At 36.3% G+C, this 71844-nt stretch overlaps 5 protein-coding genes and 1 pseudogene across 7 annotated transcripts; 4 read left to right on the forward strand and 2 right to left on the reverse strand.

The window, feature by feature from the left end:
• Window positions 1–9747: 9747 nt before the first annotated feature.
• Window positions 9748–12311, forward strand: LOC122293317 (cytochrome b561 and DOMON domain-containing protein At3g25290-like). Its single transcript, XM_043101860.1, has 3 exons — window positions 9748–10501; window positions 11027–11281; window positions 11835–12311. The coding sequence occupies exons 1-3, from the start codon at window positions 9878–9880 to the stop codon at window positions 12096–12098; spliced, it is 1143 nt and encodes a 380-aa protein (XP_042957794.1). The 5' UTR covers window positions 9748–9877; the 3' UTR covers window positions 12099–12311.
• A 3401-nt stretch (window positions 12312–15712) lies between these two features.
• LOC122294407 lies at window positions 15713–28613 on the forward strand (annotated as a pseudogene).
• A 230-nt stretch (window positions 28614–28843) lies between these two features.
• On the reverse strand, window positions 28844–36249 carry LOC122293170 (ras-related protein RABA5b-like). Its single transcript, XM_043101660.1, has 2 exons — window positions 35786–36249; window positions 28844–29398 (listed from the first exon to the last, which is right to left on the reverse strand). Exons 1-2 carry the CDS (start codon window positions 36117–36119, stop codon window positions 29088–29090), a joined length of 645 nt encoding a protein of 214 aa, XP_042957594.1. The 5' UTR covers window positions 36120–36249; the 3' UTR covers window positions 28844–29087.
• Window positions 36250–37956: 1707 nt separating this feature from the next.
• LOC122295163 lies at window positions 37957–42496 on the forward strand. Of its 2 annotated transcripts, XM_043104239.1 has the most exons (5): window positions 37957–38263; window positions 38376–40261; window positions 40338–40371; window positions 41111–41879; window positions 41974–42496. In XM_043104239.1, exons 2-4 carry the CDS (start codon window positions 40169–40171, stop codon window positions 41875–41877), a joined length of 894 nt encoding a protein of 297 aa, XP_042960173.1. In that variant the 5' UTR covers window positions 37957–38263; window positions 38376–40168; the 3' UTR covers window positions 41878–41879; window positions 41974–42496. The 2 variants fall into 2 exon arrangements, with proteins under 2 accessions (XP_042960173.1, XP_042960172.1); XM_043104238.1 differs by lacking the exon at window positions 41974–42496 and having other exon boundaries at window positions 37957–40261; window positions 41111–41880.
• A 2571-nt stretch (window positions 42497–45067) lies between these two features.
• LOC122295164 (cysteine-rich repeat secretory protein 55) lies at window positions 45068–46329 on the forward strand. The gene has a single exon (XM_043104240.1). It carries the CDS (start codon window positions 45081–45083, stop codon window positions 45876–45878), a length of 798 nt encoding a protein of 265 aa, XP_042960174.1. The 5' UTR covers window positions 45068–45080; the 3' UTR covers window positions 45879–46329.
• Window positions 46330–54234: 7905 nt separating this feature from the next.
• LOC122293197 (asparagine--tRNA ligase, cytoplasmic 2-like) lies at window positions 54235–59494 on the reverse strand. 2 transcript variants are annotated; one of them, XM_043101700.1, is made up of 8 exons: window positions 58694–59494; window positions 57726–57962; window positions 56577–57017; window positions 55751–55936; window positions 55588–55652; window positions 55357–55486; window positions 55185–55243; window positions 54235–54600 (listed from the first exon to the last, which is right to left on the reverse strand). In XM_043101700.1, exons 1-8 carry the CDS (start codon window positions 59123–59125, stop codon window positions 54417–54419), a joined length of 1734 nt encoding a protein of 577 aa, XP_042957634.1. In that variant the 5' UTR covers window positions 59126–59494; the 3' UTR covers window positions 54235–54416. The 2 variants fall into 2 exon arrangements, with proteins under 2 accessions (XP_042957634.1, XP_042957633.1); XM_043101699.1 differs by having other exon boundaries at window positions 56577–57152; window positions 58694–59491.
• Window positions 59495–71844: the final 12350 nt, after the last annotated feature.

Here is a 71844-nt window from a genome sequence, read left to right on the forward strand (position 1 = left end):
AAGTGGAGTTTTGAAGCTTACCTTTGGGAACATGGCACTTGAGTTGAACGTTTTCAACGCTTGCAAGATGCCAGCACATTTTGATGACACAAGCGATTTGAATGCTGTGGAGAGTTTGACACCAACAGATTTTATTTGCTCAACTTCTCCATTCTCTGATGATGATTATATTTTTCAGACACCTGAATTTTTACTTGATGAGAAAATTGATCATATCAATGAAGATGACTTTGATTTTTTTAATTGTTTTGCAGATTCTTCATTACCACTTGAAGTACAGTTTGCGGGAGCAAGATGGAAACCCCAGTTTGAAGTTCTATCACCACCAAACATGCTTAAATCTTCAGAGGAAGAAGTTCCCAAATTGGAACTGAAACCACTTCCTCAAGATTTAAAGTATGTGTTCCTTGGTCCTGAAGAAGGCACTTTTCCGGTGGTGATTTCCTCAAAGCTAAATCAGAAGGATGAAGCCCAGTTGATTGAAGTATTAAGGAAGCATCGAGACGTAATTGGTTGGACAATAGCTGACATCAAAGGCATTGATGCCGCTGTATGTACCCACAGAATCCATCTTGAAGACGATGCTAAACCAGTTCGTGATGCTCAACGTAGGCTCAATCCTACCATGAAGAAAGTTATGAAAGAGGAAGTGCTTAAACTACTCGCAGTGGGTATCATTTATCCCATCTCAGACAGTAAGTGGGTAAGTCCAACTCAAGTGGTACCAAAAAAATCTGGTTTGACTGTCATAAAAAATGATAAAAATGAGTTGATTCCAACTAGAATGGTTACTGCCTGGAGAATGTGTATTGACTATAGAAAACTTAACTCAGCCAGTAGAAAAGATCATTTTCCTTTACCATTCTTGGATCAAATTTTGGAAAAAGTAGCTGGTAATGCATATTATTGTTTCTTGGATGGCTATTCTGGTTATTATCAAATTGCTGTAGCGCCTGAAGATCAGGAGAAAACCACTTTCACCTGTCCTTTTGGCACTTTTGCTTTTACTAGAATGCCTTTTGGTTTGTGTAATGCTCCAGCTACTTTTCAGAGATGCATGATGAGTATTTTTTCTGATATGATTGATGACATTTGTGAAATATTCATGGATGATTTCTTTGTTTTTGGAAAATCCTTTGAGAGTTGTTTGCATAATTTGGCACGTATTCTCCAGAGATGTGAGGAAAAAAATCTTTTACTTAATTGGGAGAAATGCCAATTTATGGTCACTCAGGGCATTGTATTGGGGCATATTGTTTCTTCTGAGGGTATAAAGGTTGACAAGGCAAAGATTGAATTAATATCTAAACTTCCTATTCCTAGTTCGTTCTTTTCTTGATCATGCTGGCTTTTATAGGCGGTTTATTCAAGGGTTTAGTTCTATTGCAAAACCTTTGTGCACTCTTTTACAAAATAATATTGAATTTGTTTGGACTGATGAGTGCCAAAAATCTTTTGATAACCTTAAGAAATCGCTTACCACTGCACCTATTGTGTAACCTCCGCAGTGAGACCTTCCCTTTGAGATTATGACAGATGCTAATGACTATGCATTAGGAGCTGTTTTGGGGCAGCGGGTGGATAATAGGCTATTTGTGATTTATTATGCTAGTAGGACCTTGAATGATGCCCAGAAAAATTATACCACTTCTGAAAAAGAATTGCTTGCAGTGGTTTTTGCACTTGATAAATTTCGAACTTATATTCTTGGTTCTCCTATTACTATTTTCACTGACCACTCTGCTCTTAAGTATTTGTTGGCTAAGAAAGATGCAAAGTTACGCTTGATTCGCTGGATTCTATTACTTCAAGAGTTCAACATCAATATTAAGGACAAGAAAGGAGTTGAAAACGTGGTAGCTGACCACCTCTCTAGATTGTCATCATCTCCTTCTTCAAATGTCAGCCTTCCTCTTGATGATAGTTTCCCAGATGAGCAGCTGTTTGTGGTTGATAGAGCTCCCTGGTATGCTGACATAGTCAATTATCTGGTGACTGAGCGAATGCCTTCTGAATGGTCCACCCAAGATAAGCGTCGGTTTCTCTCTGAGGTACGATACTTTTATTTTGATGATCCATATCTTTTTAAGTATTGTTCGGACCAATTGATTCGAAGATGCATTCCTGATGATGAGTTTTCTTCGGTTTTGAGATTTTGTCATATGAGTGCATGTGGTGGTCATTTTTCAACAAAGAAAACAGTTTTAAAAATTTTGCAAAGCGGTTTTTACTGGCCTTCCATGTTTAAAGATGCTTATAATTTTTGCAAGACTTGTGAGCCCTGTCAAAAATTGGGATCCATTAGCAAAAGAGACATGATGTCTCTTTCCCCTATTCTGACTTTAGAAATTTTTGATTGTTGGGGAATAGACTTTATGGGACCTTTTCCGGTTTCTTTTGGAAACACATATATTCTTTTAGCTGTGGATTATGTTTCAAAATGGGTGGAGGCCATTGCTTGCAAAACAAATGACCATCATGTTGTTCTGAAATTTTTACAATCTTTGTTTGCTCGTTTTGGCATGCCAAAAGTTATTATAAGTGATGGGGGTTCTCATTTTTGCAACAAACCATTTTCTACACTTGTGAAGAAATATGGTATTACACACAGAGTTTCTACCCCTTATCACCCTCAAACAAATGGGCAAGCTGAATTGGCAAACAGAGAGATAAAAATTATTTTAGAGAAAACCATCAAGCCTAATAGGAAAAATTAGTCGGTTAAACTTCTTGATGCTTTGTGGGCTTATAGGACAACTTTTAAAACAAATCTAGGGATGTCTCCTTATCGATTACTTTATGGTAAAACTTGTCATTTACCTGTTGATATTCAGCATCGAGCTCTTTGGGCCATAAAACATGTTAACATGTCACTTGATGAAGCTTCAGGGTTGAGAAAATTGCAGATCAATGAATTGGATGAAACTCGTCGAAATGCTTATGACAACGCTCAGATTGCAAAGGAACGCATGAAAATTCTGCATGATCAGAAAATTTATCCAAAGCATTTCACACTTGGCCAGAAAGTTCTTCTTTACAACTCTCGCTTGCACATTTTCCTTGGAAAGTTGAAATCCCGATGGAGTGGGCCATAAATTGTAAAGACCGTTCATCCTCATGGTGCGGTAGACATTGTCAATCCGAAGAATGGTAATAGCTTCACTGTCAACGGACAACGTCTAAAGTCATTTCTGAAGGTCTTTGATCCACATGAAGAGATCTTGCTTGTGCAAAACCCCAGGGAAGTGTTTTGATTTGTTTCTCCTTCTTTACAGTTTTCTTTACTTGCTTTGTTTTTATTTGTTCTTTTGCTTTGATTTTATATTTCATGTTGATTGTTTATTTTGCTTGCTTAGTTCTGTGCACTTTCTTTTCTTTCGTTCGACTCATTGAGGACTATGTCTCTCACTAGTTGGGGGGTAGCATGTGTGCACAGTTTAAAAAAAAAAGATAAATAAATAAATAAGATTTATGAAATTTGAGCATCCTGGTGGAGTAGTTGAGCGGGATCATTTGTGAAAATTTATTTTCAAGCTTAAACATAGAGCATGATTTTTGATGCATCATATTTTGTTGATATGTGACTTGAAACACCGGGATGTTATGCTTATTGGGATGAAACTTGATAAAATTTTTGTAGAACAAAAGGCAAATTTTGAAGAATATTTTACACATGCTTATGCTTGTAGTGTTCCTTATTTACCATTCATTGATTTAACACTGGAGAAGTAAACTGCAGGACTACCGAGCCATGCCAAAAAAAAAAAAAGGAAAAGGATTTGAAAAGATTAGAATGAAAAGAAAAGAAGAAAAGAAAAAAAAAAACAAAGAGAGAGAGAAAAGGAATAAAGGCAACTTAGTGAACTTTACTAAGTAAAAAGGGCTAGAAACAGTTACCCAAGACTTTGGGGGTTGAGTGTCCAACCTTTAAAAACAGAGCTGGCGTGAAAACTGCTAGACCCTTGGGCTTTGAGGTAGTTAGAATCAGCAATGATTAATCTTAAGGTTGAAAAATCCTATGGCAAATTATGGCTAGTAATGAGGAACACACAACCGGTCTAGCTCCACACACACATTTGAGTTATGAGACATTTGCCTTAATTCTATGTAAAAGATTGTTGAGATAGTCTTGGTGGGTATAACCCTTGGGAGTTGAGTAGTAACGTGTCACTTTTGTGAGAATTCAGAATAGTGTTTGATTGTTTTTGTTTGAATTTCGATCTTTATGCAATATTCATCTCAATTAATTTTCACTATTTTGTTCAAGGATTAGCAAAATGCTAGTTGGGGGGTGTGATTGAGCTGAATTATTGCATTTTTAATGCTTTTGGAACCAATATATATTAATTCTTTCATTACTTTATCATTGGTTTTATATGGAAAAATGAATAAATCAAAGTTGTGATTTTAATTGATTAAAAGCATGAATTTCTGCTCTAATTTTATCAACTGTTGATTAATATGGATTAAGGCATAAATCGCTCGAGCGGCGACTTCTGGCCGCTCGAGCGAAGTCAGGCAGATTCAAACGCTCGACTTCCGCTTGACAGTGGGCTCGAACGAGTTGTGGGAAAAGAGATCGCTCGAGCGGAGGCATTTGGCCGCTCGAGCGAATTCAGGCAGAGTCGAACACTCGATGTTCGCTCGACAGGCCGCTTGAGTGAACTTAGGCAGAGTCGAACGCTCGATGTTCGCTCGATACTCCGCTCAAGCGAATATCGCATTTTTACAGATCAGGGTTTATTCCGCCGTCAGAGTATATATATGTTTTCTTGACATCTTAGGATGACTCTTGGCTGGAAAAACTCGGTTTTGGGTAGAGAAACACTTAGAATTCATTTTTTCCATTGATTTTCATTCAGATTCGGAGAGGAGGATTCATATAATTGATTATTCACTCACACTACAGCAGATTGAAGAACTCCTTGAGGGGTCCAATTGCCACTGCAGCTCAGCCTCCTCCACCGCTTCGAATCTTCATCTCCATTCAACTGGCTTGATCTTTTCAATTCCCTACTTGCTATTTCATTTCAATTTTGAGTTTCTGAATTATTTTAGAGAATTTTGATTTAGACGTTTGAGTAATTTACTTGTTATTCATTTAATTCGTGTTATTTATTTTTATCGTTTCGTTAAACTTTCATTTTAGTAGTGATTACAATTACAGTGGTTTAATTTGAGAATTTGTGATTTGAATATAATGATGAACCCTAGAACATTGAATTTGGGGCTTTTCAATTTTCAGTGCATGTTTTATCAATTACTTCCTAATTTAGTTTAATTCTTAATCTAGTTTTATTAATTTCTGAGTTTAATCTATTAGTCCTTTATATTCCAATCCGACAATCAAAATCTAAAAACATGAATCTAGTCCATGACTAGTACCCTTTTCCATCCATTGCACATACCATCATTTTATTTTCTCTTTGTTTCATATTTTTCAACGAGTTTGATTTTTAAGTAACTTTTCCTGATGAGATGATCTAGGAATTTATTCCTAATTATTACACGACATCCTCCTACACTTAGGATAGCTTTAGTGCTACTCATTTTTGAGTGAGTCACCCAACTATCATTCCTCCCAAATGGTAGATCATGTTACAGGACCTGAATGAGAATCAAGAGCTGACCAACTAGACACAGTTGACTGAGCGACGGTATGATGTCAATGTCAATATAGTAGTTAACGTAAATTACTACTTGTACGATGAAATTGCATCTCCAGTACTTTTTGGATTATAACCATTTTGGACCAGTGTTGTGATCTTAGTTATTCAATGGGCCTTTATATATGAAGTATATTTTAAGCATTTGGGATATTTCAATTTGGTGCATAGTATTGCTAAAGAAAAAATTGTCCGCTACGAATATTACATAATGTTATATACATGTTATGAACATTGCATCTTATATGTCATGAACGGAGGCAGGTAACCTTGAATTGCATGTCTCGACGCTTCAAATATCCGTCCGATTCCAAACGGAATTTGGGGGCGTCACATAACCTCTATGTCGTTTCTCCTCCGTACGAAGCTCACTTTTCCACTCGATTTCAACATGTCCCTGAAGATGTTTGGCACCAGCGTTTGGGACATCCTCAGGCATCTTCTTTACAAGTCTTAAAATCAAAAGTCCTTATTCAAGTTCCTGGCTCTTCTAAAAATTCTTTTTTTTTTTGTGATAGTTGCCAATTAGGCAAACTTTGCAAACTTCCTTTTTTACCATCTACCAATATTACTCATAATGCGTTTGATAAAATGTATCGTGATTTATGGGGTCCAGCTCCTGTAGTCTCTGTTGGTAAATTTCATTATTATGCATGCTTAGTTGATGCTTTTTTCTAAATTTATGTGGTTTATTCTTTACGCAAAAAATCTGATTTTTTCCCTACATTCTTACTTTTTGAGAAATATGTTGAGCGATAATTTTGTAAAAAAATTAAAATTTTTCAAACTGATGGCGGTGATGAATTTTCTAATAGCCAATTTACATCCCATTTACAAAAACAAGGTATTATTCATCAGTATTCTTGTCCTCATACTCCTGAACAAAATGGTATGGTTGAACGACGCCATCGTACTATTCGTGAACTTGGGATGACCATGCTTTTTCACAGTAGCGTTCCAAAACGCTTCTAGGTTGTAGCTTTTGCCACTACCACTTTTCTTATTAATCGCCTCCCTTCCACCACCATTAATTTACAATCACCCTTTTCCATCCTTCACGACACCTATCCTGACTATAGTTCCTTACGTGTGTTTGGCTCAAAATGTTTTCCTTACACTTGGCATACGAAAAAAAATAAATTTGATCATAAAACCTTACCTTGTGTTTTTATGGGTTACAGTGATAAGCATCAAGGTTACAAATGTTATCACCCTCCCTTTGGTCGTACATTCATCTCATGTCATGTTGTGTTTGATGAGTCCACTTTTCCTTTTAAACAACCTGGTAACCTTCACTTACCCTCACCTACCGAGCCAGTCCTCTCCACGTTTGATATGTGGATCACTCCTCCTACCCCTTTCTCCAACTCCACCATACCCGAAGTTGGTCCCGCATCTCTCATAGCCGCGGATATTCCTCTTCCCCGTCTATCCACTTCTGCCCCTTCCCCTACACCTGCACCACCCACCATTAGTGCCAGTAGCCTACCTATATCTACATCTCTATCCTCTGGTACTGACACCACAGTACCCACTGATCCTCCCACCACTTCATCAGTGACCCCTACTGCCACCATTGTCACACGGTCCAAGTCTGGCATTCGCAAGCCTAACCCCAAATATGCCTACTTGCATGACCTTACTCCCATTCCGATTGAACCTAAATCCATTCGCTCCGCTCTCAAACATCCTGGTTGGTTACAAGCAATGCATGATGAGTTACATGCCTTATGTGTGAATAACACTTGGACTATTGTCCCTCGTAATTCTACTATGTCTATTATAGGTTGTAAATGGATTTTCAAAAGCAAACTTAAAGCTGTTGGCTCCTTGGATCGGTTAAAAGCTCGTTTAGTAGCTAAAGGTTTTCATCAAGAAGACGGCATAAATTACCATGAGACTTTTTTCCCTGTTATCAAACCCAGTACTATTCGCATTGTTCTCACAATTGCTCTCATCAACCGCTAGAGTATTCGACAATTGGATGTCAAAAATGTGTTTCCTCACGGTGATCTTCAAGAATCTATTTACATGGAACAACCTCCAGGTTTTATTCATCCAACTCATTCTTCTTATGTTTGCAAATTAAATAAGGCATTTTATGGTCTCAAACAGGCTCCCCGTGCTTGGTTTGACAAATATAGCAGTTTTTTTATTAACTCATGGCTTTCTTTGTAGCATTGCTAATTCTTCTTTATTTGTTTGTCATTCCTCGCATGGTACTCTTATTTTACTCTTGTATGTTGATGATATTTTATTGACTGGCTCTTCTACTGCGTATCTTCTTGAATTTATTTCCACTCTTCATAGTCAATTTGCCATGAAAGACCTTGGCCCTCTTCACCATTTCCTTGGCATCCAAATCAGTCCCACCGCTGATGGCCTTACCCTCTCTCAAACCAAATATGCTTTTGATATTCTCAAATGAGATAAGATGCATGACTGTAAACCTATGGGCACTCCCATGATGCCACGGACCAAAGGTCTTACCTCTCAGACACCCTTCTCTGACCTTGCTCACTACCGTAGTATTGTTGGTGCCTTACAATATCTTACCCTTACTCGTCCTAACCTCTCTTATAGTGTGAATTTTGTTTCTCAATTCATGCATTCACCTACTGAAGCAAATTATAAAATGGTCAAGCATATTCTTCTGTATTTAAAAGGCACTGTAGACCTTAGTCTTCATTTTAGTTCCCATTCTACTCTTGATCTTTATGCATTTTCTGATGCAGATTGGGCAGGTTGTCCTACTACTGGACACTCCACCACTGGCTACTGTGTCTTTCTTGGAAGCAATTGTATCTCCTAGTCTGCAAAAAAACAACACACAGTCTCTCGATCAAGCTCTGAAGTTGAGTATCGCGCAATAGCCCATACAACTGCCGAACTAACTTGGATATCGTTCCTCTTACGTGATTTAGGCATTCACCTCACCTCCATTCTGTTGTTACTCTGTGATAATATTAGTGCTCTCTACATGACTGTTAATCCTGTCTTTCACGCTTAAAGCAAACATATTGAAATTGATTATCACTATATTCGTGAACGTGTTGCTCTTGGACTTCTTCACACTCGGCATGTCTCGACATCTCATCAACTTGTTGATATGTTTACCAAGCCACTTGGCCCACTTGCTCTTATTGATTTTCGGACCAAACTTGGCCTCGTCTCTCGGCACAATTTGCGGGGGCATATTAACACTACAAACAAGTCAGAAGAAAACTTACATTGTGAAGAACCAAATGGCTACCTCCCATACAAAGAACCAATGGCTACAAGCAAGATTACATCCACAAATTATGTAATAGCTAGCCCATCTTCCAGATCATGCAACGGCTAATATCTTTATTGTAATATAATTACTTTCCATTGCCGTATGTATCCTAGGCCTCCAATCAGTACAAACTCTCATGTATTGATACAATATACGAAGTGTATAAATACAATAAGACTCTCAAAGACTCTCACGGTTGAAGAGGTTTTACAAAAGCACCTTGTTGTAATTGTTTTCACACACAAGTTGGTATATTAACGGAAAATTATTTGAGCACTTGGTTTATATTTAATTCGATGGTAATTATTTTAATTCATCTATTTAATTCAATAGTAATTTAAGCAATTGGTAATATTTTTACTTGATTTATACTATACTAAGGTAATTTATGCAATTGATCAAAAGACAAAATTAAAAGGCGTAAAGAAAAAATATATATCAATGGCTTTTGATTTTTGCTACAGCCTACACACAAGCTGGTATATTAACATACTAAAATCCATTATAATTTTAAATTAAATCAAAATATCAGTAATGTTTTTACATAATTAATATGATAGTTCTGCAGTTACTGAAGATTCCCATTCCTACCGATGAATCTTCTTTATTGTTTTGTCTTTTAAAACCACATGGCTATAGCACCTCAGTCGGGAGCAATCCTCGGTACCCTAACGTCGGTAGCTCTAGTTTTTTCCATATTGCTATCCACAACATAATACGTTCCGTACTTGGGCGATCTACAAGACACGTGTCCACCCCTTAATTCGCCTTTTATGCCGCTGCAAGACACCTACAAAATCGGAGCGCTGGCCCTTTTTTAGCCTTTTCTCTCAACTAATAAAATAGTCCTTGCCTCTCCGTCGACTTTCTCTGCTCTCTCTTCGCCACCTGTTCTCTTGCTTTACTCCTCTGTTCTCGCGCAGAACCTTCATCAATGGCTTCTCCTCCATCCTCTGCTTCGGCTTTTCTGCTTCTTTCCCTCTCGGCTCTGTTTGTAATCTCTCCGGTTCACTCACTCACCTGTACTTCCCAGAGCTTCACCAACAATGCCGTCTACAAACAGTGCCTTGACCTCCCCAGGCTTTCTTCCTACCTCCACTGGACCTACGACCAGTCCAACTCTTCCCTCTCCATCGCTTTCATCGCCCCTCCGCCCAAGTCCGATGGCTGGATCGCGTGGGCGATCAACCCAACTGGGACGGGCATGAAGGGCGCCCAGACCCTTCTTGCCTTCAAGTCCGACGGCGGCGGAATGACCGTCAAGACCTACAACATAAAGGAAATAGGCCCCATCACGGAATCTAAGATCTCCTTCGACGTTTGGGACCTGAGTGCCGAGTCCGACGGCGGCGTCATGAGGCTCTTTGCCAAGGTGAAGGTCCCCGGCAATGCACAAACGGTTAACCAGGTCTGGCAGGTGGGTCCCTCCATCACCGCTGGCTTGCCGGACCAGCATGAGTTGCAAACGGCCAATTTGAACGCCAAGTCCACGCTAAGTTTGATTGGGGAACAAATGGCCTCTCCCTCCGGAGGGGACTCCAGGACCAAGAAGAAGAATGTGGGTTTTCTTTTTCCTCTTACTTCGTTTCTTTCCCTTTTATTTCCATTTATTTGATTATTGGAATGGATTCTCTGTTTTCTAGTATTTTGGGAAACTGTAAATTCATGGTGAGGGGTTTCTGGGTGCCCAAGAGCTGCAAACTTTTCGGGATAGTTTGTGGGAGTACATTTTAGACTGGAATAGTTGTTCTTTTCTGTTACTTTTCTCCCTTAGGAAAAACTTCAAAAATAAGAGGAAAAAATCTTTAATTTGCATAAAGTTCTAGAGAAGATTCATCTTCAAATCGATGGGAATATTTATTGTTTATTAGGAGATTTAATCATTGGGAAGTCTCAAATCTTAAACAAGTACAATACTCTTGTTGGTATCTCGTCTATTTTTTTGCTGCAATTTCGAGAACATATAAAGCTTGCTTTAACCCTTTTTTATTGGCACGCTTGCTTTATCCTTTATTTATGTTAATCCATTCTGTGGATTGTTAACAAATTTCTGAATCTGTCTCTTCTTTCTCTTGGGTGCCAGATACATGGAATACTGAATGTCGTCAGTTGGGGCATTCTGTTGCCTATTGGGGCTATTGTTGCGAGGTACATGAGGACTTTTGAGTCTGCGGATCCAGCATGGTTCTATCTTCATGTTTTGTGCCAAGTATCTGGTTATGCAATCGGGGTGGCTGGCTGGGGGATTGGTCTTAAGCTTGGAAGTGAGTCGGAGGGAATCCAATTCACTGATCACCGCAATATTGGGGTAGCCCTCTTTTGCCTGGCCACAGTGCAGGTAATGTCACTTCACAGAATGTGCCAACGTGGTATCTTTTGCTATCTGGTGATTAGCTAGTTTTGTATGTTGTCGTAAGCTCCATAAAAAGTTGTCAGTGACTTATTGATGATTGTTGTTTCTTTATGTATTAAACTGAATTTCTTATCCGAATGTTTGATATTAGTATTCAAAGCCTTATTAGTCGAGCTTTTAGATATTGAAGTTGCCAGATGCTCAAAATATTGAAGAAGAATTAGGTATGCTATATTTACCACTGGGACTTAAACCTTTTGGTCGACCCCCACTTTCTTTTTTCTTAATTAATGTTGGAGTCCAAAACTTAAAAGATTTTTCGGCATTTTTTTTTTTTGCCTCAAAGAAATTTGTAAGTGAAAGAAACTGTGGAATGTTCGAGCTCCACGTTTGATGTTGTGTTGAGTAATGTTGCTGTATTTTGTTTTTGTTTGTTTATACATATTGTTGGCTTCAAATGGTTTAATTTGTATAATTTGGCAACATGCTGTGATGCCTAATTTTCTACTGATGGAACATCCTTGTTTGGCTTCTGCAGATCTTTGCTTTATTCTTGAGGCCAAAGAAGGACCACAAGTACCGCTTGTATTGGAATATCTACCACCGTGCCCTTGGATACGCCATACTTGTCCTTGGCATTCTCAATATTTTTAAAGGTTATGACATCTTGCAACCTGCAAAGAAATGGAAATCAGCTTACATAATTGTGATCATTGTATTGGGTGCGATAGCCTTCTTGTTGGAAGCGATTACATGGATTGTAGTCTTGAAGAGGAAGTCCAGCAATTCCACGAAGCACTAGATGGATTCAAAAATGAAGAAGGCAGGTATTAGTTGCTCATTTAGGTTCAAATACATTTGGTGCCGTTCTCTCATGGCAGATACTGATTTTGTAATATCCTTCTCTTCCTGATTGTGATATAACTTTCTCTTCCAAACTTTTGTTTGGTTTGTGTATAACAGCTTGATTTCTCTTGGATATCATACACTTAAAGATTGTTCAATCTTTCAGCTATACATGTCTTCTGTGTTCCAGAGGTTTGATTGATGAAACCTTCTAGGATGCATGCCTAATGACAATAAACTTGAAGAGAATTATTCATCCATGATTTCCCGTTAATTTTTTTTTTATCAGTATCTAGAATCTTATTGCTCTTTACTTTCTAGATTGCACTCATCACTATCAGAATGCTGAAAAGGGATTCCTCTTGAGCAGCTAGTGGCTTCAGCTGCTAAAATCTCTTTGCACAGTGCCAAAGGTCTTACTTTTTTTTTTTTTTTTTTGATGGGCTCAAAGGTCTTACTTGACTTCGAAGTGGTTGCCAAAGTTATAGATTGTGTGCATGGGTACTGTATCAACAAAACAGCAAACTCAAGTTTCTTCCAAATGGGGATTGGCTAGATGACTTTTCTTTAACTTCTTTTGTTTTCAGAGATGAGATGAGATAAGATAAAATCTTTTGAGATATGTTGAGATGAGATGAGATAAGATAAGTTTAGATGAGATATGTGTTTATTTTCAGAGATGAGATGAGATTAGTTTGACTTTGTTATAGTTAATAATATGATGGGATCCACAAGTACTTGTAATATCTTTTATAATATTTTATTTACTTATTTATTTACCAATGCTGCAATTTTTTTTTTAATTTTTCTGCTTCATTTTTTTTTTGTTTTTTTTTTTTTTTGCTGCCTCCTTTGTTTATTTATTTACTAATGGTGCATTTCTTTTCCCTGCTTCCTATTTTTTTTTTAACTAAGAGAAACCATTTGGTCATTTTTTGTTTGTTTTTGTTTTGGCTGCTTCCTTTGTTTGTTTATTTACCAATCGTATAATTTTTTTTCTACCTTTTTTTTTTAACCATTTGGTCAATTTTTTTTTTTTTGTTTTTTTTGCTACTTCCTTTGTTTATTTATTTACCAGTGGTAATTTTTTTTTTGCTGCTTCTGTTTTTTTTAACCATTTGGTCTTTTTTATTTTTTTGGCCGCTTCCTTTATTTACCAATGGTATTTTTTTTTTCTGCTTCATTTTTTTTTAACCATTTGGTCTTTTTCTTTGTTGCTTCCTTTGTTTATTTATTTACTAATGGTGATTTTTTTTTTTGCTGCTTCCTTTTTTTTAACTATTTGGTCTTTTTTTTTTTTTTTTGCTACTTCCTTTGTTTATTTATTTACCAATGGTGCAATTTTATTTTTTATTTTTTTTTGCTGCTTCCTTTTTTTTAACCATTTGGTCTTCTTTTTTTTTTTTGTTGCTTCTTTTGTTTATTTATTTACTAATGGTATTTTTTTTTTTTTTTTTTGCTGCTTCCTTTGTTTATTTATTTACCAATGGTTATTTTTTTTTTTTTTTGGCTGCTTCTTTTTTTTTTTTTTTAACTATTTGGTCTTTTTTTTCTGACTATTTCTTTTGTTTATTTATTTACCAATGGTGCAATTTTTTTGAGATGAAAACTTGAAAAAATACTTGAGATCTTTTGAGATGAAAACTTGAGAAGAAACTTAAGAACTTTTGAGATAAAAACTGGTAGATCAAAATGTGTGTTTGTTTTTGTAAAACTTTTGACAGTACGAAAACTTTGATAAGTTTTCAAAGTTTTGGTTTCAGTCGCGAAAATAAACGAGAATCCTAAACTTGCTGATTAAGCACTAAAGTCCCACTTAACTCAAATTTAACCACCAAAACAGAGTAATTAAGCCATTTTATTTTGCTCCTTTATGGGATTCTCTATCGATGCATCGGTCTCTCCCTCGATACCAGGAGGGACATGCCCTTCCTTTGAAGGATAGTTGTCAGGGTTGGTACAACTTACCTAAATATGTGGAAGATTACAACCCAAAAGAAAAAAAAAAAATGACATAGAAGCACTTGGATTATGCTTTTGCTAAAGTGATGTTTTGATGATAACCTCTAATCCACACGTATTCCACATCCCCTTATCTATGTAATAAGTACGTTAATTATCTCAAGAAATTGAATAATCTAATTTTTTTAAAAAAAAAAAAAAAGATATTTGATGAATTTGATTTTCTCCTTTTAAAATTATTGGATAGTTTGGAACATGGCCTTTGAAAAAGGAAAAAGGGGAGGATTTAACTTATAAAGTGTTAGTCTTTTTTAATATAATGATTTAACATGTCAATTTTAATAATTTGACGTTATATTCTCAAATGTTGTATTTTGAAAAATACAAATGGATTTATTTTAAGAGAAGACAAAGAATTAAGAAATCTCTTCTTTAGATACATGGAAAATAATTAACTTACAACTTTCATAAAAATTTAACAAAGAAATTTATTTTTAGTGAAGTAAAATATTTCCACGAATTGATAATCAAATGATCCATAAAGGAATTTTGCAAAAGTTAATTTATAAACTAATATAATTTTATTTGATATGTCATATCTACTTTATAGTAAAAAAACTTTCTGACGTTTCACATCAAATCACTTATAAATTTATTTTTATAAAATTATTTTGTGAACACTTTTTTGTATAATTATAAAGAATTATTCACATATTTGGGTAGATTATAGGATTTAAATCGTATGTTATTAAGACAACTATAAAGAAAAAACTGATTTACAAGTTTGTGTAGATAACAATAGTACAAACTAAACCTTACTATTTAAAAGATGTAAATGATATATAATATGCGAGTAATATTAGAGAAAGTTTTAGAGTATACAAGTCTCAGTGCACTTACTTTAAAAAAAATAAAATTTATTATAAAAAATAATTTTTTCATATAAATTCTAAATATATATATATATTTTACAGAAAGACACCAACTTATTGGTATCATTTCTCATTTTACAAACCACTAATATGGTAAACTTATTATATATATATATATATATATATATATATAAAGGGAATGAGAGGTTTTGAACTTAAATTTTTCATTTAAAAAATCGGGTCATATGCTATTAGCCAATCATGCTCTTGCTAATATGGTAAACTCATATGACAAGTCATCTTAATCCCATACAAAAATATAGACTAGCAACTTCTTGTTAACAGCTTATTAACAATTATAGATTAAAAAATATATATATTTTAAGAATAATACTAATATGTCTTTTTAAATTTGCTTATTTATTTTAATCGGTCGTGTATTTAAATTTATTATTATTATTATTTTACTTAATGATTAAGAAAATATATATTAATATATTGATGTATCTATTTTATTTTTAAAAAATATTTAAATATATTAAAAAAATATAAAAAATAAAAATATAATTAAAAAATAAGCAACAAAGTAGCACGACTTCTTTTTTAAAAAAGAGTGCCCTACAGTCACAAATAAGGCATCTAATTTAATTTTTTTTTTCTTTTACTTTTTGTTTATATATATTTTTATATATTTTAAGAAAAAACAATTTCTTGTATCTTAATAGCTAAGTCAAAGGAGTAAAGACGGCTGTCGGAATCCTCTCTACGTGTCGCTTTAACACTTCTGTTTTTAAAATGTATGCCGTTGCAATCGAACTCTCAGATTCGATATCCCAGATCACTCGCAGTGGAATAATACACTCAGATTCGCACTCCCGGATCTCGTCTTCCTTCTTCGATCCCCCAAGTTCTACTCTCGTACGGGCACCAATGGAGTCCATTCTGAGCAGGGGGGGTTCGTGGATCAGAGACCAGCGGGCCAAGATCCTCAAGGCCTCGTGGGGGCCGCTGCAACGACCGATGCGATGGCCATGGAATAACGACGACACAGAGCAGAGGAAGAGGATCCCGGAAGAGTACGAGCGACGCAAGGAGCAGCTCCACGATCTCTGCCATGCCCTCAAGGCCGAGTCCGTCTCGGACTTGCAGGACATTCTTTGCTGCATGGTCCTCTCCGAGTGCGTTTACACGGTATGCGACTCTGGAGAAGCTTTTGATAGGTTGAATAATCTAAAGTTAGCATAAGACTATATGGGGATAGTGGTCTCGAATCTTTTTTCTTTTATGCAATAAAATGGGTTAACCAAACCAGTGAGAATTGATTGTTGGGTTTATGAGAGAGGTGAGAAAATGAGAAGGAAAACGAGGATTTGGAGAAGATGGGGAATGATATACTCACCGCTACCGCTCAGTTTTTTTTTTTTTTTTTTTACTTTGCTTTTAATGTTCTCGTGAATTTTTTTAAAAATAAATATTTAAAAAATACATATAAAAAAAAAAAAAAAACGGCTCGTTTATTTTAAGAGACGAGATGAGTTGAGATTAAAATTAAAAGTTGAATAAAATATTATTAGAATATATTATTTTAATATTATTTTATATTGAGATTTGAAAAAATTGTAATGATTATTTTATTTTATATAAAAATTTAAAAAAGTTATAATAATTAAATAAGATGAGATGAGATATTTTATGAAAATGAATAAGGTTGATCCCTAATGGTAGCTCCAGCACCCGAAAGAAAGAAAAGATAAAATATAATAAGAAAGAAAAATCTTGAAGAGGACCCCAAAGAAAAATAAATAGAGATCACATGCCTTTACTTTTTGAAAATTTTTATTTGTAAGCCTGTGTGTAAAGCATACTCTCCTTATAGATAACATGGCAAGACTTGATTTACAAGAGAAATTTAAAATTTAAGGGAATATTTGGTGAATGAGATGAGATGAAAATGTTGTGAATAGTAGAAAGATGGTTTGAGAATAGTAGTGAGATAGTTTGAGTTAAATATTTATTAGGTTTTGTGAAAAAAGAGAGAAAAAGTTGAATAAAAAATATTATAAAATTAATTTTTTAATATTATTTTTATTTCGAAATTTGAAAAAGTTGAAATGTTTTTTATTTGAAAGTTTGGAAAAATTGTAATAATTAGTTTGAAAAAGTTGTAATGATTATTTTGAAAGTGTTTACGTTTGAATGATATTTGGGAAAGAAATAAGATGGAATGAGATTAGATGAAAATTGTTTCCAAACATTTCTCAAGTCTTTTACAAATCAAGTCTTCCCATGTCAACAGTATAAAGGACATGCCTTACACGTCTACTCCACAATACAGAATAGATGTCACTTGAAATGGCCTCTACACCACAGTCAGGTACAACGAAGAAGGCGAAGGTCCACTGTCCATGCATTTTCTTTGGACATTGACACCTGTCATTTATAATTATCTCGGGCTTTTGCGAGGCAATCAGTGGATTGCCTTTAACTTTGTTTTCCCTCAACTCCTGATGTTGTTTGGATTCGAAGGTGGCTCTATGTAGTATGTAATGGTAAATATTTCTGTCAGTCTTACAGATGTGTGCTAATTGTCTATGGTGTTGTTCATCTTGACAGTTTACAAAGTTAGAATGCAATAAAACTGTGACAATGTTGGGACCCGTATTGGGTCTGTTTGGTTGTGGAATGGTTCTTAATTGATGCTAGTTAGTCACTGAAATGACTTTGCTTTAACTTATGGTTTCCATCCTTCCTTGCATGAAGAGGGCTGCTGATGAGTTGGTTCGAGCTGTAAATAAATTTAAGGCTGACTTTGGAGGACAAGTTGTTTCTTTGGAGCGTGTGCAACCTTCTTCAGATCATGTTCCACATGGGTGTGTTCGGCTCTATATTTCCTGAATTTTCTTTGAAGTTATTTCTCTTCTACCAACGTATTACTACTTCATTTTGTTAAGTAATAATCTTTCAGATTCAAAGGGGCATGTGGAGGATTTTAGGTTTTTTTTTTTTTTCATATAGATAATCTTAAATTCTTAATTGCAGTGGGCAGGCGGGTACCCGCTGGTAGCGTGAAATTATTGGTCCAAGAAACATACTCTCACTTCTTAGTTGTTATTAAATATAAGCGTTATATGTCTACCTATGTATATTTTTTGTTTCCTTCAAATTTTTTTTTATAAGTAATGTTTATTTATATTTTTTCCAAAAAAAAAAGGGATTTTAAATTTTGTGGTTTATCATATACCTTCCTTGTATCCTGCTTGTTGCAGGTACTTGTTGGCAGAAGCAGGTGACACATTATTTGCTTCCTTTGTCGGAACAAAGCAGTACAAGTAAGCATGGCAGAATGTATTTATCAGCTTCTATTAGTCTGTATAATTTTTATGATTTTTATTTCATTTTATTTTGTACAAATTGAGGGATGTCATGGCTGATGCAAATATACTGCAAGGTGCTATCTTTCATGATTCCGTGGAAGATGCTGAGGAAATTGATGCTGTCCAATCTAAACAACATGAAAGTCAAACAGGAAATTCGGAATACTTAGGGAATCCCCTCGAAACAAAATCTAAGCAACTTAAAGATAAATCTAAACCTGCTGCCCATCGGGTAAGATAGCAGTTTATAGTTTCATGGTCCATTTGGTCATATGTCAAACATTTTCTCATTTTCCTAGGCAGCTCTTTTCCATGCTAATGTGTTGATGCACTGTACAAAATATTTGAAATATGTGAAAGAAATACCATTCAGGCAGTTTTTCTTTTTTTCTTTTTTGAGTTTTAAATTGATCTCTAAATTGACTGATCATTGACTGTCCTAGAACCATTAACAATAGTTGTCTTATAGCAATTAGATTACATGAGTCTAGCTCCGCACCCCTCCCCCAGCTAGTCCTGTTTTTAATTACCATAGATTTCACTCATGTTTTTGTATGCTAACATGTAGGTTTCTTGTTCCTCCATCCTAGAGATGGTCCTTGTAGCATACCGTCTGTATTGTGTTTTTCTAATTATTTTTTGTTCCAATTGTCTTTAGGGCTTTTTGGCTCGTGCTAAAGGGATACCTGCTTTGGAGCTATAAAAGCTTGCTCAGAAGAAGAAGCGGAAACTTGTATTATGCGGACATTCACTTGGTGGAGCAGTGAGTCTGATTATCCTACTTTCAGTTTTTTCCAATGTTTTAAATTCCGTTATGGTGATCATTCCGGTTTAAGTACTGGAACAGAATATTTCAGTACTGGTGCATTCCTGGGTACCATTTTGGGATTAACTATATATATAAATAAAAATTATATAAATACCTTTTGAATTTTAGAATTAATTAAATACCATGTAGATTTAAAATTTGCAAAAATGCCATCCAAACTCAAAAAATTACAAAACTGCCATTAAAACTGTCCGGAACAGAATAGGGCCCAGAGTGCGAATTCTGGTCGTAATTTAGAATGGAACAGAATGAGGATGTATAATGTACCGAGTACTACACCAGAATGGAAAATTCCAGGCGGAATGGCCGGAACGGAACGGAATTGAAAACTATAGTTTTGCCAGTTCTTTGTGTGTGATTAATTGATGTAGTATAATTTGATATATCTGTTCTCTACTCCCATGTTTTCCTTGTAGGTTGCAGCTTTAGCTACCCTCGCCATTTTGAGGGTTATAGCCGTTGCATCATCATCAAAGGAAGGTGATAAAGTTTTAATTAAATGTATAACATTCTCCCAGCCACCAGTAGGAAATGCTGCTTTAAGAGAGTAAGTTTCTAATAATCTTCTTGGCTAATATGTTATTTTTGAATAATGAGAGTCCTAAATATCTTTCCTCTCCCCCTTTTTGTTGAGGTGACAAATCCATGTTTTTTTATCTTGGTATTTTATTTCAGTTATGTTAATAAAAAAGGCTGGCAGCATTATTTCAAGAGTTACTGCATTCCAGAAGATCTGGTGCCCCGAATACTTTCTCCAGCATATTTTCATCATTATAATGATCAGGCTCAACCGATGCCTGCTGAAGCTGAATCTTCTAATTTTTCAATGTTAAAACATGATGAGGGGATAGAGAAGCTAAAAGACAATGAAGGGGAGCAGTTGGTTTTGGGGTTGGGTCCTGTACAGCGATCATTTTGGACACTCTCAAGGCTTGTTCCTTTGGAGAGTGTGAGGAGACAGTTGAACAAATATAGAGAAAAAGGAGTTAACTCTGTAGAAACGTCTTCTTCAGCTGATTCTGTTGCAGCAAATTGGGTTGAAGATGATGTAGTTGAACCACAATCTCTTGAAATCCAGGAGGGTTCAGATGGCATTTCTCTTAAGCCAATTTCTGATACTGATAAAGTTCTACCAGATGTAGCAACAAGTGGAAAGTTAGCAGAACAAGGGAACATGAAAGCTGGGGATGGTGGGAACTGGCGCAGGGTGCCTTATTTACCTTCTTATGTACCATTTGGGCAGGTGTATATAAGGATATTATGCTTCATTTCTCATGTTTTGTTTGGTTTTATAATGGTTTATAATCACATAGTTGCATGAAAGGTGGAAAAGTAGCTTAGTAGCTGATATTATCGAAGTTTAGATGTTGATGGTGTTGCTACTTGCCAGCAATCTATGTTTTGTTGTTTCTTTGGTGGCTTATGTTAATTACTTCGTTGTCATTAGACTGCCTTGTTGTAGTCTATTGATTCTTGTAGTGGTCCCCTGACCATTTGTTTACTGTATATTGACATCACTGACTTGCTGGCAAATTTGAGTTCCTGGCTATTCCCTTTCTGTGCCTTGAATGATAAGCTTGTGAAATGACCTGAGAGGTCCCAATTCTTTTACCAGCGACCAAATCCATTGGCAAATGAAGTGTGTGCACCTCTGTGTTGCTTTCTCTAAATATGATAGGCATCATTACATTCTGTTGTTCATAATAATTTGTATTTATTGAGGTTTCTGTTTTTCACATGCTTATTTCCATATAAATTAGTCTTTTTTTGTGAGTCTATTTTATCTTAGTGACTTTATTGGAACTATTATTTTTCCTTCCAGCTTTATCTCTTGGGGAATTCATCAGTGGAATCACTGTCAGGTGCAGATTATTCAAAGTCAACCTCGGTATGCGCTTCCTTTGGTTAGCCACCTATTTCTTGGGTCCTCTCTCTGGATTGGCAAGCTTTTTAATATTTCTGTGGGATAAATCTTAAATTCTTGACAGCCTGTCATGGTTATGAGTAGTAGTTGGTTGTAGTATCTCCTGGGATCTCTCATTTTGTTTACTTTCTTCTGGCAAAGACATTTTCAGGTCAAATCTGTTGTTACGGAGTTAAAGGAACTATTTCAGTCACATTCCATGAAGTCATATAGATCTCGATTTCAGAGGTGTGAATTATTGTATTACTGAAAGTGTACATATTATATTTGACAGTTTTGCCATTCAGTTATGCTTGTATACCTTTTGCCCCAAAATTAGTAGTCAGTGTTACGAGAGAATTAAGGAGAGGATTTTATGGGATTAATTTTGTAACATTAGGCTGGAAGACGTGGTTGTAAATTAGGTAGAATTAGGTACCGACTGCTGCAAGCAGATGACCCACGACAAAAAAAAACAGCTCACAACAACCAAGAGCACCGAGAGAATCACACAGGCACCACCAGAAAATGCCGACAGACCGAGGTATGTGCAGCCACCAAAAGAAATCCACCAAAAAAAAATTAGCCCACAACAAGAACAGAGTTGTGCAACTCTGGAAAAGTTTTGACAGCCACCAAAATTCAAACCCACAAGGTTTGATCCCACAGAAAGCACTGAGACCCACTAAGAGCAAGAAAGAACTCGCTGAATCAGTGAACAAAATCCTCCCAAGAAAAAAAATCGCACCGTGATTAAGACCAAAGCGACGAAATCAGAGGGGCTCTGATACCATGTCAGTTTTGGTCTTAATACCTTTCTCTCGGATTTCTTTCATTTATGTAGAAAATATATTTACATAGGATGCTCACATAGGAAGGTACGGATGTCAACTATTTACAGCAGTCGGTACCTAATTCTACCTAATTTACAACCGCGTCTTCCAGCCCAATGTTACAAAACTAATCCCATAAAATCCTCTCCGTAATTCTCTCATAACAGTCAGTGGTTACATTGGCTGCCAGGTTCCTGAATGTTGTTGGTTTTTCTATTATCTTAAAAAACTTAGCTCTGAACTAATTTAGTTTATCTGCAATTTGTCCGATGAAATCCTTCTTAGATTTTTGAAATTCAAATTATGTGTTGGATCCATGGACAGTGGACACTGTTGTTGGACAAAGAAAGTTTCTTAGGCAGGTTAAAAGTTTTTCCGAAATTACTGACCGACATGTTCTCTGTGATTTAAAGAAATAGAACAGTATTAATTTATCTGAGCTTTTATAGTTTTTCCTTTATTCTTTTTTCTTTGTGCAACTTCTATAAATTTTACAACTAAGATCCTGAAGTGGTGATGTGGTTTATTCCATTGTCCAATTGGAAAGATTTTCTCAGAGCTATGAATTTTAGGATGATCAATAATACATCTCCTTAGACTGGCCAACTAATAAAACATCCAAATTTTGCGAACTCTGTACGGTCCTTTTTGACATAATTAAAATGAAAATTCAGAAATTGCAAATCTCATTCTTGATGGAATTATCTTTTGTGCAGAATCTATGACCAATGCATGAGTGATAATCCTACATCTTTCCTTGGAATTGAGCAACAGCCACAGTTTCCACATCTACAGCAGTGGCTTGGTCTTTCAGTTGCAGGTGCTGTTGAGCTTGGGCATATTGTGGAGTCTCCAGTCATTCACACAGCTACTTCAATCGCTCCTCTTGGATGGAATGGAGTACCTGATGAGAAGAATGGAGATCTTCTAAAAGTTGATATCACTGGATTGAGGTTGCATCTCTGCACACTTGTTCATGCTCAAGTGAACGGTAACTGGTATTGTCCTTTTTATAACCCCGCCTCAGCCTCTCTTTTGTTTTCGTTTTTTTTTTTTTTTTCACTGAATTTTCCAATCCTTGTGTGCTTAAGATGATCTGATAGAGCAATATTTTGGTCATTGGTAACAGTCATCAATCATTTCAATGATTGGTGTCTTTTTTGGATCCTACACTGACTCTTGCAAACTAATTTTCAATGGTTGTGGTTCTTGTCATATATTTTTTACTTTTTGAATATATGCTTCTTGGTACCGTCTTGATAAAACATTGTTTTTGCTACACCTGTTGAGCTTTGACCTGACCAATACGCTCTTCACTTTGTACTGGTGCCTTTTGAGCAGACACAGAGATACAAAAACTATGTTTTAGCATTAGAAACTTCAATTTCTCAACTTAATAGGACAAAGCAAAGTCTTTCCAACCGATTAGATTAAGCTTCTTGAACCTTTTCACTAATTGGGTTGGCTATATATATATATATATTCTTTTAAGCATTCTGCTGGGACCATTTATTTGAGAGGATCTTTTAATTTGAGCCAAATCAGTTTGTATCATTCCAAACTGCCAATTGCTAAGCTCATTAGAAAAACTGAGGCACTAGAATGCCATTGAGGAAGTGTACATTATCTCTCTGTTCAATATTTTGTTTCAATTATATCTACAATACTCTATTCTTTCTTTTCAATTTTAACTTTAGTCTTTTATTCTTTTAAGCTGGGGACTTGAGAGTAGATGCATTTGCTACATGGCTAATTTGGTCATTTTTTTTATAAGTTCATGGCTAAGTTGGTCATTGTATCGTATATGTATAAAATACGCTATTGAGACAAACATCATTGATAGGAGCTATGTAAAAAACTTAGCCTCTTCTTTCTCTACAATACCTTCTTTTCTCTACAAGACCTTCTGTATTTCTCATGCAAAATGGTCAATACTTGTACTGCATCATGTGTTCTAATTTCCATGCATTAAGCCAATATAAATTTGACTGTATTTCTTATTTGGCTAATAACATACCCGGCCTTCCTTATGTGGCATGTTTTCCCCAATTTACATAGCTGTCTTTTGGTATGGGATGCATCCTGATTATGTCTCTGTCCCATCCAGGTGTTCCACTAGAGTAGAATTGTTTCCTTCGGTTCCAGCTTATTCTTCAAATTATGGAGTGGAGCCAGAATTGCAAACGATGCGGGTTGTAGTTGGAGCACCATTGAGACAGCCATTAAAGCATCAGATAGTGGCAGATACATTGTTGCCTCCTCCTATTCATTCAGATGCTGCCAATCTTACTCATGTAAATACTTCAGGATTCTTTCATGATGAAAAATTCATCTATGCTGAAGGTTTGGGTGATTTTCGCATATTCTGCACCAGTGATTTTGCTACTGTATCTAAGGAGGTTCAAGTCAGAATTCGTAGGGTCCGGCTACTTGGCCTTGAGGTATTGTGATAAATATAATGTATGCATTAGCTAAATATGTTTTGCTTTGTTTTCGGTAAATTATGCAGGAACTTAAATGACCTGTGTCCTGTGTAGGGTGCTGGTAAAACTGCTCTTCTTAAGGCAATACTTCGTCAAAGAAAAGTGCACACTATCTCCAATAATGAGAGCATGCTCCCTGAGGCTGATGTTCAAGAGGGTATTGTTGGTGGGTTATGCTACTGCGACACAGCAGGGATAAATTTGCAGGTATTCATCTTGTACTTGTAATTGATGTTTCCTCTTTATGGGGCATTTCTTATCCAACTCTTTTCCACTTATCATCTTTTATTCACTGTATTAGAAAAAAAATAATAAAACTGAAGAAACACTTCAGTTGCCTACATCCAGTGCTGCCTCCCCCTAAAATGTAGGAAAATAAAATATTCATAGTACTGGCCAGTCACACAATCACTTGTGTGGCTGCTCTATTTAGTATCACCTGAATTTGTTTTTGTTAAGCAAACAAATTTTATTAATACCAAAAATTGGCATAGCAAGTACACATGACGTATAAAAGAGAATGCACCTAATTAAGAACTAGAGATAAATACATGGAAATCATGGAAACTGCATCCATTGAAATCTACTGGTAAGCCCAAAGAAATAAGGTATTGTTAAAAAAAAAAAAATACTCGAGATAATCCGGAGAGCATTCCCAATCTTTAAAATCCCGATCATTCTTTCTGTCCAAATGCACCACTGGAGGCAAATGGGAACCATCTTCCACTTGAGGTAAGAATGCATGATTTAGTCCATGTTTGACAACTCAAGCTTTGAGTATTCTCTCCATTTCTCAAGTTTTCCCTAAGTTCATTCCCAAGCATACAAAACTCAAAGGCATCTCATTCAAAAATTATTTCACTCATATTTCACTTCACATTCCCATAATTCTTTTTATATAAGTAAAAGGTTTTGCACAAATTTGTTTCATAAATTTTCACTATCCAAACATATCTTGAAGTGCGACCCAAAACTTTTACTAAAACCCATAAAACTTAATCTCAAACCTTCTCTCCAATTCTCAACATTCAAATATACCCTAAGTTTCAATGTAATCATGCAAATTAATGTCAAGATTTTAGTGAAAGCCTTGTTTGACTATTTTCATTCACGTTCTCTAGTGAAACTGCTGGTATATTTTTTATTTCCACTTACAATGAGCAATTGAAAATCATTTTCCTGGGGTCTCATCAATTTATATGTGCACTTTAGAAATTATGGAGACTTCAATAAATTGTGCTGTTTTCTCAATTATGGAGAAAATTACCTAGTGAAAATTATGTGTATATGGCAAAAAAATTGTTTTAGATAGGACCTGAGATGATAGCATTGTTCAAGAATAATTTTGTTACCCAATCTTGGTTTCAGATTTTTAAGTAACATTTCGTGGTATCTTCGCGCAGTTATTAAATGCTTAGAATATTGTAGCTATAGCTGATCAAGCTATTGAGAGGTGACCCATGCACTTTGGCTCTTATAACATATTTTATATAAAATGTTTGATATTCTTTCCTACTTAACCTGAGGGGAGGTTCACAATGCCATAGCAGTGTGAGTTTTCCTAATATCAATGTTCCACCAGAAGTTGCCAATTTTATTTTACGGAGAAATGGACCTAGTTGAAGCGTTGATGTTTGACAATTCATGGAACTTGGGCAGAGTATACATATAGTTCCTGCTTCTACAAGTGAGGTAGTTAGGTTAAGAAGGAACTCTCATGTGTTAAAGATTTGCTGCTGTCATCTTCTCTATCCTGTGTATTGTTGGCATAATCCTGGACTTTGTGTTCTTACTTTCTTTCCCATAATGTTTTTTGGTGCTGCAGGATCTGAATGGGGAGATTTCTCGTTTCAGGGATGAACTGTGGATGGGAATTCGTGACCTAAGTCAGAAGACAGATTTGATTGTTCTTGTGCATAACTTGTCCCATAAAATACCTCGATACAATCACTCAGATGTGTCACAACAGAAGCCAGTGCTTTCACTTATGTTAGATGAGGCCCAATCACTCGGAATCCCTTGGGTCCTCGCCATAACAAATAAATTTTCTGTAAGTGCACATCAGCAAAAAGCAGCAGTTGATGCTGTTGTACAGGCATACCAAGTATCTTTAAGTGCAACTGCAGTTATCAATTCCTGTCCATATGTTATACCCAGTGCTGCAAGTGCTTCTTCTTTGGATGCAATTGGAGCATCTGATGGAAGGATGGATGCTCAAAAACTTATTTTTGCCCCTCTAAATCTGGTTCGGAGGCCTTTCCAGAAGAAAGATATCGTTCTTCCAATGGAGGGTGTCTCGTCACTCTGTCAGCTGGTCCACCGTGTGCTTCAGAGCCATGCAGAGGCCTCTTTCCAGGTAACATCTAACTTCATATTGCACTAAAAGACAAGGAAATTAGTGTTTGGGCCTGTTTGGGGTTGCGTTAGGGATCTTAAAAGGTACTTAAATAGCCTTGAAAGCTCTATAATGATAAAATTGGGTTGTTTGGGTGTTACATATTAAAGTACATTTTAATCTCAAATAAGCTAAAAAATACGTTTGAGAAAAAGTATAAAAAAATAATGTTTTTCATCAAACATGCTCAAACATGTTTTTCTGGATAATGCAGAACCTAGTTGCAATTTAAAAAAAAAAAAAAAAAAAAAAAAAAAAAAAAAAAAAAAACAGGTGAAAATACCTATACAATTTTCAGATAATTACAGTTTTGCCCTGATATTATGACAGGCACGACACTACAACTTTAATGTCATTTCTACCTTAAAAAGGACATTTTTATTTATATTGTTTCCAAACAGATATAACATATTTGAAAGTGTTTTAGACATGGTTACCAAATAGTAAATATTTTTTTTAATAGAAGAGCTTATTTAGTTGGCCTAATATTGTTTAGAACTAATGTGGTTGTTAGGGCTGAAGAAGAAGTACGAGTGACTGATGGAAGTACTAAATTTAGGAGACACCCGTGGAGAACTTTAAGACTACTGTAAGAAACAAAACAGTCGGTATAAACGTAATAATGTATGAAGTTTGGATTCTAGGACATGGAAGACTTTAAGGGGACGTTTGAACAGAGACGAGAGATTAAATTCTCAAACCCTCTCATATTTCATTCCCAAACATCACTCAAACATAAAACACTTTTCAATTTCAAATTTTCAACTTTTTTATCTAATCATTACGTAATCATTATCCAAACATGAAAAACAATACAACTTTTACAAACTTCAAAACCAAACACAAAAATCAATATAATTTTTTCAAACTTCAGAATAAAAATTATATTAAAAAATTATATTCAAACAATCTTTTAACTTTATAATACTTTTGTTCAACTTCTTCTCTCTTTTCTCAAAATCTAATAAAACATTTTAATTTAAAACATTTCACTACTATTCACAGAATTTTGAGATACTCCCAGTGTCCAAACAAGCCCTAAGAATACTTAAGTGAGGTCACGTGTTTTCTAGTTTGTGATATGTTGTTTCAACTTTAGATGATTGTACCAAAAATCATTTTTTTTATGCTCTATGGATCTGTTAAATTTAAAATTGTTTGTAACGGAACATGCTTATGAACAAAAATTTTGGCTCCCGTTTTGTTTTGGCTGATAGTTTCTTTTTCCTTTTTCAATCTAAAGGAACTTGCTAGAGATAGACTTATGTTGGAATTGGCACGAGAACCTGCGATGACAATGGATGTAAGTGCAGATTCCCAAGCCAAGGCGTTCTCCTTAACATCTGCAGCGGTGGGTGCTTCCCTTGGTGCTGGTCTTGGCCTTGTCTTGGCTGTTGTGATGGGTGCAGCATCTGCCTTGAGGAAGCCCTGAGCATCTCATCATGTAACTTTTTTTTTTTTTTTGGCCTCTTCATATTTCAGGACTGCATGTGTTCCAGAATTGAGCTTTGGGTACAATATCTCATTGCTTTGCCCATAAGTGGCCCAGTGGAGTTTATTGTTTAAGTTCCACTATGGGATGACCAGTCATTTTTGTCCGTTGTTTGTATAATATTTACAGGCAAGGAGGTTAGGCGTCCTAACAGAAGTTTGTGTTTTTCTAAACCCGTGCCTGCTCTCCTGCATGTACAAGTTGTGTATTTTTCAGTTTTATTAGCAACACAATAGTTGCTCTTTACCCTTCAGATACTTCAGTTCCATCTTCTTGAGATTAATCTACAATGAAGATGAAAATGGGAATTTCTGGGATGATTTAGTTCCGTTTGGAAGTTTAGAATATCTCATAATATCTGTAAATAGTAATAAATAATTTGAATTAAGATGTTTTATTAAATTTTGGAAAATGAGAAATAAAAATATCAATTAAAATTATACTGTATTTTGTGTTTTATTTGAGTTATACTGTATATAAAAATAAAAATATTTTATATTCGAGTGATTTTTTGAAATAAAATATCTAAACATATCTTAGAATACATGAATTCCCAAATTCTTCCTAACCTGTAGCAAATCTTCTGCTCATATTTTCAACCCAACAACACAAACCAATAAAGAAGTTTACAACTTCCAAGTATAATCTTAACTGATACAGATCTATTATTGAAAGCACCAGAACCAATAAAATAAACTGGTCACTGGAGAGACTGAATCAGACACTAATTATCTAAAGAAAATAACCGGAAGAGGGTACCCTATAGAGAGTATTGTAAGGTAAAAACTTGAAAGAACATTGGTCATTTAGCACAACAAGAGAAAGATTGCTTGGATGAGCCTGCACCATTAACCAGGCTTACTCGATTTACTGACAATTCTGCCTTGTAAGAATCGGAATTCAGAACCTTTCTGCTGATATTGATGTAAATCTCCCGGATAACAATCTCAAATGCAGTTTGAACATTAGTAGCATCAAGAGCAGATGTCTCCATAAAGAATAATCCTTCTGCTTCTGCTAGGCTTTTGCCCTCCTCCACACTTACGTCTCTTATGTTCTCCAAATCGCACTTATTCCCAACCAACATTCTCGCCATTGTCGTATCACAGTGGGCTGCATCAATCCAATTAAAAGTCACTTAGTTCACCTCAAAAAACAGACAGGAAGCTAACCTCCCTATCACAAATCTAGGGCCACATATGGAATAAAGAAACAGACTTAATATGGAATAAAATGAATATGTAATGCATAAATTTCAGTTAGATATGTAAATGTAATGCAGTGAATCAGCCCTGTTAACATTTCATACTGTGCCGAAGGACTTTTGACCGGCTGGTCCTCTCTCAGTGAGGTGAGGTGCGTCTCTCTGTGAGGAGAGTTGGAGTCTTTGTAGCGCAAAGGGGAGGCTAGGAGAGCAGCAAGGAAGGTCACTAGAGTATGGAGGAGGCACTACAGAAACAATGGGAGGGCCTCTCTCTCACGGAACAGGAGAATGATACCGTGAGGGTAGAGGCGACAGTGATGGAACCTCTTGTTGAGAAAGGGAAAAGATGTCTACTACTACAACTCATTGCAGAACGAACGGTAAACAAGCAAGCCTTCAAAACTACCATGTCCAAGGTATGGAGACCAGACGGTTGGATTGAGTTCAAGGAAGTTGGTGAAAACAGAATGCTGGTTGAGTTCCAGAAAGAAAGAGACAATTCGAAGGTCCTACAGGGGAGGCCCTGGTCCTTTGACAGGAACCTAGTATGCATGCAGGAACTGAAGGGGCACGTACCTCTACAAGACACGACTTTTAACAAGGAGTTCTTCTGGGTCCAGGCACATGACATGCCGATGGCAAGCATGACCAGGCAGATTGGTAGAGAGTTATTCTCAGGGATGGACAAGGTGGAAGAAGTTGAAACAGATGACTCAGGATGCGGCTGGGGTAGCTCACTGAGAGCTAGAGTACTAGTCGATATCACAAAGCCTTTAATCAGAGGGAGATTTTTAGAGGTTGGAGGGACTCAACACTGGATCCCATTCAAGTATGAGAGACTACCATTATTTTGCTTTGAGTGTGGAGCAATTATACACACCAAGCAATGCAAGGCTGCTAGCAACTATGACAAAGGGGAACAAACACAGCAATACGGGGCCTGGCTAAGGGCTAACCCCCCGAGGGCAGGTGGAAATGAGCCTCAAAGATATGGGGGCAAGTTGAACCAAACTCCACAACAGGGAAACCAGACTGATAGGCAGAGATGGACACCACCTATGGCAGCGCAGGGGGGGGGAAAGGCACCGGAGGAGGGGGAGGACCAGAAGGAAGCCATGCTAGCAGCGGTACAACCCAAGGTGGGGGACCAACTAGCCCAGCAGGACACTACAGTAGGTGGGACACAGAATGAGCAAAAGGAGGCTACGGTTTTTCCTATTTTGGTCAGGCAGTTATCACTAAATAGGAAAGGCCAGCTTGAACCAGCCGGGGGACAAAACAGACTAGAGATCAAAAAGGAAAGACCTTCAGTCGAGGAGACACCCTCCCATGACAGCTCCTTGGCTAGTCACATCAGGTCCCTAGACAAGTTTTTGGACCAACAAATCCATGAGCTAGCAAAAAGCAGGATGAAACATACCTGGAAAAGGAGGGCACGTGACAACTCAACCACCACGGTACCTCAGACTACACCAGCGGAAACATTCCAGGCAGGCCCAAAAAGACAGCTCCACCATGGAAGCAGGACAGAAGAAAAGCTCGGACACAAGAGAAGCAAAACAGAGAAGGAGGATGGAGTCCAAAAACCAATGGCAGAGGCTGCTAGACAGCCCTGCCCAAAGCCATGAATTGCCTAGCATGGAACTGTCGAGGGCTTGGGAACCCTCGAACAGTCAGAGAACTTCGCCTCTTGGTGAAGGAGAAGGTCCCGAGGATGATATTCCTATCTGAAACAAAGTGCAACAGAAACAAGGCCGAAAGAGTGAGGAATAGACTGGGTTATGAATGTAGTTTTGTGGTGGATAGTATTGGGAGAAGTGGAGGTTTAGTAATGATGTGGAAACAGGAGCTAAATGCAGAATTGCACACTTACTCTAATAATCACATATCAATGTTAGTGTCAGTAGAAGGGGCTGTCACCCCATGGCGTGTAACTGGTTTCTATGGAAACCCAGCGGTAGAAAAAAGAAGAGAAAGTTGGGAACTATTAAAGCTACTCAAACCTGTTAGTAATGGACCTTGGCTTTGTATGGGGGATTTCAATGAGATCCTCTGCAATGAAGAAAAGGAAGGAGCAGCCCCCAGACCTTTCTCTCAAATGGAAAGGTTTAGGGAAGCTCTATATGAATGTGGATTAATAGACATGGGCTTCACTGGTGCAAAGTTCACGTGGAGCAACAAGAGGGAAGGTGAAGGTTTCACTAGGGAGAGGCTAGATAGATGCTTTTGCAACAACTCATGGGTCCAACTCTTTGAGAAATGCTTTAACCAGGTTCTTCCCACGTTAACATCTGACCACTCACCCTTGTTCATCTCATGCTTAAATCATGAGGAACAGAAGCATTTAAAGAAGAAGGTGTTTAGATATGAAGCCTCATGGGGAAAAAAACCAGACTGTAAAAAGTTGGTCCAAATGGCATGGACTCACAGCAGGGAGGGTGCTGGGAGCATAAACAGATTCAAGGCCAAACTGACAAAATGCCAGTAGACACTATGCTCATGGGCCAAGTCGACAAGAGGTAATATAAAACAGCAACTGGATCATAAAAGGGGTCAGTTACAACAGCTCCAAGAAGACAATTCTGGAGCTCACAATGGGACTATCAAGGTAATCCAAAAGGAGATAAACGACCTCCTAGAGGAAGAAGAGACCAGCTGGCAGCAAAGGGCAAAACAAATGTGGCTCAAGAATGGTGATAGGAACTCAAAGTTCTTTCACCAATGTGCATCCCAGAGGAAGAACTCAAATGCCATCAAAGGAATCTCAGATGAGAGGGGTAATATGGCAAGGAGTATGGAAGAAATAAGCTGCCTTTTTCAAGACTACTTCAAGAACATCTTCAGCACTTCCAACCCGAGCTGTATGGAAGAAGCCCTTGAGAATTTTGAGCCCATCATCACAGAGGAGATGAATACCTCTTTAAGGAAAGCTTATAGTGCAGAAGAGATCAAAACAGCAGTGTTTGACATAAATCCATTAAGTTCACCTGGCCCTGATGGCTTCTCGGCTGGATTCTATCAAGACAATTGGGAGGTGGTGGGTGAAGACCTGATCATGGCAGTGCAGGAACTATTAAAAAACAGAAGAGGATTCAGGCCCATTAATGAGACTTTCATTGCTTTGATCCCAAAGAAGAAGAACCCCAACTTGGTAACAGAATATCGCCCCATTAGTCTATGCAATGTAATCTACAAAGTGGCCTCCAAAGTTATTGCAAACAGACTCAAACACCTACTGCCCGACATCATTAGCTCAGCTCAAAGTGCTTTTGTCCCAGGTAGATTGATCTCAGACAACATCACAGTGGCCTACGAAGCAATGCACTCTATGAAACACAGGATGAGGGGTAAAAAAGAGGGCTACATGGCACTAAAACTGGACATGAGCAAGGCTTATGACAGGATTGAGTGGATGTTTCTAGAAGCAGTCCTTAGTAGAATTGGCCTCGAGAAGGAGATGATTGAGCTCATCATGCAATGTGTGACCACTGTCCAATACTCAATCCTAATAAATGGGAGCCCTCAAACAGCCTTTAACCCCTCTAGAGGATTGAGACAAGGAGATCCACTCTCTCCTTATCTATTCCTCCTTTGTACTGAAGTATTAGGGAATATTCTTGACAAAGCCGAGGGGAAGGGACTCATCTCAGGGTTTCCTTTTGCAAAAGGGTCATTACTAATCAATCACCTCTTTTTTGCAGATGATAGCTTACTATTTTGTAAAGCTAATGTGCTCGAATGTTGTAGACTTTTGAGACTCCTGAAGATATATGAGACAGCTTCAGGGCAAAGGCTGAACCTGGACAAGACCTCTTTGTTCTTCAGTAGCAATACAGCAGATGAGATCAAGGAAGCAATACTTCATTCAGTTGGTTTGAGGGAAGCAAGGAGTTATGAGAAGTACCTGGGACTGCCATCATATGTCGGCAAGCACAAAATGGCAGCTTTTCGACCAATCCTGGAGAGTATAAGATCTAGAATGCAAAACTGGACAGTTAAGTTCCTGTCACAAGCTGGAAAGGAGGTGCTACTAAAGGCTATAGTCCAAGCAATTCCCACTTATTGCATGAGCATCTTCAAGCTACCAAAAACTATATTGAATGCCATCAACAAATTGATGCAACAATTCTGGTGGGGCATAACAGGTAGCAAATCAAAAACCTACTGGCTACCATGGAAACAATTGGGCAAATCAAAGGAGGAAGGGGGACTCGGTTATAGAGACTTTGAACACTTTAACATAGCCATGTTAGCTAAGCAAGGATGGAGAATTTTGCAACAGCCTCAAAGCCTTGCATCCCGAGTGCTCAAAGCCAAATACTTTTACAAGTCCAACTTTATGCAAGGAAAGTTGGGGAGCAACCCCTCGTACTTATGGAGGAGCATTCTAGCAGCTAGACCTATCCTCATGGAAGGTTTGTTCTGGAACATTGGCAATGGAGAAAAAGTAAAAGTTTGGCAAGACAAATGGGTCCCAAAACCATCATCCTTTAGAGTTCAATCCATAAATAGGGGCCTCGAGGAGAATGCTTTGGTTAGTGATCTAATTGACAAACAAAACTGTACCTGGAAGACTGGTTTAGTACATGAAGTTTTTGAAGCCGAGGAGGCAGAGTTAATCTGTAGAATTCCCATCAGTATCAACAGTGCTCCTGACCAGTTAGTTTGGAGGGGTTCAAAAAATGGAATCTTCACAGTTAAGAGCACCTACCACCTCTTGAATGAAGTAGAAAGCAGGGAATTGGGCCAATCTTCGAGTAGTAGGCAAGAGCAAACAATATGGTCAAAGGTTTGGAAATTAAAAGTGCCTAATGCTACCAAGATGTTGCTATGGAGGGCAAGCCTTGAATCTCTGCCAACAAAAAAGAATTTATTTAAGAGAAGGATAATAGATTCGCCTATGTGCCCTATATGCCTCAGCAAAGAAGAAACCGTAACACATGCCCTTTGGTCATGCATATCAGCCCAAGATGTGTGGTGTGTGGGTCCTAGAAGGTTACAGAAATTTCAAACCTTTGAATCCCCTTTCATTGAAATTATGACACTCATGTTTGAGGCTATGGATGAGGATACTATGGTTGATTTTGCAGCGATAGTGTGTCAAGTCTGGAAAAGGAGGAACCGGCTGGTTTTTGAGGACAGTTTTGCTAACCCAGGAACAGTGATCAAGATGGCAAGACAAACAGTTAATGACTTCCAGGAGGCCAACCAAAGCAGTCACGCAGCTCATCAAAGGACTAACCAACCGGTACCCCAGTGGAATGCCCCACCTCCAAACTCATACAAAGCTAACTGGGATGCGGCTGTGGACAAGGTGAGATGCAGGATTGGTATAGGGGTAGTGGTCAGGGACTCAACAGGGAGGGTCATTGCAAGGCTGAAGTCACCCAAGGACTCTTTTCCTGACGCTCATTTAGCCGAGTCAATCGCAGCTCTCAGAGCAGTCACTCTTTGCCAGCGGCTGGGTCTGGACAATGTCATTCTGGAAGGGGATGCACAGCGGGTGGTGCAAGCAATACAGGGTGGTCATGGTAATGGGGACTTCGCAGGGATGATCATTAGAGACATCAAGCAACTACTATCGACGAAGCATAGCTGGTCTGTTAATTTTACTCCCAGAACATGTAACCAAGTAGCTCACAATCTAGCTAAGGATGCTTTAAAACTCTCTGAGGAGAGCATTTGTATGGAGACTTAGTCTTCATGTATTCATCCTACGTGATTATTAATGAAACCAGATGGTTCTTTTCAAAAAAAAAAAAAAAAACATTTCATACTGTGCCAAATTTGCTTTGGAAACTTTTCAGGAAGGTGATTGTTCATAAACAGACAGGTCAAGTAAAAGCATTATTGATGATGTATCCTCTAGCCGACACCACACAAAAAGAGGGAAGCAAAATGGGAATCTGCCTGTCTGTGCCTAAACGACTATCTACAAGTGGTAAGAATCAACATCATCAATCAAGTAAAGGCATTACCATGAATGGTACAAAAAACACGCAATTGACAGATTGCGATTTCCTCTATGGTTAAAGAAGAACAGGGTTAATGGTACATGAGGCCGCATAACTTTGATTTCCCATTTTTCTCCCACAATTTCTCAGAAACCAACCAAAATTATTGACAAAATCATCAACTTAAAAACAAAAGCAAGCATACCCACACACAATCAGTCGATGACAAAGCACCAAACACTAAAGAATTGCGGACATAAAACTTTCGACATCCTGTCGTCGTCACACGTTTCATGAACAACCAAACAGAACAAAAAGAAATGCACAAATAGAAGAACTTACTGCTAAGTTCTTCAAGCCAGCGCTTGACACTGTCAAAGGTAGTCCTCCGACTAATATCGTAAACAATGAGCGCGCCCACAGCACCTCTATAGTAAGCAGAGGTGACAGCCCTGAAGCGCTCTTGGCCAGCAGTGTCCCAGATCTGGGCCTTGACTTCTTTGCCGTCAATCTCCACTACCTGGGTCTGAAACTCCACCCCAATAGTTGCCTTGGAGTTGGTATCAAACTCGTTGCGAGCAAAGCGTGACAAGAGGTTGGACTTGCCCACTGCAGAGTCACCAATTAATACTATCTTGAACAAGTAGTCCTCCCCAACCCCGTCCTCATGCCCCATATTTGCAAACCTCTCACTGCCCCTTTCTCTGCGTGTGGACTCCTTTTTGTGGGGGTCGATGACTTCGTGGGGGTCGATGGGGTCGATGACTTCGTGGGGGAGGAAAGGGACTTAATGGAGAGGAGAAATGTAGGCAGGCTGCGTAATTGGCGGGGTTTTCTTTCTCCATGGGTATTTCTTTCTGCGTATATACATACAAATACATTTGCGTATAAAGATTTTTTTAAGAATTTTTGTCTAAATTTAAGATCTAAAATGATATAAAAGATAGATATATTAAGGGAGTTTCATAATATTTATTGATATTCATGTGAAAATTTTGTACGAATTTAAATACTTAGGACAGGTTTGAAGCTTTAAATGAGACACAAAATTCTCATCTAATTTTATTCCATCTCTAACTATCTTATTCCTAAACATAATTCAAATACCAAAATTTCAAATTAATCATTACAACTTTTTCAAACTTTTAAATAAAAAATAAAAAAAACAATTCCAATATTTTCAAATCACCAAAAACAAAAATTATAAAACTATATTCTTACAATATTTTAACTTTATAATATTTTTATTCAATTTTTTCTTTTTAAAATATTCAATTTTTTCTTTTTCATTTCCCAAAACTCAAAAAATATTCAACTCAAACTATTTCACTATTATTCACAAACTATCTTATTACTATTTATAAAATTCTCATCATTTTATCTCATTCTTCAAACTTGCGTAGTCCGAAACGAATCTATATTTTGAAATCCAAATGAAAGTAGATCCCATATATGTGTGTACATGTGTGTGTGTGTGTGGATTTGATTTGTTTTAAGCAAGCCATTTGAGTGTTTTACTTTCTTTTTCTTTTTTCTTGAGGAAGCCGTGTCATGGGTTGGTGGCCATTAATTGGATTCATGAAAGGGTTTTATGATGTCGGTTAGATATATAGGTAAAACAACATTGATAAGAGGGGCCATTGGTATGTATCAACATGTAGCCCTTCTCTTATAAGTTGGTTGTGTAATTTTAATGTGAGTAGTGATGTGTGCATGTGTTAGATGGTGTTACATACCTTTCACACGTATGTAATCAAACTAATTAATGATCAAATGCATGTTTATGATGACGACTAATTAAGGGCGACTAGACTTTGTGGTCTGCAAAAATAGGATTATTTAATTCATGCTTGTGTTTTGAATGCTTAATTGGTTGGAAGTTGGTTCATTGGTATCCATCTCTATGCAGATGAGGCCTAGATTGAACACTGCTCCTGATGTTGGTCATTTTCAAATCAAGGACTTTCTTTTTGTTTTGCGAAAAGCAAGTGAAATTAGAAGGCTTTTCATATTCTCCGTTTTGCTAACATTTACATATGGGCCGATGCAGTGCAGACTGTGCAGTCATAGTGATTATGGATGAGGCAAAGTGGTACAAGAGGATCCGAGTAAGATGATGCTGAGTTTTAAGATGGCACGTTAATAGCGCTAAGATATTTTGAGTTGGCATATCAGTACAAAGATAACAAGAATGAAGAAACAGTGATATTTCCCTTATTGGGACAATTTTGAGTGCATTTCGATATTTTAGCCATAACTTTGGTTACGAGTATCAGAACCGCATATATGACCCCAATTTAGAAAACTCTTTTTGGTGCACACTTCGGGCATGTTTGGGGTTGCGGTAAGAGGCTTGAAAAGTGCTTAAATATCATTAAAGTACTTTAATAATAAATATCGTCCCAATAAGTTATAAACTGCATTGGAGAAAAAGCATTATTTTGATGCTTTTCTACCAACGTACTTTTCATCATACCGAAAAAGGTGGTATAATAATGTCAAAAGATCAAAATATTTCTATAATTTTTAGTAATTACATGTTTTGACCTTTTCATTCCGTAACTCTCTCCTGTTTCTCTCTCCTCCCTTTAATGGTGTGTTTAGATGCAGAGCATGTAGCTCCCTTATCTACCTGCATACAACCCAGATTTTTCTACCCCCTTCAATAGCTTAGAAAACCCAAATAAATCTACCCATCGCTGCCTTCAAACTCACCATTGTTATTTCTGATATCTGCCTTCAAACTCATAGCAAGTTATTTATCATTAATATTTGCTGGTTTTTTTTTTTTTGCTTTTTTGTTCTTTCACCGGATACAAGGTATATTCCTATAGCATCTTCAGGAGCTTCTCCTCCTTTGGTGCTTTGAAAGCTTGGTAATTTCTAACTAATCTTTTGTGATTTTTTTTTTTTTCATAATTTCTTCTTTCAGATTTTTGAACGTAGAGAGAGAGTCCAGCAAGAACCTATATAATACCTTTGAGAAATTAGCCCTCAATTACGAGATACCCAATAATTCAAACCAAGAAAATCTTATCTTATTTGAAGATTGATTTTTATATTCCTTCACTCAACAACTTGGGAAAAGTCTCCTACTAATCCGATTTTGTAGTATCCTTTTCAAATTTGATTTCTACAACATACACACTTATCACTCTATAATCTAGTTTCCTTCTTAGTACAACCTCCCTAGGAACGTCCAAAACTACCAGATAGATTCTAATCAATTTCCATCCTACTGAAACTCTGTCTCCTCGTACACTAGTTATATATAACACCCACAGGCCACTATCTCTATGTTTCTCAGTGTGTGTGGTGTGGAGTGTGAATGCATTTGGTGGTACTGCTATTTGTGAAAGTTGAGTTCTAATCTTCCATTCGCAGTGGGCATCATCATTGGAAGGGTTAGTTGGACTTTAGGTATGATGTAATTGATATTATTTTTAAGAAGACTTGTATTAAGACTTGTATTTTTTGTATTGAGAATATGTCTTTTTTGCATTGAGAAGGTGAACTCCTCTTTTTAGCTAGTCGAGTCTCTCTTGATTGTGTATATTTAATTTCTAGTATAAGCATAGAACCTATTAACTAAACTAGTTAAGGATAGAGGTAGAATACAAACAGAGGATAGGTCATAATTTCTCTCAGGTCTAAACTAGTAACTAAACTAGTACTATTTTTTTTTTGTACAATATTGCCTTCTCCAATCTTGGCGCATTAGCATTTCATAATTGCCTAAAAATGATGATATAATGGAATATGCAGTCATTAGATTACAATATCATATGAAATATAGAGATCCTATTGGTTGCGAGCAAGTACAAGTATGAAATATATTCATGTCAAACATGCTCATTTCAACTCATGAATAAAGAATCCAATCAATGGTGAGGTATCAGTACCAAAAATACATAGAAAAAAAAAATAGCAGCACAATAATCACTCAGGTAAATAATTACCTGAAGCAGTGAACAAAGCAGTGAAAAAAAAAATGGAAGTCATTTTAGTTGAGGATGATTCACATTCTACAAGAAGCAGTGAACAAAGCATGTCAAATCAACTTTTTATGTTGTTGTAATGTGAAATTTAATTGGACAATTAATTATGATGATTCTACTCGAGGGATCTAATAATATAGATTAAAACCTTTTGTTTCAATCACGCCTAGCAAGACATTAATAGAGGTGCTCAGGAAACATGAGTGCTTGTGGATTTTTTATTATAGTTGACTGTTGAGTTTCCTATGCATTACTTAAATTCTCACTTGTCAGCTCATTGTTTTGTACTTCCATGTCTTTCTAGTTCTTCAATTTCTTCAATAGTTTATTTTAATAAATGTTGGGTTTCCTTTGCAATTAGGTTTGATTTATTTTCTATTACGATTATGTAAAGATTAAAACCTTTGTTGTATCAAATTTGTAAACTTACTTCTATACTTTTCAGCATATAACAAATATGTCTAACAAAAATCAAAATAATGTTGCTGCTGCTACACAAATGCAAGATAGTCAGACAACCAGATTAATTTGGACAGATAAAATGCTAGAGGATTATATAGACATATGCGTTAGTGAGATTTATGCTGGTAACCGTCCAGGGACCCATTTTAATAAGGTGGGGTGGAAAAATGTGGTTAATAAGTTTAGCGAGAAAGTTGGTAAAGAATTTAACTACAAACAACTTAAGAACAAGTAGGATAGTTTAAAAAAGGATTGGAACATTTGGATGAAATTAGTTGGAAAAGAAACTGGCCTTGGATGGGATCCGGTGAAGAAGATAGTTGATGCTACAGATGAGTGGTGGGCAAAAAAATTACAGGTACTATGTTTTAACCTATTTTTTTTTCTATGTAATCAATTAATATTTACTAAAACTGATTACATTGCACATACAGGAAATTTCAGAAGCAGCTAAGTTTCGGAATGCAGGTTTAGCTCATATTTCTAAGTTGGATATAATGTTTAGGGGTATAACTGCAACTGGTGAGGGAGCTTGGGCACCATCATCTGGATTGGGTTTTGAAAATGCAATAAGATTTGATCAATATAATGATGTATTGTTAGAGTTAGAAGAGATTGATGATTCAGATGACGAACCTGGTGATATTCAGACTAATTTAGACACTCAGACGAAAGAAAATAAACATGTCAGTCCTGCAGTCCAAGATAGGAAAAGGAAAAAATGAACTCAAATATTTGATCAACATTTCACACGTCTTTGTGATGTACTTGAAAAGCGAATTATAACATCATCATCCGATAAACCTGGTCGTAGCATTGACGAGGTTATGGCTGTTGCACGGGAGTTAACTGAGATAGAAAATGACTATGAGATTTTTAGGGATGCAAGTGAGGTACTCCTTTCGAAATCACATAGAGAAATGTTTATTGCCCCAAAAGACTCAACATTTCAGATTGATTTTATTAAACGAATGAAAAATAAATGAAGTCAATATTGACTATTGTGATGTCATTTTAGGGATTCATTAACAATTACTATTTTCCGAATGATTTGTAATGAACTATTTTAGAAGTTGTTGAGAATTGATTTTTTTATTATATTTTTTGGGTGAATTTTGACAATATTATTTTAGTGATGCTTATTCTTAAGCATTGCAACTTTATTATTTGTTTTTTTTTTAAGTGGGATATTTTTATCTTATTACAGACATGGAGAATAATGGTCACGATACTGAACATTGCATAAGCGATGCTGATAATGGTGAAGAAGAAAAAGAGGATGATATTGACTTTGTGATAGCATTAAAATTAATGGTGGCTTCTAAATATTACACAACATATATGGTAAAGGAACCTTGTAGGACCTCTCTACATATAGGTCATAAGTTTGTTATGGAGATTCTAAATGGTCATCATGATAGATGTCATCAACAATTTAGGATGGAAAAATATATATTTCATGCTTTATGCAAAGAGTTGAATGAAAGATATAACTTAACTGGTACTCAAAACATAACTATCGAAGAAATGGTAGGAATTTTCTTGATTACATTAGGTCATGGGTTTGGGAATAGAATGGCACAAGAAAGATTTCAACATTCAGGAGAGACTATTAGTAGGCATTTTAATAATGTATTAATGTCTATTTCACGAATGACGGTTGACATTATCAACCCCACTGATAGGGAATTTAAGGATATTCCAAAAAAAATTCGTGAAGATGAGAGATATTGGCCATACTTTAAAGATTGTATTGGAGCTATTGATAAAACCCACGTGCCAGTTATTATTTCTCCAACAAAACAAATTCCATTTATTGGTAGAAAAGGCATAACTACTCAGAATGTCATGGCAGTTTGTGATTTTGATATGCGTTTCACTTTTGTTTGGGCTGGATGGGAAGGGATAGCTCATGATACACATTTTTATGGAAGCTATTCGAAAAGAAGAATTGAGCTTTCCACATCCACCTAGAGGTTTGAATTTAATAAGAATGACATTAATGAACTTTAACTAAGTAATAAATGATTTTTGCATTACTTTTGATTTATTATCCTAAATTGTATGCAGGTAAATATTACTTGGTAGATGCTGGATATCCTCATATGAATAAATACATGGGGCCATACAGAAGGGAACGATATCATCTACCAGATTTTTGCCGTGGTCCTCGACCAATGGGTATGCGTGAAATATTTAATCATGCACATTCATCGCTCAGATGCACTATCGAGAGAACATTTGGAGTTTGAAAAAATAGATGGAAGATATTGGATCATATGCCAAATTTTCCTTATGATAAGCAAGTTAAAATTGTTGTGGCGTCTATGGTTATTCATAATTTTATTAGAACTCATGTATTAAAAGATCTTGAGTTCAAGCCATACGATGAGGATGAGGATTATCTACCTCCTGGAAGCATGCAGGATGAAGAAGTAGAAGATTACTCAAGTATGCAACAATCAGAGATATCCAGTGAAAATGTTATGAATATTGAGCGTGATTATATTGCTCTTTAACTTATGCAACATTGAAGAGATTTTTTTTCCATTATAATTACTAAAACACCTATTAGACTATTTTCATTGTTATTTTATTATAAATCATTTTATTTCTATCAAGGATATACCCTTTTGTGTTATTTCCACTTCAAAAAGTGCTTTTTTAATTCATTTCCAAACAAATCTAATATATTTGAAAGTACTTTAGACTTACGGATCCCAAACAATAAATAGCTTTTCAATAGTAGAGCTTATTATATTAAGCTCTAAGCTATAAATCTTAAGCTAAAAGTAATATTTTTTACTACAATCCCAAACATGCACTTCATGATCATCCAGTTTTACTTGGTGTGCATCTTTTTCGAGATCAAAATCTACTTTTTTTCCTTTTGAATATTCATTTTTAGTTATTTTGTCTTTTATAATAATATTTCATTTATTTTTTAGGAAATGATTCTGAATCCAATATAGACCAAATTTTTAGTAGATTACTTATTTTATTACATATTTAATTTTGACATGATTATTGAGATTTTGTTATTTTTTGTAAAATTTTAATAAGAATGATTTTTAGTTATTACAACCTAGCTTGTAGACTGATTTTTGACATTCTTAAATTTAATAATTTTGAATTGAATATCAAAGATGTTTTTCCATATTTTTGAGTGATCTTTTTGTTCTTTTTCTTGTGAATTATCGGTTAAAAATAACTTAAATTATCGGTTAAAAATAACTTATAAAATAATCATTATTCTGTTCAGGGTCACAAAGTCTCTGAATATGAATCATGCATGTTGCTGCTGCAGATCTTCTACAGTTTGGGCTTGCAAAGTTCGTACTTTTTGTTTTGGGTTTTATCAGTACTACCGATGTGTCATCAAAGTTGGACCTCCCAAAATTTCCCTCATTAATTTAAAACAATGTCACTTTTATAAATTATTTTACAAAAATATCCCTCATTAATTTAAAACGGAGCTGTATAAAAGGTTGTATGTGTTTCATTTCTCTACCGCTAAGGTGTGACTTTCTTACTTAAACATGATATAAAAGTTGAGTTAACTGCAGCGTAACTTCAATAATATTTGTTTACTTTCTACCAAAGCACTAAATGCCTAATATAATTGTCCAGAAACTTTGAGAAAATCATCAACACATAACCAAACCATGATTTAGCATTCAAATTACCATTATTATATGTTTGAAACAGTTAACCCTAGCTCTAAGTACAGCAATATATCCATTAATCTTCAATCTCTAGTACCAAGCCTGTCTAATGTCTATCCTCAAACCTCTGGTACGAGCTAGTTCTTTTCAGATTGTAAACATAAAAAGCAGAATTCATACTCATAAATAGAAAAAACTATCATCTAAAAGTTTCCTGCCAAATCACTCCTTGTTATATAAAAAGTGTAGAATGATAATACAAGAGTATAATATAATATTTAACTAAAAGACTACCAGAAAAAACTACACTGAATCTTGATGGAATCAGGTCAACAATTACTGCCCACAAACAAACAAGGATACACGCTAACTCATCATGAGTCGTGCCATCCAATCTTTGGTATAAACTTCATTACTCTAGAATGATCTCCTTCATTAATCACGACTTGGGAAAGACGCCCTAATGAGCAAGTAACAAAAAGTTGAAGGAATAAGCAACGATTTTGATAAATTAAAACATTCTATTAAGGAGTAGCAGTGAGTCAGTAGCAGCATCTAGTCAAAATTTAGCACGCGGCTGCTCTCCTCAACAGTCGCTGTCGGCAACTAATTTGACAATATGACAGGGTAAAGAAGAAAGACTTTGAAGGAATAATGGGACAAGTCAACTATCCAAAAAGAAAGCACTATAAGTCAATCAATCAGACAGATTGGTATTGTGCAGCAAGAGCTGTGATTGACAACCCTTCATGTGCATTCTGCACCTCTCAAAATATCAATCTTCTGTAGTTTTTTTTTTTTTTTCTTTTTTCTGGTTGTGATTTCTTACTCTTTTTTGGCCAGTATTAGAAATGGAATCCAGTCACCACCAACTAAAATGCCTTTGTAAATGCTGGCAAGATTGGCCTCCTCAAGTTTTTTAATGCTCTTTGTAAGTTCAAAACAAATATGATAGCAGGGCCTACTGCCCGTATTGGAGCTCACGTTTGCTGTGAAAATGGGTCAAGAGTTTCAAATTAAGATCAGACAAATGATAAATGCTGAGCAGAATTTGTATAAAAATGATGCTTTCTATTTTTCTCAGGAGAAATCTACCTTGCTAGCTGCCGTTAAAGATATTAGAAGTTTCTAATATTTTAGGTGATGAAATATGTTTGAATTTCAATCTCCAAATAGATAATAGAACGGCTCTATTGATGTTTTACTACATCAGGCAGCCAATTAAAAACAGTTAAAGCCTTGATAATACTCTTTCTTTCTTTTCTTGGCGGGTTGGCAGCATCTTCACAGCATAATAGTTACTTTGTCATTGAATCCTTAGCATTCAACAAAATCTATCGTTGAAGCCATGCCAGATCACTACGATGACTTTCTAGAAACACGTTAGTTTTTCCACTCATTAAGGTGGTGATGAGCAAACAAGTCAATAATGTCTGCTTGGTGTTCCCCCACATCTAATTGCAAACCCACTATCTCAAGCCTATAAACAACCACCTCGTGAAATGAAGTTTCATGCATGAGAGCTACATAAGGAGAAGTATGAGTTTGATATACAAGATTCTTCTCTTACTAGCTCTATGCTTTTGCTATGCAGATGCTGCAGATCCTTTAGGAAATTTCTGCAATCTAAATACAAATATTAGTCGTGTTAGCCAGATATCGGTAAATATTGATCGCTTGCTAGCTGAATTGGTTTCTAAAACCTCCTCCAATGGTTATGTTGCTACTTCCTTCGGTAGAGGGAACGACCAAGTTTTTGGCCTGGCTCAATGCAGAGGAGATGTGAGCAGCACAGACTGCTCAAGTTGCATCCAAGATGCAGCAAAACTGATACGCCAACGCTGTCCGAACCAAGCTGACTCAAGAATTTGGTACGACTACTGCTTTCTGCGTTACAACAACAAGAGCTTCGCTGGAGAAGTTGATACTTCTGTTGGTATATTCTACTTCAATGTAGATACTGTAACAGATCCTGAAAACTTCAATAAACAACTAGGAGCACTGATGGATGAAATTAGAGCACGAGCTATTGAGCCTAAGAATGAAGGTCTTGGGAAAGGTGACACCAAATTGTCATCTTTGGTGACACTTTATGCATTGGTGCAGTGCACAAGGGACCTATCTCAGATAGATTGTGCTCAGTGTTTGGCCATTGCGGTTGGAAATTTCGAAACCATTTGCAGTAACCGGAAGGGATGCCGAGTTCTATACAGTAGTTGTTATGTCCGATACGAGCTCTATCCATTTTTCTATCCACTTGACTCGAACAGTACTGTGGCTAATAATGTAAGGGCCATAGTTTATCCATAAATATTGTAAGCCTGTAGGGGGCACTATCTAAGAAATTTTAAATGTTTTAGTCAATATTTTCCTGCTAAGAAATATGAAACTGCTTTGAATCTGTTACGGGCACAAGAGATCGAAGGGAAGGCTCTCCTAGGGCTCAATGGTATCGAAGAGAAGTTTGGAGCTTAGAGGAAGAAAGGGATAAGTGAAGAAGGGAAGAACGTGTGCTGTGGGCTTGTGGGTTGTGAGGCTTGTGGATGGGCTTGTGGGTCGGTCCAGATGGTAGACGTATTTCATTTTCAAGTACAGTAGTTGTGTTCGTTTGTCTCTTTTCTATTGGCTGTTGTTTAGAGTAGGTGTTATCACTGGGTAGAATATAATTGATGTAAGTTTGTTACTAAGATCCTTGTATGGAGCAGTAAGTGATGTACATCTTCGTATGCATGATATCAAGAATCTTCTGAATATTCTCTTATCTCCCTAATTTCTTTTGGAGGTCCTCCCCTTGAAGTGAGGTTTATCAAATTCTACTACTATATTGTTACAAAGTGGCATCAAAAGCCTTTGATTCTCCATTGCTCTAATGGCTGGAGGAACAAGGATTAATAAGTTACAAGAGGGATTGAATTCTTTAAAAAAATCAAATGAATCCCAGTTTTGCACTATAGAAACAGAGATGATGGCCTTGAAGCGCCAAACAAAGGCTGTAGTCCAACAAATTGCTGCCCTCATCGTGGAGCTGCAAAAACATAGCACCCGTCAGAACATGGATTGGTCTTCTTCCAGCAATCCACATGTGATCAGTCTCTAATTCCTATGGGAGAGGTACAAGCTTGTTCGATTAGATTGGATTTTTCATTGTTTAATGGTGATAAACCTGAGAGGTGGCTTTACAAGGTAAAACACTTTTTTATCTTCCATAATACCCTTTCTCAACACAGGCTACGTTTAGCCTCCTTTCACATGGAGGGTAGGGCCTTCACCCGGTTTCAGGACCTTGAGGAGTCATGGTCCTTGACTGACTGGGATTCCTTTGTACAAGCACTATTGACTCGATTTGAGACAAGTTGTTATGATAACCGCATGGAGACCATCACTAGACTAAAACAATTAGGGTCGGCGGAGGAGTATAAAACACAGTTTGAGGTCCTTTCCACTAGATTGAGAGGGTTGTCTGAGAATTATAAGCACAGGTACTTTATCAGTGGCCTTAGGGATGGCATTCGTCTCCTAGTCAAAATGTTCAACCCACATAACCTTTTAATAGCATATAGTTTAGCCAAGATTCAAGATGAGCATGTAGCCCTAAACAAAAAGAACACCAGATGGCTGAATCCCTATTCCCTAGACCCAGGCTTTTTAAAAACACTTGACAAAAATCTAAATTATCCTAAACTTACCTGCAAAAATACCCTACCTGTCCAAAAAATTAGCCAAAACTAAATGAAGGAGAGGCCAAGTAGAGTTAGGGCCACAAATGTTAAAAACCCAAGCTATATTTAATTGAGGAAATTTATGAGAGTCACGGAAGTGGGTCTGAGTTAGAAGGGGCTCCTGAGTTGGAGTTTATGGAGGCAACTCTAGGGGTTGTGGAGTTGGATCTAGGTGCCTTAAAGGACAAACCTAAAATTTCACTACATGCCATTATGGAGTCTATTGGCCCCAGCACAATGAGGGTGATGACTGATCTTGGAGGGGTGGAAATAGTTGTGCTTATTGACACTGGTAGCACACAATTTCTTGGACTCAGGGGTTTTACACAAAACTTATTTGCTTATGGATGAGTCCACTGGAGTGCAAGTGAAGGCGGCCAATGTGGTCACGATGAGAAGTGAAAGGAAGGTTACAAAGATTTTTCTAAGGATTCAGGGAGTCCAATTTGTCATAGAAGCTAATGTGTTAGGTTTGGCGTTGTGTGATATGGTCCTTGGGGTGGCATAGCTTTAGAAATTGGAGTCCATACTTTGGAACTTCCAGGAGTTCACTATGCAGCTTGTGTGGAACCAACAGAATGTAGAATTCAAAGGGTTGGAAAATTTCAAGTTAATAGAAGATGGAGCTTTACCTGCTGCCAACAGGTGGGAAAACAAAGGGGTGCTACTCCAATGGCTGCAAAACAGTGAGAGTGAGGTTTTAAGAAGCCATCCTACAGCTACTAAACGAGTTCTAAAATAATTTTGTTGAACCTAAAAATTTACCCCCTAATACATCCCATGACCATTCCATAATTCTCTACCCTGGAACCATTTCTATGAGGCCTTACCATTATCATTTTTTCCAGAAAGATGAAATTTAAAAAATTATCAAGGAACTTTTGGCCACTAGAGTGATTCAACCCAGCAACAGCCCTTACTCATCCCCTACCCTTTTGGTGTGAAAGGCAGATGGCTCATGGCAATTATGTGTTGATTACAAGACCCTTAACAATGCCATTGTTAAGAATAATACCCTATACTAGTGATTGAGGAGCTCTCAGATGAATTTGGAGGCTCTACCATCTTCTCCAAGCTGGATTTGAGATCTAGATATCACTAGATTCATGTCAACCCAAAGGACATCACCAAAATAGCCTTCCAAACTCTTGAAGGCCATTATGAATTCTTGGTCATGCCTTTCAGCTTGACCAATGCTCCCTCTACTTTTTAAAACTTAATTAACTCTATTTTTTAACCTTATCTAAGGAAAGTTCATATTGGTTTTTTTTTTTTAATGATATTTTACTGTACAACTCTAATGTAGAACAACACCTAGACCACCTAAGGTTGACTTTAGAGGCATTGAGGCATCGCCAACTTTTTGTCAAAATGTCCAAATGCAATTTTGGCAACCGAGAGGTTGCATATTTGGGCCACTACATTTTTGCACATGGGGTGAAAGCCAATTTTGAGAAGATTGGGGCTACGTTAGAGTGTCTACCATCAACTTCACTCAAGTCACTTAGAGGCTTTTTATGCCTCACAGACTACTACAGGCGGTTTATCAAAGGCTATTGGGCCATAACAATACCCTTGACTGAACTTTTAAAGAAAAATGGGTTTCATTGGTCCTAAAGCTGGAGAAGTCTTCCAAAAATTGAAGGCGGCTGTAGTTAAGCCACCGGTGTTAGCGCTACTAGATTTCAGCCAACATTTTTGCATTGAGTGTGATGCATCAAGCAGAGTAGTGGGAGCCATGTTATTGCAACAAGGACACCTTATAACATATTTTAGCCAAGCCTTGAAGGGAAGGAATTTGGCCATGTCTACCTATATATGATAAGGAGCTGCCAACCTTAGTCTTCACAGTCAAAAGGTGGAGACCCTATCTTCTAGGAGGCAAATTCATTGTAAAACTGACCATCAAAGTTTAAAATTCCGTTGGATTAGAAAGTTGGCACTACCATGCAACAAAGGTGGGTGTCAAAGTTGTTGGGTTATGACTTTCTAGTGGAATATAAGCAAGGAAAAAAAAAACAAGGTGGTGGATGCACTCTCTAGGTGCGATGAGGAAAAGGAATTAAGAGATGTCACATTCACTATGATCTCAGTTCTTTCCTTAGAGCTATTAGATGAGTTGAAGCAACTATATGGGTCAAATTCCTCATTGCAGGCACTATTGAAGAAGTGTGAGGAAGGCACATTGGGTCTTAAATATTCACTTAGAGATGGGTTGTTGTATTATAAACACAGACTCTATGTGGCAAATGACAGACACTTTAAACTGAAGTTACTGACTTTATTTCACAACATTCCCCTGGGTGGGCACTCAGGAGGTGAAAAGACCCATAACAGGATTAAGAGAGAATTTTTTTGGCCAAGCCTCAGATCTAAAGTAACAAAATTTATCCGAGATTGTGATGTGTGTCAGTGTGTGAAGCCTGAAAACAGCCTCCCTGCGGGGTTGCTACCAAAGTTTTTGATACCATACAATATCAGCCGTTGGTTCTGTATAGATAGTATATGTGTTTCGTACTACTCAAAATACCGGGTGTACCGGCCTGTTTCGGTCGGTATGCCGGATTTCTATTGAAATATACGTTTTGCCCAGTAATGAAAAATACCATTCTGAGCCGATTTATGTGTTTATGACATTTTTGTAATTGAAGTAAAAGTTCAAGGTCATTTAGTCCATTTAGTCTTTAGGTTTTTTTTTTCTTTTCTTCTTCTTAGGTCTCGCGAGTTGCCGTGCACTCTGTTTTTTTTTTTCTTCTTTTCTTTTCTTCTTCTTTGGTCTCGCCGTGCACCACTACACCCTATTTTGAGTTTTCAAATTTTCAAATTTTCATCTTCCTTCTATTTTTTTGGCCTATGCAGTATGCACTAAGCACTACAATCCAGATTCCATCATCTAAGACTCCAAGCTCGACTGCTCATACCTCTCTCTCCACCATAAACGCAAGCTTCTGAAGGTAATTTTCATATTTTCCTCTTAATTTTGTTTCCATCCTTATTGATTATTTCCTATGTTTGGACTCTAATTTCTAACAAGCCACTTGGAGAAATCGACCGATAGGTTAATTCAAATGAGATGATTTTTTAATCCATTTGATAAATTATGTTAAGTTTAATCCATTTGAAGTCTGTTGATACATATAACCATAGAAAAGATGCTGAAATATTGTTTAATATATTTGATGAGGTTGTTTAAGAAATTGGAGCTTAGAATCTTGTGCAGTTCATAATGGACAATGATGCAAGTAATAAAGCTGCAAGAAAAAAGTTACAACAGAAGTATGGCTCTTTCTACTGGTCCCTTTGTGCAGCTTATTGCATAGACTTGATGTTAGAAAATTTTTCTGATCCAAGATACTTTCCCTTTATTGATGATACCATAAAAAAGGCAAAAAAGATAACAAAGTTCATCTATAACCATGGTTAGATTTTGGCATTGATGAGACAAGATTTCACCAAAGGTCATGATTTGTTTCGTCCTACAATTACAAGTTTTGCAACAAATTTTTAGTATCCAATACTTACTCTTATTTAAGAAAGAACTTCAGACAAATGTTTATGTGTGATAAATAGATTGTATCAAGCCATTCTAAGAACAACATAGAGAAGGAGATAGCTGTGATTGTTTTAAAAGATAAAGAGTTTTGGACTCAATGTCAATTTATTATTAAAGTTAGTGAGTCTTTGGTTCGTGTTCTACGCCTTGTTGACAGGGGTGAGAAGCTTACAATAAAATACTTGTATGGTGCAATGGAAAGAGCCAAAAAGAACATAAAAGTAAGATGCGATAACAAAGTTAGTATTCAGTCCATTCACCAGGATCATTGATTCTAGATGAGATAAGCAGCTTGACAGTCCATTATATACAGCGAGTTGTCTTCTTAACCCTGGAATTTACTATAGCCCCAACTTTAAAAATAAAAATGATGTTGTAAGAGGGTTCAACAGTTGTGTTATGAATATAGAACTTGATCCTGATGATCAAGACAAGATCATTGCAGAACTTGACTTGTATAAGAATGCAGTAGGTGAGTTTGGACATTCTTCAGCAATTCGTCATCGTGATAAGCTTAATCTAAGTATTATCATTTATCAATATCATTTGTTAAATAGTGTGACTTTGTATTTTAAATTTTATTTTACTTGCATTTAACTAATAATTTATAATTATATTATTGTTATAGTTTCATGATGGACCTAACTTGGTTGCGAGGTTCCAACGTTTTAAAGGTTTGTTATTCGGGTACTAAGTCAATGTTGTAGTGCAATTGGATGTGAAAGAAACTGAAGCACATTTGATTTTATTCATTCGAAGAAGAGAAATAAATTAGTACATAAACGTTTAAATGACTTAGTATTTGATCGTTATAACTTGAAGCTAAAAGAGAGGTAAATTTTTTTAATACTAATGTTTTTCACTTTTGAAAAATATATAACATTTTCACTTAGGTTTGATTTTATTTTGACAGGAGCATAAAAAAGGGAAGAGATGCTTTAGATCCAATAAATCTTGAAACCATTGACTTGATAGAAGAATGGGTGGGTGAAAAATCAAAGCTTCTTGATGGAAAATATTTGAATTGGGCAAGTATTAAGGAGCCATTAACCTCACTAAATGAGGAAGATGATGATAATGTTGGTGTTGATATTGATGATGGTGGTGACATTAATGAAAATATTTTGATTAACGTGTCGAATCCTGATCCTTATTGTCTTGTTGATGAGGTTGAGTGATTTTATTTTAATGGTTGGATTAAGAACTTATTTATTTTGTAACTTAAGACTTGTATTGAGAAGTATCGAGTTTATGACTTACTTTGTTGTTATTTTGTAATACAGTAAATGTTTATATATATATATATATATATAATTTATTCAAGTATAAACTATTCTGAAACAGTACACGAAATGGTATCGGTATCGAAATATTATTCCGAAACAGTACACGAAACGGTACCGATACTGAAATATTTCATTTTAGTGCCTTGACTAGTACAACTTTCGGTACGATATTCAAAATTTTGAGCAACAGCTCCTATCCATTCCCTCTAGACCCTGTCCTCATATTTCTATGGATTTCATTGAGGGACTTCCACCTTCCTAAGGATTCAATTGCCTTTGGGTCATTGTGGGCTGTTTAACCAAATTTAGCCATTTTATCCCATTATCTCACCCATACACAACACCCACCCTAGCCCAACAGTTCATAAAACATGTTTTCAAACTACACAGGATGCCATATTCCATAGTTTCTGACGGGGACAAGTCATTCACAAGCAAGTTCTAGGGAGAACTATTGAAGCAGCGAGGGATCCAGTTGGCCTTCAGCTTAGCTTGCCACCCTCAAACTAACAACCAATCAGAGGCCTTTAACAAGACATTGGAGAATTACCTCCGCTACTTTGTTTGAGACTGACCCAAAGGTTGGGCCCTTTGGATCTCCTTAGCCGAGTGGTGGTATAACACCACCACCTACTCAGCCACCCAACTCACACCTTTCAAAGTCCTTTACGGCTTCCCTCATCCTAAACTACTCAACTATTAGCAAGGAGCCTAAATAGTAAAAGCAGTAGATGCTAACCTGAGATCTCGCCAGCAAATCTCCAGTTGTTAAGGGAAAACCTGCACAAAGCCTAGAAGAGAATGAAGAAATATGCTGATTTAAAGAGAAATGAGGGAACTTTCAGTGTGGCTGATTGAGTGTATGTAAGGTTATAACGTTGCCGGCAGTAGTCTGTGGCATAGAGAAGGAATGTCAAGTTGTCTCCACGATTTTATGGACCTTATCAAATTATAGAGAGAATTGGAGAAGTGGCATACTGAAGCTTCCTGATGCGGCCCAAGCTCATCTTGTGTTTCACGTCAGTTTGTTGAAGAAGAAGGTGGGGCTTCTGGTTCAGTCAATCTCCACCTTACCATTGGTGGGTTCTTTGGGGCCTTTTAAGCCTAAGGCTAAGTCAGAGGAAGTGCTCGACAGGAGACTATGAGAAAAGGAAACTTTACCCACAATGGAGGTACTAGTGCGATGGCAAGGCCAGAGGGCAGAGAATGCGACGTGGGAAGAGTTTCACCAAATGAAAAAGGAAAAATATACTTGCAAGCACAATTGTGCACTAATCTATGCATCAATTTGATGTGATTGGTCAAAAAGTAGATTTTATTGAAAACAGTGTTAATTTAAATTTTAAGTATGAATGAATCAATATTGGTACGCAGATTAGTACGCCACTTTGTTTGTATATAGCAAAACTCAATGAAAAATGCCTACCCACACCTTGTAGGCAATGTGTTTTGAAATGACTGGGCTTTGTTACGAGCACAAGAGATCAAAGGGAAGGCTCGAAGAGAAGTGTGGAGGTTAGAGGAAGAAAGGGATAAGTGAAGAAGGGAAGATCGTGGGCCGTGAGACTTGTGGGTGGGCTTAAGAGTTCAAAAGGCAGAGAAGTAAATAAAGTGGGTCGGTCCGATAGTAGACGTATTTCATTTTCAAGTACAATAGTTGTGTTCGTTTGTCTCTTTTCTATTGGCTGTCATTTAGAGTTGGTGTTATTACTGGGTAGAATATAATGGCTGTAAGTTTGTTACCGAGATCCTTATATGGAGTAGTAACCGATGTACGTCTTCCTTATGTATGATATCAAGAATATTCTGAATATTCTCCTCTCCCTAATTTCTTCTGGAGGTCTTCCCCTCGAAGTGGGGTTTATCAAATTCTACTTCTATATTGTTACACAGTCTTACCCAAAAAGGTGACTTACAAGAAGCACTGGGGAAAATTTTATGTATGTCATGATGCAATCAACTCTATGAAGTATGAAGAGGTTAAATAGAATTCCTAATGGCTTGTGTAAAGCGTTGATGACTGGCAGATCATTTGCACATTTGTAGGTTGGCAATTATATAAAATGCTTTTGTTTGGTTACCAAGAAGACTCAGAAAAGAAACAAAGATTTGAGGCCTAAAAGTGAGGATCTATTATATGACTTTTCCGAGTATTTCTTTTAAAGCACAGTCAAGATACCAAGAGAAGGTGCATTTGCGGAGTACTTCCTTCTAATTATAAATCTGTCACGTACATTTATGCGTCCATGTGATGAACAGAGATTTCAATGGCAGAAAACCATCCACAGCATTAGTTGTTGGCTTTGCCATAACTCCTGGGAAAAGGGATAACATCTACAGCATCAGTTAGCCCAGTGGCAAAGAGAACCATATGGTCGAACCCAAGACTGAATCCAGAGTGCTCGACTGTTCCATGCCTGCGAAGATCTAAGTACCACTCGTACTGTTCTCTGGGCAACCCCAATTCCTTTATTCTGTCAACAAAAGCAATGATGAAATATGTTAATTTTCAAAGCTTCGAGGCCATAAGACTACATCACCATCCATATAGGCTGCAAAAATGAACCAGAAGATAACATAATTGTTCCCTTTAAGGGTATGTCTATTTTTGTTTCCGGTCCAGCTAAACTTTGCCTGCAGTTGTTTATTTATGTCATTTTGTACGATAAATCTGAATTATTATCTGACAAACAAGAAAACCATCAAGTCCTACCAGAATTTTTGTTACCCTAAATTTCTTGTTAGTTTGATAGTCCAAATAGAAAGTAATTCTATGTGTTCATAGACTACCTAGTGTCCATATTTATCAAATTTTAATCTGTGGATATGCATCGGAGGGCCACTGGCACCATAGTCTGTGAAACCACTTAGATCCGGGGCAAATGGAATAGTGTGACTAACATCTTTTGCAGGTGGTGATACTTCCGCTGGTATTGTCAATACTTAGTTGTTGTATAATTTATAGATCCAGTTGTCCACTCCCATGGCTTTCTCATACAACCAAACCCCCAGATACAATGCCTAACGAATGGCTAGATAGGGGTAAGATTTTCATTACCTCGAACTTAAAATGTCCAATCGCTCCTCGTTTTGGCTACCTGAAATTAAGATTCTTGCCTGCAAAAGATAATATTCATCCAGCTTTATGAACAGCTTAATTACAAGTCTGATTCTATACCAAAAAAGCACTTCAGTGTCAAAAGGACATTAAAAACTCTTTTTGAGCTCACCTTTGGTAGCACCAAATCAAATGCTGCAACAGTTTTTCTATCATCATTTAAGCGAGCATAAAATGGCTTAACTCCTTTTGGATAATTGTATATCATTACAGGGTTCTTGAACATCACCTCTACCAAATAACTGTAATGAAGTGAAAAGAAGTTAGATACTTTAAATAGTTACGAGGCCTCACTTCCTTCCTTTCAGACATGCATGCCCAATCGTTAGAAAAACTGGCATACCTTAGATGCTCTGCTGTGAGAGGAGCACCCCACTGAAGTTTTACTTCAAACTTCTGGTCTGCAACCTGGGATGAAATGTTAAAAACACATCTATAAGGCGAAAATTGTTCAGGTGAAAACGATCATCAGAAGATATGTCCAGGGAATTTTTAGTATGGTATACCTTTCCTAATACATCTACAACTTCAGTGTAGGTGATCTTTTCAACTTTACTGTATATCATTGATTGAAGACGATCAATACGGGTTTTGTCAATTCGTTTTGAAACAAATTTCATATCTTCGGGACAATTATCCAACACCCATTTGCAGAGGAACTTGAAAAAGTCATCTGCATAGCTCATGGCATCCTGAAAATTTTGGACATACTATGAGATAAAAGAGGGGAGTCCATCCACATATGAGAAAGGAAGACTGTCAAAAAGAAGTTTAAACAATTTCCATTTGGATATATAGTATGGTATACTGCAGATCTGAATTGTTTAAATCTCTAATTAAGCATGTGATATTATCACAATATGGGAGGTTATTGAAAAGGGGGATCTGCTAGCTATGCATTATTCTCTACGAAATTGAATTGGAGTTAAAACAAGTTTTGAGAGTTAGCATCAAGGAGTCAATATTTGATAATAATAAATCAGACTTGGTAAATGATCTACCCCTTGGAACTGATTTCAAGACTTGCTAAATGGAAGTAGTATACTAATTTTTTTGTGTGAACTGTTTACAAATTGTGCATGCAGCAGTAATAACACAATAGGAATGAGAATATTAATTACGGAACTAACTCAAGGGCCTCCCTTGATATTTATTTCTATGCATAAATCTCAACATGTGGTTCTAGGAAAGATGCCCTGAACACATTTTTAATAATGTTTCTTGAGGTGACCTATAAACTAGATTTGAAATGCATACTGGACACCATGGTTAAAAGGTATATATTTGTGACTAAAGAAATACTTAAAAATCAGGAGTAAAACGAGCTTATACCTCTAATTGTGCAAATGCCATTTCGATCTCAATCATTAACCTCTCTGCCACATGTCCAGCACAATCTGCCCGGAATCGGGGTCCAATTGAGTAAACATTTCCAAGGGCACATGCATAGCTCTCCAGGTGTAGGCAACCAGAAACGGTCAGATAAGTTCGACAGGAGAAGAAATCTTCAGAGAAGTTAACTTTATCGGGCTTTAGTGAAGTTCCTGGTTTTGATTTTTCTCTTGCTTTTAAATGTGACGCTTCATTTGGTTTCTGAAAATCCTGAAGCGTGGCAGCCAGTGCTTCCTTATTGCTTTCACTTTTCTTTAGTTCTTCAACTAGCTTAGCTTTCTCCTTCGCAGCAGACTTGATAACTTCAAGGCTAACACCTTCAGTGTCCTTAATGGTAGTTGGCTTCTCCGTCTTGTCTGGTTTGCCAAGAAGAGTCGTAACCTGGAATTTTTCAGTTAATCCTTCACTGTCTGTGGTCGTGATAATAGGTACTTGCATGTGAAAGAACCCAAGGTTTTGGAAGAATGTGTGAGTTGCAAAGGTCAGGGCATTACTGATTCTCGTAACAGATGCCACCTATATAATGTGAAACGTGCTATCAGAATTAGCAAAAAAAGTCCCATTACTATGATTGTGGTAAGAAAAACAGTACGTGTCCAAAATGGCTCTAATTGTCATGATTAAAAACTATTGTAAGTGCAGCCTCCTTAATAGGGGTTAGATGTGTGATGGTAACACTAGCAGGCTGTATTGCTCAAGAATTTGCATGATACAAGATCTAGAGCCTCACCATCAAGTTCTTTTTCCTAGAAGAAGCATTGAAATCATTCTAGAACTTCCCTTCAAGCACACAGAACTACTGGAAAAGTATACTGGCATTGTATAAACTATAATATAGCAAGTCACGAAATTATTTGATGTTTCTGTAAGTTTGGTTTCTATTATCAACCTAATGTTCATGTACGAGGACCCATATTTTCAAATAATTTAAACACATAATTATCCCACCTCAAAACATGTTAAAGTTGATTAAATGTAAAACTTATCTGGCACTGCATATGATAACTTCAAAAAGTGAGAAAATAACAAGAAATGGTCAGGAAGGACTACAACAAATACAATAAATGACAAAAGGATTTTTTACTTTACCGTAGTCGTCCGAGGTCGAAACTGGGAAAAATCCCTCAACATTTCAAATGGTAACTTTTTCTTTGATAACGGATACTTCTCATGATCCACTGTCCCTATATAAAGAATTTTATCCACTTTAAGCTCGATGACATGTTTTCCTTGTTCTGATAGCTGCATCAATACACCTTCCACCAGTATACAGGTTCCAGTAGGCAGGAGCTGGCATGGGGAAGCTATAGCAGAAGCTACAACAACCTGAGAGATTTTCATTCCAGACAGAAAGATTACATATATCCTAAGAGCCAGTGCGATGATTCAAACCAAGTCAACTAAGCCTTATTTCCAACTAATTGGAGGCGTCTATATTTGCCACTTTGACCTATCTAGTCTCATGAAAAAAAAAAAAAAAGAGTAAAAATGACGATATGCCTTCAGCAAAGGCAAATGACAGAATAATCAATCCCACAAAAAAAAATTAGAAGAAAATAAAAATGTGGCACTTAATATCTCAAAATTGTGGGTTCAAAATTTAGATGAGCTGTGATGGAGTAATATCATAGATTTTGGCCCTGCCGGTCAGCAAGTCTTTTACCGTGGATAATTTTGGGGTTTTGAGTTTAAGAAAGCTAATCCCAGAGGAACGTGGAATCTTCTACTGTAAGCGTTTCTTCGTTTATTATTTGTTCCGTCTACAAATCACATCAGTGGTCTAGACTCACGATAATCTAAAATTTTATCGTGTCGAGAGTATTAGCGTTCGAAAGTCAACTTGCATATCAACAAGCAGTTTGGATGCATTGCACGAACAGAATACAATAACTGAAAAATAGCAAAGAAAAATAAGGATGAACCCCCAAACTATCCAATGAAACTAATTGATATTCATTCACCATACCGTATGACAGCATAATAACAGATTTTTTTTATATGTATACCCTATCTTAAGAAGGGTGTGAACTTTGGAAAAGATAACCAATTGAAGGTACCTGAAGATAGCTAACACATGAGCCGTCGCTAACTTGCAAGAAAGCAATCGAAGGCGGGGGCGGCCTGGGAATCCCCTCTTCCGAATTTTCACGAATATGGTTGTAATTCCCACCACCTAAAACTTTCATAATTGACCGCAAAAAGGGTATCCGAGAGTGAAGAATTTCCATAAAGCTCGCATCTTTCGGCCCCATTGCACCCGTCCGAGCATCCGATTTTGGTGGAGGTGATGGTGACGGTGACGGCGGCAAAGGATCTTTCATCGTCACCTCCTTCGAAGACCTCACCCATCCTCCTATCACAACTCTCTCGCCAACCAGTCCCAGCCCTCCATCACTACGTTCCAATATAGTTTTCAAAACCACGCGGTTCGAGTACTTCAAACGAGTCACCCCCACCGGCATGGAAACCCCTGCTTGTTCGGTGGCCATTCCAAGGCGTAAAACGAGAAAAACAGAGAAATAGAAGAATATGGTAGGCGGGTTCCCGAAGTTCAGCTTTGTGTGTTAGAGGAGACATGGAACTTGGTGATATTGATCAGGAGGGAGAAACTGGATGCTTTGCTTGGGCAGTGACGCTGAGGAGAGAGAGGTTGGGGGAGAAGGGAAAGGAATAATTTCCGAGTTTCGGTTTGTGCAAGGTGGGAGGAGGAGGAGAAAGACGCATAGGCTAGAGGCAAACGCCAAGAGTTCAGTTTGGCATTCTTCAAAGGTTGGGCAGTCGCGGGAGTCGATGTTCCAACTCCAAAGTCAAAAGCGTTACGAAATACAAAGGCATCATCATTCGGAACAAATACACATTATTCACATTTTTTTCAGGGAATTTAGATCGCAAATACTCAAACCAATGTCTCTAATAATTAATATTTATACGATTATATAACTTTATATAAAGCCATCATAATTTTTCTCCCAAAAATAGAAGAAATCAAGATACGAACGGCCTTGAAAACTAATTATACCAATATTTGAATTTATTGAAAGAAAAAAAAAAACTTCAATATCTTCCTAATTAAGGATATAAAATAGATATTTTAACCACTTAATATTTCATAAATTTAGACTCACAAAATGACGTAATTTAATATAATATATTAGATTATAAAATTATGTTTATTATAAAATAAATCCAACAAATTATATAAAATTACATAAATTTATAAATTTATTTTTATCATATTTCCTTATAACTACAGTACTTTCTCACAAAAAAAAAAAAAACACTTTAATGCTAATGCCTGGTCATGAGCATGCAAACTTGCAAAGAGAAATGCAAGTGTTATGCTCTGTAAACTTTTACAGATGCTAATAATGGAAAAAAGAGGGTGCATCCTGACAGACAGATAAGCTAAGATTCAAACTCCTCTGAAGATCACTCACTTCAAGTCCAGTATTTATCTCATGCACCAAGAGAACTCCAACGCTTATCTGATATGCCAACTGCATCTTCTATCCCTCCTGATATATAGGAATTATAATGCTTTAGATAAGATTTATATTGTACATATATATTCCACCTGTAACTATCTCATTTAATGTAAATCTATATAAATAGAACAATACACATAGCTGAAGATTAAGTCAGCCTATTCATTCAAGCATTTACATGGTATCACTGTATCACAACCCTTTTGCTCACGTAATTTCTGATCCTATTTTTTTTTTCCCTATGGCTTCTTCTTCCACTGTTTTCATTGCTCCAAACCTCAACCAGTTGGTCTCGGCCAAACTTGATGGGTCAAACTATCTGATTTTGGTTGTCCCAAATGGTTCCCGTACTTAAAAGCAATGACTTGATGGGTTTCGTGGATGGTTTCGAAACTTGCCCATCACAATTTCTTCTTAATGATCAAGGGAAATTCACAACTGATCTCAATCCCAACTATGTCCTTGGGCATAAAAATGATCAGTTTGTGCTCGGATGGACTTATGCCACCTTATCTAATATTGTGGCTCCCTCAGTTTTTGGTATTACATCTGCAAGATCAGCTTGGATTACATTGGAGAAGAAATTTGTCTCAAAATCTCGATCTTGCGTTAGTCATTTAAAACGCAAACTTCAAGCTCTCACTCAAGACTCACGTAGCTGCTCTGCTTATCTTGATGAAACAAAGGAAATAGTTGCACAACTCAATGCTGCTGGGAATATTGTTGATGATGATGATCTGATTACCTCTGTTACTCATGACCTCAATCCTTCTTACCTGCCCTTTATGACCTCCTTATCCTTAGCCACCAGAGACCAACCATTATCCTTTGAAGATTTCCAAACTGAGCTTCTGTCCAATGAACTTCTTCTAGATACACAATACAAATCTTCCTTAGATCAGGAATATTAGAGCATTGGCATTAACCTAACTAAATGAGTAATCAAAACTCCAATGCTCTACTTTTGAATGCAGTAAAGCAAACAATTCTATAAGTTTGGCCAGCTTTATTCATCTTTAAAACAATATTTTACTCTAAAAATATTCCTAGCTATTGTTGGGTGTTGGGTGTAAGAAGGGTTGGCAAAATGTATTTTTTAAATAATTAGGTTGATGAAAACAATAGTCGAGAAATAATAATTTTAAGTAAAAATTAAATTATTAATTAATATATAGGATGTATTTATAAAAATAAAAATAAAGAAAATTATTATTAAAATATCTAGTATTATATTATTATTTTAACTTTAAGAAAAATAGTTTAATATAGATTAATATTTCCAATAATTTTAACTTTAACCAAAATCTCAACTTTAAATCAAATTTTACACTATGCCAATACTCTTAAGCATGTGCGGCATGTGCAATATCACGAGATGAAAAAAGTTAGCATGTTTAATGAATTTGTTATCTCATTTTGACCGTTTATTTATTGATTTTTTTTAATTTTTTTTATTTAGTAGTTGAGTAGTGATAGGGTTACTAACCATCTATTACTCAGGTATATTTCAAGTTTTTTTTTTTTTTTTCTTTTAAGGATTTTTTAATATTCTTAATCATTAAGAAAAAATTAAAAAAAAATATATAACTTTACTACTATCTACTTTCTTAATCATTAAGTAAAATAAAAAATTATAAAAAAAATCAAATAAAAAAATAGTAGTAAATAAGTAGTAATGGAGTAATAATACTATCATTTTCCTTAGTAGTTATGAAAGTGACTTTTAATGTATTAATATATACTTTTTATTTTTTAAAAATATTTAAAGATACTGAAAAAATAAATAAAATATAAAATTTATAGCAAGGCACACCTGAAAGTTGGCCAGAGCACTAGCATTATTTTCTCTATATACATCTTCAAAATCACATTTTTTAAAAATTGATTTTGCATATAAAGAAAAACTTTTACATTGAATTATGCATCTTTAAATCAAATAATAATAAAATATTTTTATTTTTTATTTTTTTCTTAAAATTATTATTTTTATATATTTTACAATTAGCACAATGTGCTCAAAAATACCAATTTTATATATCTAAATATTACTAATTTTATATATCAAAATGATCAATTTTATCAATAAATATTAATATATACTAAAAAACACTTTGTATCATCAACTTAATGTAAATTTAATATATCAAAATCATTTTATTACAAATTTCACAAAATTGATTTTAATGGGTAGGAGAGAGAAAAAATAGTAAAATAATATTTGAATAGTAACTTATACTTCTTTAAACTTGAAGAAATACTATTCATAACTATGCAAAATTTTGAAAATGCATAATCCAATATAGACCAATTTAGAGGGATATTATGTAATTATGAAGATGAATATGAAGATGAGCCAAATGTTAATATAAGTCTAAATTTTAACTAGATGTAAGAAAAAATTTTCATATTAGACTAGCCAAAAGTTTAAAACTCAACACTTAAGTTACAATAAATTAAGGGAGCCCTCTATTGTTTGAGAGTTACTGTTCACCATTCATTCAATTATTTTATTCTTTTCATCAACCTCCTCCTCTTTTTATCATATTGAAATAAATTATCACATTTAAATAAATTATATAAATACTACACTGAAATAAATTACTACATTTTATTTTTTAATAAAATTATTAATTAATATAAGAAATGTATTTATAAAATATAAAAAAATTAATCAAATATTATTAAAATATATAATATTATTTTATTATTTAATTATTTTACCTTTAAAATAACTAGTCCAATATAAATTAATTTACCTAAAAGTTAATGCTAAGTTTAAAAAGTAAAATTCTAACTAAATTTTAAACTTAACAATAACGAGACCAATACTCTAACAGGGCTCATCATCACGAGATTACTATTCAACTCTCTCGAAGCCAGCTTGGGCGTTACTGCACGCCCGTCGTTCCCCGTGCTCAAAGATCAGAGCTAGTTTGACTGCCACACTAGCAGCGAGTACGTACACCTATATGACTATATCTCCCTCGGTTTCACCACAGCTTTATATTGTCCTGACCATGGAAAAGATGTGTCCTTGGTTTTGTGGTACAATTACAGCATCACGAGTTTACTATTCTAACTCCGGACTGAGTGCTGGGGCCTAGGGCATATGACTCGTGTGAAGGAACCAAATCCCGTGTCTTCATTTCCTATGTCTACCATCTATTTGAGAATTGATCTTGGGTTTGGAAATGCATGTACATTGACCATATTCTTCTGTAAGAGAATCTCAGTCTCCTCAATTTATAATTTTTTGTTTCATCAAATTCATTCGAGATCTTTCGTGGAATCCTATAGACAAGTCTAAGCCTGGAAGCCCCGCGTGCTGGTTTTGGGGGGTGAGATGTATCTACCCAGAAAGAATCAAAAGGGCTTTGCAAAATGATTTTCTTACTTAAAATTCCCTTTAAAACCCTGAAGCATATTCTTATAAGAAGTAATGGCTCTTGTTCACATGCAAAAATGATTGAGAAAGAAGTGGGCATTCATGGAATTCCAATGAATAATGCAGAAGTTTCATGAGTTGGCCAAAATACGCGATCTGTCGGCTGGGGACCTCTTCCTCTGAGTCACTGCAAATTTTGCCAGTCTATCTCTTATGGTCATTAATTGACCACACCTCTTCTCTCTCTCTACGCTCTCTCTCTCTCTCTCATATATTTATCCTTCAAGCATATTGAATGAACACCAATTCATCTCCCTCAGAGTTATTCCCATACAAAGGCAAAAATGCCCAGCATGAAACTAAGCAACATAATGTTGCTATTCTTCATGACCTTTACCCTGGCAGCATGTGTTATCCAAGGTCATAAATCTGCTGTTAGCTATTTCTTTCTTTCTGCAATTCCACTTTTTTTTTCCTTTCCTCAGTGGGTTCCAGTTATCGTACATTATTTCTCTATTTTCCTGCAGTTTTCTCCTTTACCATGTGAAATGCCACAGTTTTAGTAAAATCTGGCTAGTTTCCCAATGTAAGAGATGCTTCTCCTACCTTAACAACTAGGGGAACAGCTGCATATATGGAATGTGCTTCCAAATCAAGTTTCCCTTCCCGTTTCTTGCACAAAAATACCCGTTCATGAAGAGATAGACACGGGCCTAGTTAGTATTTTTACTTTGTGTGAAGTTGCCTAAGATACAATTTAAGCAACTGTCTTCTGCTTCTCCTCCTCCCAGGGTTTTGTTCCACTGTTTATTCCATGTTTTTGCCAGATTTAGATACATTTTCTTATTTTCCTAGTCTTGCAGGGTCTAGAAATCAATCAGAACTTCAACGTCCAAGGGTCCTTCGTCCGTCCGGACTACAAAAATCATTATATTTGAAGGTGAAAGAGACTGGCTAGCATTTTCTGCTACAAATTGCTCAACTTTTCATCTAGAATCTTAGGAAATATCCAGTGTTCTTCTTTTATGCTGAACTCTTGCTTTATACCTTTCGGAGCCTTTAGGCTGGCAGCGAAAGAATGATGACGAGGAACTCAAGGAGATTGATGATAGGATCCACAGCACCAACCTGCACTTACAATGAATGTAGAGGATGCAAGTACAGGTGCAGAGCGGAGCAAGTTCCAGTAGAGGGAGATGACCCAATCAACAGTCCATACCACTACAGATGTGTGTGTCATAGGTAAATCTATCCAGACATATGTCTATATATATATATTGAAGTTGAGCTTCGTGGGGGGTGGGGTTTCATGTTGATTGTCAGTATCCAAGGAGCTCCTAGTTTTGCTGTCTCTACATAGGTTGAACTGTTTTTTTCAGTGCAGCCATTTCCATGGGTGTCAAAATTAGCAGTTGTGGTGCTGTTTTCTGAGTTTTGAATGCTAAAGAGAAACTGCATGAATTTGTTAATTGTCATGTATCATATGATTCTATTTAGAAAAGAATTACTTCTTGCCATTCTCTCTCTCTCTCTCTCTCTCTCTCTCTCTCTCTCTCTCTCTCCGATTAAGCTGTCAAATTCTTTCGGGAACAGTAACTCCATATATCTAGCAGAAATCAAGGCATCAAGATGATATTTTTTTTATTATTTCATGGTCCAGCAAAAGTAAGACTCCATTACTATATATCATGCTACAAGATTTTATTTTCTTGGTTGTTTTCAACCATTTTACAGTTCTAAGATATTCTTTGGTTCCCCAGAATCACTATCTAAACTCGAGACGCATTTTTATGCACTTGTTTTGTGTTTCTAAAATTCGAAAATGCATGTAATCAACAAAAGTTCACATCAGACTCGTTTAAAGTCAAACTAATTTCAGATTTCAAAAAGTTTACATCTTTATTTTAGCTATCCGCATTTTAATGCAAACCCAACCCCCCACATCCCATTTTCTGAAATTTTCTCTACTTCATTACTAGTCATTATTCTTAAAAAAAAAAAAAAAACACGAAAATATAATTTATAGACCTTGCTTCTATATTCAAGCAATTAAACACGGTATGAAACATTTGAATGGCTTTTAGTCAAGATTTTTGTAAGTCAGGACATATAAGTAGCCCAAGAATCTTGATGGGAAGTGAATGTAGAGTGAGAAAAGTGAGGAGAGGAGGGCTCTGAAAGTGGGCACATGGGAAGTGGACCCAAACAAAAATAGACATAAAAGAGCAAGGGGTCACGTGGGTAACTTTGTTTGACCCCATTCAATTGCACAAAATGGCAAATCTGAATTTAACATGATAGGCAGAGACGTACGAGAGCATAGGGGTCCCAATTTCAGAGTAAGACAGGCAAAGCCTAACATCACTGCAACATTAATTTGCATGCTTAATTTCACTTGGACTTCCCGCCCATACTCTTCTTTAGTTCTCGAGAATATTCTTTCTTTTTTTTTCTTTGTTTCTTGGGCATAAAAGGAATTCACTAGGAGCTAACTGGAAACCTGAACAAATATAAGGCGTGCAGATCAGTATGACTGTACAATACTTCAAGAAGGTTCAAATTGCAGACATGATTAATATCGATATATCATAACATATATATATGTATATACATTCGAGTGCGAGTATAGAAGAATTTTTTTAAAATATAAATAACTATTTATTAAAATAATTTGATGTAATACGTTAAATCGATCAACTTGAAGGGGTTATGCTTATATATGCATTGTGAAGCTGACAAGATGCTCGCCGGCCAAAACTCGAAGAAAGAAAAGCACTTGGAAGTAACTCGAATGATGAAGTTTTTTTGGAAAACAATTTTACAATTTTTTATTAAAATAACTAAATTATTGAAAAAATGTTAGAGCTTGAGATGTTGATGAGTCATTGTCTTGAAAAGAAAAGAAAGGTAGATTGGGAAGGTCTTGCTCAGCCGCAAGTTGGCATTTAGCCCAAAAAAAATGAATAGATTGGGGTTTTTGGGGGGTGGGGGGGTTTTGTTGGAGCGGTCCAGAAGGAAGGGCGAGGGAATCTCCCTGCACATAACCTGCAAAAGTGATGTGCAAGGAAACAGTAGTCTGATCTCTAGGTAGCTTCCCTTTGACCCGTTATTTCCTGATACAGAGTCTCCAATCCCACGATGAATTCATCCTCTCTTGAAAAGGCCATAACGTATCTGGGATCGAGCTGGATCGATAGCTCGATCCCAACACATTTCACAGCTTCATTCATACTGAAACCAACAAAACTCAGTGTCCATAATACCAGAGTTTTTTTTTTTTTTTTTTTTTTTTTCTTTTTTCTTCTACACAGTTATATATTTTTTTGACGAGAAAGCAATATTTTGAAAAATAAAAATAAAAATAGGAAGGGGAAATCGACTCTGTGGCTGTGGCTGAATTGAGCAGTCTCTAGACATTGAGCTGAGTTGACATGAGTTAAATTCTTTATAAATAATAATGAGTTGATATAATAGAATGAGTTTTGTAGAGTCCATGAGTTTAAATATATTTAGATGTTATGATGAGTTTAGATATATTTATGGAAAGTTAAAAGAAGTTGTTGGTCTGTAAAAAAGTTTTAAGTTAAGATGAGTTTAATAATTTGATAATTTGGTATTTAAATGTTAAATTTAACTTAAAATTAGACTAAACTCAATTCAGTCTAAGTTACAAATAACTCATCGATCTCGTATAATAATTTTTAGGTTCTCTCTGGACTTTGAATTTTAAAACATTCCGGGAATAACTTATGCAAATCAACTAGTATTAATGGATCTCAAGGTACTAATTAGGCCTTTGGGCCTTCTTTCGAGTTTGAGAACTCCAAATCTTTGGGCCTTACGAATGTAATTGGTCTTGGGCTTCCTATTTGCTAAATTTGCATTTGGACATTTTGCGCTACTGGTTGGGTTGGGTTGGTTACTTTTCATTGGGTTTCTATCATAATCCTTGTGTATATTTTCACTTCTTTCTCTCTCTCAATGTATATTCTAGGATGATGCTTTATCCAGATATGAATGCCACCGAAGCTGCCACCGATCCCTATGGTTTTTTTTTTTTTTTTAATTAACTTAGTATTGAGAAAGCGTTTTTAAATGATGTTGTAAATTAAAAAAAAAATAAAAATTAAAGATTGAAAAAAATTTATGAAAAAAATAGAAAAATAAAATTATACTGATCGATGGCCACCTTCGACATAACTTGCATGTGGACCTAGCAGCATCCTATATACTATATGCAACAGGACATGCTAGGGGTCAGACATGGTGACAAAGCTCAATTCACACCCTCCAATAAACATCTGGCACATACGATTTCTAGCAACAATCCCTCTTTAGACAGGTTAATCCTATAAGAGGACTTGATCGAAGACTACTAATAAGGGAACACATTAGTTGAGTATATCAAAGACGATTAAATCTGGCCACACTAAAACGCCTGCACCCTTTAGAAATGATAGTTGCACCCAACCCACAGAACAAATTTCTTCTTCCTCTTTTCATAAACCCAGCCGCACCATTTATCGAAACTGAAATCTTCTACTCCAGACCGACGAACCCACACCATTGCACCGATAGTTGCAAATTGATAAAAACTGGTAGACAATAATTATAATCATTTTCTCCTCCCTACTGCTGGTTCTTGCAAAGACTTGTATAAGGGAAAACAAAAATTTGAATGCCCTTTACAGAATACGCAGCCCGTAGAACATAATACCCAACTGAAAAGGAAATTTACCCAATGATGGACATTTTTATGTACAGTATGCAAGCTAAACACGAGAAAAAAAATGGGTTGTATAGGAAAGTAGGGGTTAGGGATATAGATTTTCATTAACTTTACCAAATGAACGGTAGTTCGACCACCTTGTACTTTACCATATTAATAACCTAGCCATCTAGCCATTAGAGCTCAAAACGAGTGGCCAGTAATTTTATGGGGTCGTTAATATACATATAAGTATATGTATGTAGTAAAATGATTTTAGACTGAGGTGGAATTGGTATTGTGAACAGATGAGATTTTTGCTGAAGCTTGAAATGATTATCGGTCTAGGTGCTATAGAGAAACGACGTGAAGAAGAGGGAAGAAGAGAGACATGGGGTAGAGAGAGAGAGAGAGAGAGAGAGGGTGGGGGTAGATGACACCTGATAATTTGATTTTTCTCTATGGCACACTGCACCAGATTGAACATGTATCCTCTACATGGCTTATATCTATTGGTTGCCATTGTTCTCCCTCTATCGAATAAACCTGTTTGAAGTTATTCTCTTCTAGCAAATGATGAATAAAAGTGCTTGTAGGGAATAAATTCACTTGTATACCTCTTCCCCCAAACTAAACTGGCACACTAATGTCTAGATCAACATGGAAAAAATTGAAAACAATAACACAAGCAATTAAAACCCAATTTCAAAATTCGTGGTTGCGAGAAAAAAAGAAAAAAAGGATGAAGCTCAAGAAAAGGAAAGAGAAAATCTTCCCACCTGATACTCCGTTTATGTGTAATCAACAGAAACGAATGAAAACATGACACGTATAGAATACACCAATTAAATGAACAAACAGCGTCGCACTGCATCAGGCACGGTCTGTCTCTTACACATCACGAGTTTCTTTACTGTGTCTATCTGCTTCCCCTCTCTCTCTCTCTATTGGGAACCTAATCGTGCCTGAGAAATCTCCATGCGAGAACCCAGAAAGCTGAACTCAAAAAAAGGAACATCCTGTTTCGAACCAACTGAGAGGCCAAACCCGAAACCACATCCTCCTGCTTCGAATCCAGAAAGATGAACGCCGAACCCACGTCGTCCTTCTTCGAACCCATATCCAGATGCTTCGAACCCACGTCGTCCTGCTTTGAACCCAGAAAGCCGAACCCACTTCATCCCGCTTTGAACCCAGAAAGCTGAACCCAGATCATCCCTGCGTCGAACCCATCAAGCTTCGAACCCAGAAAACGCATCGAACCAGTCGAACGAGTCGAACCAATCGAACCCATCAAACCCAGAAACCCACCCATCAAGCTTCGAACCCAGAAAATGCCCCTGCTTCAAGCCCATTTTTACAACCCGATTCATATGTCCCTCCCCCGTAAACCCAACCGAAACCTATAAAAACCCTAACCCTCCATCATTTTACAGAACAACAAGGAAATAGAAAAAAAAAAAAAATCACTGCCTTATAGAATGAAGGTAAAGGTTCTCTTTAGAAGCAAGTTTGAGTCATTATTTCCCCATTTTATATTTCTTAATTATTTAGTACCCGAATTAATTAGTACCTTCATTATTTCTATTTGGCATTATTTAGTACCTAAATTGGTTTTGTTGTTCGGTAAATTTCAATGCCTGATGGTTTGTTCTGTAAATTTCAATGCCTAGAGTTATTGTGCATATACTGGTTTGTTGTTTGGAATATTTTTGCAAATGCATGTTTTAACATTTTTATATTTATAATAGATTTAATGATAAGATTAAATCCATTGCTCAACATGGATTGATGCCTTGAAATTTTAGATACTAGATAAATTACTGGTTGTTGCACGGCATTGATATGTATGCTTATGTCTTGGATTGTCTAATATTAATCGGCATCACAAATGCAGTACACTGATGATGAGAGTGGTGCAAAACCACTTTGCCATTGTGGGATTCCAGCAAAGCTAAGGATTTCTACCAAAAATACTAATTTTGGCAGACGGTTCTTAAATTGTCCAAACTATAAGATGAAGAGACAATGCTCATTTTTTCAATAAATTGATTTTGAACAAGAGCTAAACCATTGTTGCAAAATGACATTGGAATTAGCTCAAAGAAGGAATGACAGGATCAGCCAAGAACGTGTAATGGCTAAAGAAGCAAAATTTAAAGTTATGGAAAAGAAATACAAGGGAACATTATTCTTGTTATGGTTATGTGGCATTGTGCTTTGTGCTATAATTATTTTTTATTTGAACAATAATCATGTATGTCAGTTCCAATGCTAATATTATATGGTTAGTGTTTGGGACCAACAATATAAATGTAACTGTCCATTTTGGTAATAGATGTAATGCTGCCATTTGTGAAGTAAATTTAATGGTTTTAACTCCATTCCGCTTTTAAATATCAATAATATGAATGTAGTGCTCTCACTGTAATAGTACCTTTGAGACTCTGAATGCATGGGCAACTTCGATTTGCTTTACACAATAAAATCTGGATATGGGATTAAACTTTGTGAAGTAAATTTTCTAGTAATAAATTTTCTGATTTTAAATACCAACAATATAAATTTGCATGGGCCACTAAAGCATTTGGATATGGGATTAAACACACAAAAGTTCATTTTCTGATTATGGTAACACGTGAATACGTGAATCTGAACATAGTGAATTCATGAGCAGTATGAATAAATAGGGGCACACATATATAACGTACAAACTTGCAAACTATCCACCTTTCACCATCCTTTTTTATACACATGGTAGCTTTACAACCAATTTTTGTTTCAGCAAGTTTGGGATTTTTTCTTTCTTTTTGTTTGAGACTTTCACGCCTAAATCCTTCCATTGTACAAACATAGTATACTCCAACTAATTTTCTGTCCTCTCTGGATAATTGCGTATGATTGGTTCTCATTGCAAAACATTTTTCATCTTGCATACGCCTTGTAAAATGCTTGGGCATCCTCAACCTCATCAAATTCCTTCCCAACGAATGGTTCAAGATTTCCACTACTGGAAGTGGAAATCAGATTGATTCCATCTCCATCACCATCTCCCAAATTAACGTCATCTCCCACATCCAATTCATCTCCCATGCTCACATCACATTGTTCTTCCACGATTTCATCCTCAATAGTTTCATTTACAAAGTCTTATGGGCAGTTTCTACTCGTCACTATCTCAACGTCATCACTATCCTCATCAAATTCCTTCCCAACGAACGGTTCAAGATTTCCACTGCTGGAAGTAGAAATCAGATTGATTCCATTTCCATCACCATCTCCCAAATTAACATCATCTCCCACATCCAATTCATCTCCCATTCTCACATCACATTGTTCTTCCACGAGTTCATCCTTAATAGTTTCATTTACAAAGTCTTATGGAGAGTTTCTGCTCGTCACTATCTCAACGTCATCACTATCCGAACTCCACCCAAAATCCTTCGTCCCAACATAAAACAATGTAATCAATAAAATATCAATTAACATATCCAATAAAATGCTTTTTTGTTGAACCCAATGTTTCAAACTTTGGGTAATTATATATCTACACATGGATTTTGATGATAACAAATGAATTCAAAGAATAAAGAAGTCTCAAACTCAAGTTATCTACATAATGGAGTCAAG

This window comes from Carya illinoinensis, chromosome 14 (assembly GCF_018687715.1).
Source record: "Carya illinoinensis cultivar Pawnee chromosome 14, C.illinoinensisPawnee_v1, whole genome shotgun sequence".
Taxonomy (NCBI): domain Eukaryota; kingdom Viridiplantae; phylum Streptophyta; class Magnoliopsida; order Fagales; family Juglandaceae; genus Carya; species Carya illinoinensis.

Bases quoted from the DNA above. Each gene is read 5' to 3' on its own strand.
- LOC122293317 (XM_043101860.1), top strand. From the start codon at position 9,878: ATGGCTTCTCCTCCATCCTCTGCTTCGGCTTTTCTGCTTCTTTCCCTC. The intron at 10,502-11,026 runs GTGGGTTTTCTT...CTTGGGTGCCAG, and splicing joins CCAGGACCAAGAAGAAGAAT to ATACATGGAATACTGAATGT. The intron at 11,282-11,834 runs GTAATGTCACTT...TGGCTTCTGCAG, and splicing joins TTTGCCTGGCCACAGTGCAG to ATCTTTGCTTTATTCTTGAG.
- LOC122295163 (XM_043104239.1), top strand. From the start codon at position 40,169: ATGAAATTAGTTGGAAAAGAAACTGGCCTTGGATGGGATCCGGTGAAG. The intron at 40,262-40,337 runs GTACTATGTTTT...TTGCACATACAG, and splicing joins GGTGGGCAAAAAAATTACAG to GAAATTTCAGAAGCAGCTAA. The intron at 40,372-41,110 runs GTTTAGCTCATA...ATCTTATTACAG, and splicing joins AGCTAAGTTTCGGAATGCAG to ACATGGAGAATAATGGTCAC.
- LOC122295164 (XM_043104240.1), top strand. From the start codon at position 45,081: ATGCATGAGAGCTACATAAGGAGAAGTATGAGTTTGATATACAAGATT.
- LOC122293197 (XM_043101699.1), bottom strand. From the start codon at position 59,125: ATGGCCACCGAACAAGCAGGGGTTTCCATGCCGGTGGGGGTGACTCGT. The intron at 55,937-56,576 runs GTATAAGCTCGT...CAAAATTTTCAG, and splicing joins TGGCATTTGCACAATTAGAG to GATGCCATGAGCTATGCAGA. The intron at 55,653-55,750 runs GTATACCATACT...ATTTCATCCCAG, and splicing joins TTGTAGATGTATTAGGAAAG to GTTGCAGACCAGAAGTTTGA.
- LOC122293170 (XM_043101660.1), bottom strand. From the start codon at position 36,119: ATGGGGCATGAGGACGGGGTTGGGGAGGACTACTTGTTCAAGATAGTA. The intron at 29,399-35,785 runs GTAAGTTCTTCT...GGATTGATGCAG, and splicing joins CTGGCTTGAAGAACTTAGCA to CCCACTGTGATACGACAATG.